At 45.7% G+C, this 72,089-nt stretch overlaps 1 protein-coding gene across 1 annotated transcript; it reads right to left on the reverse strand.

The window, feature by feature from the left end:
• Window positions 1-22,258: 22,258 nt before the first annotated feature.
• LOC139833034 (uncharacterized) lies at window positions 22,259-50,100 on the reverse strand. The gene is made up of 2 exons (XM_071823123.1): window positions 50,022-50,100; window positions 22,259-23,181 (listed from the first exon to the last, which is right to left on the reverse strand). Exons 1-2 carry the CDS (start codon window positions 50,098-50,100, stop codon window positions 22,259-22,261), a joined length of 1,002 nt encoding a protein of 333 aa, XP_071679224.1.
• Window positions 50,101-72,089: the final 21,989 nt, after the last annotated feature.

Genomic DNA, 72,089 nt, shown 5'->3' on the forward strand with positions numbered 1-72,089 from the left:
AAATATCGGCTCCCTGAATTCTCAAAATTCAATGGAGCGGAAGGAGCTAGCTCAATAGAGCACGTAAGCCGATATTTGGCACAGCTGGGCTTGATTTCAGTGTCAGACCCGTTACGTGTGAGGTTTTTCGCACAATCTCTTACGGGATCAGCCTTTGGATGGTACACCTCGTTGCCACCAAACTCAGTCCGCACATGGAAACAGCTAGAGGAACAGTTTCACATGCAATATCACTCAGAAGCTACCGAGGCTGGCATCGCCGATCTAACACAAGTGCGGCAGAAGCGAGGAGAAACAGTATCTGAATACATCCAACATTTCAGGACTGTCAGGAACCGATGTTATTCGGTTCGATTATCTGAGAAGGAAGCGATCGAGCTGGCAGTACTGGGTCTCGCGACGCCGATCAAGGACCTGACTTCCCAAGCAAAGTACAGTTCATTGTCGCACATGGTGCAGAAACTCACATCATATGAGCAGCGACACCCTGAATTGTACCAAGACAAGTCCAAGCGTCCGATAGGCCTGGTTGAGATGGAAGAAACTGAAGATCCTACACCAGACCTAGAAGTAGCTGTAGCTGAATGGGCTCAGGGGGCAAACCCCGTGTCTTGCAAATGGGTGAAACAACCAGGGCCTCCAAAAGGGTTTGACTTTGATTTAAGCAAAACTGAGCAGATTTTTGATTTGCTGCTGAAAGAGAAACAGCTGAAGTTACCCGAAGGCCACAAGATCCCTACGTCACAAGAGATGAATGGCAGGCCATACTGCAAATGGCATCACACATTCACCCACGCCACCAACGACTGCAAAGTATTGTGCGCACAAATTCAGATGGCAATAGAATCAGGCCGATTAATCTTCGGACAATTTGCCATGAAAGTAGACACACATCCGTTTCCTGGCGTCAACATGGTGGATCTCAGTCACTCCATAAGATGCGAGCCAGGTTTCTCTTTTGATGTCAACATGGCCGGGCTGGTGAACCGCCATGGAAAGGATAAAGCAGAAAGCAGTCACGCCCGTGGCAAGGATAAAGAGGAGGCCGATCCACGCGACCGGCCCCGATATGATGACAGACGATACTTGACCGAGGAAGAAGTGAGAAGCGTGCGATATCAACGACCACTCTCCGCGCATCTCCTTAACAAATATGAGCAGCAGTATGACCGACGTCGGCGCTACGGCGTAGATGATGAGAGATATCGTCGGTCTGATACGGATGACAGGAAGTATTGTCGATATGATAGAGACAACGACGGGTATGAGCGTCACGCTAGAGGGAGGTCAAGAGAGCGAGAAGACATGGATAGGCATTGGAACTGTCCTTTCTTTAAACACTGCTGGGACTCAGGAATGAGCCGATTACCTACAATTGAGAACTGCCCAGAGTGTAGACAGCAGAGGAAGGGAACAAATGAAGTTTCAGTGTTCAAGCGTCTAGGGCCTCTCCCACCTCAGAACAAACGAGCTGAGTCATCTCAAGATGAAGACTTTGAGGAGTCAGATGAAGAAGAAGATAGGTACCATCGGCCAAGGTGGTGCCCTGATGGACTCAGCCATTCTCAGAAGCGTAGGGTGCAGCGGCTACGAAATCTGGAGGAAGCCGAGGTGCAGTACCTGTACACGTTGAGGAAGGCACGGCCCGATCTGGCCGTGAAAATTCAGCAAACGTTGGAGACGGAGACGCGCCCGCCAAAGAAAGTGTGGCGCCCCAAACAGACAAAAGCCGATGTAGAGGCATCGGCTGATACAAACATGGTGTTCATACTCCCGTCAGAGTTTTGTGCCCCAAACGACGAGGAAGTATCGGTGGCTCAATTCGACTGCGGTCCACGGCCAGTGATCTTTGAGAAGCCACGAGAGAGGAGCTACAGGCATTTGAAAGCTCTATACCTAAAAGGTTATATCGATGGGCAGCCTGTCAGCAAGATGTTGGTTGACACGGGAGCGGCAGTCAACATAATGCCGTATTCCATGCTACGACATTTGGGACGTTCCAACGACGATCTGATCAAGACCAACGTCACATTAAGCGATTTCAACGGCCAAGCATCAGAAGCAAAAGGTGTTCTGAATGTAGATCTGACCGTAGGTCGAAAACCCATCCCTACCTCGTTCTTCATCGTCGACAGCAAAAGCACCTACGTTGTCCTGTTAGGAAGGGATTGGATTCACGCTAACTGTTGCATTCCATCCACAATGCACCAATGCATCATACAGTGGGATGGAGATGAAGTGGAGGTTGTTCAGGCAGATGACTCAATCACGATCTCACTAGCTGCCATGAATATTTGGGATGCAGACGACCAAGAGCCGCTCTCTGGAATCAGTTTGGACGGCTGTGAACGCATCGAAGCTTCAAAAAACGGAGTGAGGCTGGTCTTATCCACCGGCCTGACAGAGTAGCAAGATCTAAGGCACTAGACGTACGTGGCAAGGCCGATCCCCGCGATCGGCCCCAAAATATGAAAAGTAGTAATCTTACCTCAAGCGCGTCACGTAGCCATAGTGAAGCACCAAGAAGTTGTAAACCCTCATTGAGCATTGCAATGAAAAAGGAGGCCGATTCTAGCGATCGGCCAAAATTATCCTCAACATGCATTTTACCTGTGTTCAGCATTGATCTAGCAGGCGATGGAAAGCTGGGGTATGGGTTTACATCAGCTGATGAGCTGGAAGAGATTGACATTGGTCCTGGGGATAAGCCACGACCAACATTTATCAGCAAAAAGTTGGATCCGCATCTGAGGGGCCTGATGATAGCCTTGTTGAAAGAGTACCCAGATTGTTTTGCATGGGATTATACGGAGATGCCTGGGTTAGACAGGAGCATCATTGAGCATCGGATCCCTCTGAAGAAAGGATTTCGGCCGTTCCAGCAGCGAGCACGACAGATGAAGGCCGAAATCTTGGTGAAAGTCAAGAAAGAGATCCAGAAGATGTTGGACACCGGGTTCATCAGGCCATGCAGGTACGCTGAATGGATTTCCAATGTCGTACCTGTGGAGAAGAAGGACGGCCGATGGCGCGTCGCCATAGATTTTCGGAACCTCAACAGTGCCACTCCAAAGGATGAATATCCAATGCCAGTAGCAGAGACATTGATCAATGCAGCTACTGGTCATAAAATTTTAAGTTTCATGGATGGCAATGCCGGCTACAACCAAATTTTTATGGCTCCAGAAGATATACACAAGACTGCATTCAGAGTGCCAGGCTCGGTGGGCTTGTTTGAATATGTAGTCATGACGTTTGGACTGAAGAATGCCGGCGCAACATACCAAAGAGCCATGAATTACATCTTTCATGATTTAATCGGCAAATTGGTGGAAATTTACATCGATGACGTGGTGGTCAAGTCTGTTTCGATGGACGAACACTTGGAGGATTTGCGACACGTCCTGGACCGAACTAGGAAGTTCGGACTAAGAATGAATCCAAAGAAGTGTGCCTTTGGTGTGACGGCCGGTCAGTTCCTGGGTTTCTTGGTTCATGAACGCGGAATTGAGATCGGCCTGAAAAGTCAAGAGGCAGTGCGATCGATGAAGCCACCCACCACGAAGAAGGAGCTCCAATGTCTCATCGGCAAAATTAATTTCGTCAGAAGGTTTATCTCCAACTTGTCAGGACGAATCGAGTCGTTCATGGGATTGGTCAAAATCAAGTCTGATGAGGAGTTTCGCTGGGGGGCAGAGCAACAACGAGCATTTGATGAGATTAAGGAGTACCTAACGAAGCCACCTGTGTTAGTTCCGCCACAGCAAGACAGACCATTCTACATTTACTTGTCAGTAGCTGATACCTCCATCGCATCAGTGGTGGTGCAGGTTTATGATGGTCTGGAAAAAGTGGTTTTCTACCTCAGCAGAAGGATGTTGGATGCAGAAACAAGGTACCCCGAAATTGAGAAGTTATGCCTCTGTCTATTTTTCACCTGCACCAAGATTCAGCACATCTTGCTGTCGGCAGAAATCATCGTCATATGCAAATCGGATGTCATCAAGCACATGCTTTCGGCCCCTGTGTTGAAAGGCCGACTCGGCAAATGGATGTTTGCGTTATCGGAATTTGATATCCGGTATCAACCTGCGAAAGCAGTTAAGGGACAAGCGTTGGCCGATCTTATTGCTGAACGAATAAACACGGACGTGGCAGCACTATCTGTGCGTGCATGGGCCATGTTCTTCGATGGATCGGTCTGTGAGGATGGTTGCGGCATCGGCGTGCTACTCGTGTTGCCTCGGGGGGCAACATTTTCCTTCTCCATCAGGATATCTACCCCTTGCACCAACAATGTTGCTGAGTATGAAGCGATATGCAAGGGAATGGAGTTGCTATTGGACGCTGGGGCAGAAGCGGTTGAGATCTTTGGAGACTCCAAATTGGTGATTTCTAAACTCACGGAAGAGTACAAGTGTGAGAGCGAGTCGCTCTTCCCATTGTGGATGCAATGCCGTGAGCTGATGGCACAGTTCAGGTATATAAACTTCAGTTGGATCCCAAGGTCGCAAAATACCGAGGCAAACGATCTCGCACAGACAGCGTCAGGTTACAAGGACGTAGCAGACGGAGCCGATTTTCAGGTGCAGTTCATGGAACCAGATGATTGGAGAGCAGATATCTTCAATTACTTGAAAGATCCGGCTCGGGGGGCACCTAAACGGATAAGATACAGGGCCATGAAGTACGTCCTGATTGGCGATGACATGTTCTACAGGACTTTGGAAGGGGTACTTCTCAAATGTCTGGGACCAGCCGAGTCCAATCGGCTCTTACATGAGGTGCATGAGGGTGCCTGTGGAACTCACCAATCGGCTCATAAGATGAAGTGGCTGATCAGGCGATCGGGATTTTATTGGCCCACCATGCTTGAAGATTATTTCAAGTATTATAAAGGGTGTCAAGCATGCCAGAGGTTTGGGAGCATTCAGATGGTACCCGCGTCAGCAATGAATCCTATCATCAAACCTTGGCCATTCCGAGGTTGGGGCATGGATATGATCGGCAAAATTCATCCTCTATCGGGCAAAAACCATGAATGGGTTCTGGCCATCACAGATTACTTCACTAAATGGGTGGAGGCCGTCCCTATGAAGTCAGTAGCATCGAAGGATGTCATCAGTTTCGTGTTGGAACATGTCATTCATAGATTCGGGATTCCCCAGACTATCACGACCGATGGAGGTTCGGTCTTCGTTTCTAAGGAGTTTAGAAAATTCTGCGAGGATATGGGAATCAAGCTGATCCGATCGTCTCCATACTATGCTCAAGCAAATGGGCAGGCTGAAGCATCCAACAAGAGCCTGATCAAGCTGATTAAGAGGAAAATCGACGAGCACCCTAGACGATGGCATGAGGTATTGTCAGAAGCTTTGTGGGATTATCGCATGTCGTGTCATGGAGCAATAAAAACCTCGCCATACCAGCTGGTCTATGGACAAGAAGCTGTGTTACCCTGGGAAATCAAGGCTGGGTCGAGACGGATAACATTTCAGAATGATTTAACTGCTGAAGAATATGCAGCCCTAATAAGCGACAGCATTGTGGATGCAACAGAACTCAGACTATGGTCACTTGAGAAAATCAAGGAGAATAAAGCCAAGGTGGCTCGCGCATATAATAAGAAGGTGAAGCCAAAGGAGTTCCATGTTGGTGATCTGGTATGGGAAGCTGTATTGCCCTTGGGGACTAAGGACAAGGCATATGGTAAATGGTCTCCAAATTGGCATGGCCCGTACAAAGTTGACCAAGTTTTGAAGGGTATTGCATACATGCTCGAGCAGTTGGATGGCGTGAAGTTCCCAGTAGCTGTCAATGGTCAACATCTCAAGAAATATTTCCCAAGCATGTGGGATGACGAACAGTGAAATGTGGGGGCCGATTCATGAAATCGGCCAGTAAAAAAAAATTATACAAGGCACAGCCGATGCACGGACATCGACTTCAGAATAATAAAAAAGCCGATGCATTGCCATCGACTCTAGAGGAACAAGCTCAATTGAGCAGGTTAACAGATCGGTTTCAGGCCAGAGATCATGACATCTGAGACGAATCTCCAAGTGGATTTGCTGAGGAGTTGAATCTGCGTGTTTGAGGTTGGAGGATGGTTTGGACATGGACTGGATCTGTTTGACCGTGTGAATAGGCAACTGTTTGGCCTCAAATCGTGTTTATAGTGCAGGCCGATGCCCTGCCATCGGCTCTTTGTGCAGCGACTTCGTTTGACAATCGGCAAAATTGACGAGAAAGCAAAATTAATAGGGGAATATTTTCTTCATTAATAATAGGATTTCTTACAAAGAAAGAGCCGATTGCTCAAGGGAGGAAGAACAAAAGAAATGTCTATTAACCAATCTGCTACTACTACTACTAGGCATGTACTAGTAGATCCTAGTCTACGGGCCATCGCTGCCCTCGTCGTCGTCATCGGAGCTCTCGTCGGCACTGCTGCCGGCGGGCTCCTCGTCGCTGCTCCAGTGGCCCTCGTTGGGGGCCTCCTCATCTTCATCATCGTCGTCGTCGTCGTCGTCGGACCCGGCGCGGAAGCGCTTCGCCGGTGGGTAATCCTCGAGGGAGTCGTCGTCGTCTTCCTCCTCCTCTTCCTCGGAGGAGGTGTAATCGTCCCAGGAGAACGAGTCGTCCTCGCTCTCTGATTCCAGTTCCCCATCAGCGAGGAACTGGAGGTCTTCATCTCCGCTGGTCAAGGACTTGTCGTCCTCGGACCAGACGGAGGAGGCGTGGTCCTCCTGGTCCCACTCCTCTGGGGCGCGCTCGTCGTGCGCCGCCATCAGAGCCGCCATCAGATCCCACTCTGGCTTGGGTTCGCGGGAGGAGGAGGAGGAGGAGGAGGAGGAGAAGGACTGGGAGGAGAGATCCGACGAGGCGGAGGAGGAAGAGGAGGAAGACATTGCTCTGAGATTGGGGTTTCTTGGTGCCGATGGCCAGAACAGAGCAAGGGGATGAAGTGGCGAACTGTTCGACGCGGTTAAATAATGGGATATGGGGGAGTTAATGTTGCAGCAGTTTCCAAGGAAGTGGTGCCAAAGAACTGTCAAATCATGCAGAGAAGTTGAGAAGGCAAGGCGTCATGATGAAGGATACTGCGACGGTTCTGCTCTGCCACGACATGACCCGACGAAGAAAAAGCAGAGTGATTTTGGAATTATCATTTCCAAAACCAGGGGGGCATGTGTTATCACCAGAATTTGACCGGATCAGAGGTGGGCCGCGATTAAGATGGGCTTGAATAATATACACAGAAGATATACATGAATCGGCCTTGTATACAAAGTTTGGGCTAGTTTGCCCGTGTATCTGTAAATAGAGTAGGATATGTGTCGGTTAGATAGAATTTGGCTCGTGCACGGTTGGGATTATTCCCACGTTAGAAAGTCTACGGACTATAAATATGTATCTAGGGTTATTGAGAAAAACAACAATCACGTTCACAACAAATCAATCTAGGCGCATCGCCACCCCTTATTTCGAGGGTTTCTCCCGGGTAAGCAACATGCTACCTAGATCGCATCTTGCGATCTAGGCAGTATCAGTTTATTCGTTATTGGTGTTGCTCGTGCTGAAGCCTTTTTGATGGTGAGCAACACCTTTATCTTAGGTGTTTTGGGGTTGATCACAATGCTTTCACGATGCAATTGTTTAGTTACGCTACCCCTTGATATCTAGCTGCCCTTACACCTATCTCAGGTGTAGGGGCAGCATCTTGCTTAATCGATATTTAGTAGATCTGATCCGTTATAGTTGCTCCTTGTTCCTCAAGGATTGGTTTGATATCTGTATGGTTAGGCCTTATAAACGGGTTGAACGATCCGGTAGTGCGTGAGGTGTGGTTTATTAAGCTCTAGAGGGATTGTTCCGGGGATCAACTTTACGTTGGTTTTTAGGCCTCTTTAGGGCTGGTTTCCGCTATCTTACGTATCTGCTAGGCTCAACTACGCATAGGATGTTCCGATTATACGGTGAAAACCCTAGACTATCATAGATTAGTTTAGCTTGATATTGATAAAGCATGATCCCCATGTCCTTATAAATCTAACATGAACCATGGGGCAATCGGCTCTTTGAGCCGATCCACAGAACAAATTAAGAGCCGATTGGGGCTCGTTTTTAATGTTTACGTGTTTGCCATGCAGGAAATTAGTCGAAGCAATCCATCACCTTCCTGACCAGGTATAGGTCAGGTGGCACGCCCTCGTAAGCACCAGGACGCGTGTACCAGAAGGCTTTGCGGGCCGTCGCCTGAGGGACCAGGGTCAGCCGCAATCCTGGGAGCCTCCCGGCTCTACGGTGTTGCCCGTCACTGCTCGCCGGTGGGTTTCTGACCGCAACCTAAACGGATAAGATACATGGCCATGAAGTACGTCCTGATTGGCGATGACATGTTCTGCAGGGCTTTGGAAGGGGTACTTCTCAAATGTCTGGGACCAGCCGAGTGATACGTCTCTGACGTATCGATAATTTCTTATGTTCCATGCCACATTATTGATGTTATCTACATGTTTTATGCACACTTTATGTCATATTCGTGCATTTTCTGGAACTAACCTATTAACAAGATGCCGAAGTGCCAGTTCCTGTTTTCTGCTGTTTTTGGTTTCAGAAATCCTAGTAACGAAATATTCTCGGAATCGGACGAAATCAACGCCCAAGTTCCTATTTTACCCGGAAGCATCCAGAACACACGAGAACCGCCAGAGAAGGGGGACAGGGCAACCAAACCACACCCCGGCGCAGCCAGGGGGGGCCGCGCCCCCCTATAGTGTGGGCCCCCCAGAAGCCCTCCTGCGCCGCCTCTTCGCCTATATAATGCCCCTAGATCGAAAACCCTGATACGTTCGACGAAAACCACAGAAACCTTCCAGAGCCGCCGCCATCGCGGAGCCAAGATCTGGGGGACAGGAGTCTCTGTTCCGGCACCCTGCCGGAGCGGGGAAGTGCCCCCGGAAGGCTTCTCCATCGACACCGCTGCCATCTCCACCGCCATCTTCATCACCGCTGCTGCTCCCATGAGGAGGGAGTAGTTCTCCATCGAGGCTCGGGGCTGTACCGGTAGCTATGTGGTTCATCTCTCCCATGTACCTCAATACAATAATCTCATGAGCTGCTTTACATGATTGAGATTCATATGAGTTTTGTATCACTATTCATCTATGTGCTACTCTAGCAAAGTTATTAAAGTAGTTCTATTCCTCCTGCACGTGTGTAAAGGTGACAGTGTGTGCACCGTGTTAGTACTTGGTTTATGCTATGATCATGATCTCTTGTAGATTGCGAAGTTAACTATTGCTATGATAATATTGATGTGATCTATTCCTCCTACATATGCATGAAGGTGACAGTGTGCATGCTATGTTAGTACTTGGTTTAGTCTTTTGATCTATCTTACACTATAAGGTTACTAAAATATGAACATAATTGTGGAGCTTGTTAACTCCGGCATTGAGGGTTCATGTAATCCTACGCAATGTGTTCATCATCCAACAAGAGTGTAGAGTATGCATTTATCTATTCTGTTATGTGATCAATGTTGAGAGTGTCCACTAGTGAAAGTGTAATCCCTAGGCCTTGTTCCTAAATACTGCTGAGTTACTACTGCTTGTTTACTGTTTCACTGCGTTACTACTGCTGCAATACTACCACCATCAACTACACGCCAGCAAGCTATTTTCTGGCACCGTTGCTACTGCTCATACTTATTTATACCACCTGTATTTCACTATCTCTTCGCCGAACTAGTGCACCTATTAGGTGTGTTGGGGACACAAGAGACTTCTTGCTTTGTGGTTGCAGGGTTGCATGAGAGGGATATCTTTGACCTCTTCCTCCCTGAGTTCGATAAACCTTGGGTGATCCACTTAAGGGAAAACTTGCTGCTGTTCTACAAACCTCTGCTCTTGGAGGCCCAACACTGTCTACAGGAAAGGAGGGGGAACGTAGACATCACCGAGTCCAATCGGCTCTTACATGAGGTGCATGAGGGTGCCTGTGGAACTCACCAATTGGCTCATAAGATGAAGTGGCTGATCAGGCGATCGGGATTTTATTGGCCCACCATGCTTGAAGATTGTTTCAAGTATTATAAAGGGTGTCAAGCATGCCAGAGGTTTGGGAGCATTCAGATGGTACCCACGTCAGCAATGAATCCTATCATCAAACCTTGGCCATTCCGAGGTTGGGGCATGGATATGATCGGCAAAATTCATCCTCCATCGAGCAAAAACCATGAATGGGTTCTGGCCATCACAGATTACTTCACTAAATGGGTGGAGGCCGTCCCTATGAAGTCAGTAGCATTGAAGGATGTCATCAGTTTCGTGTTGGAACATGTCATTCATAGATTCGGGATTCCCCAGACTATCAAGACCGATGGAGGTTCGGTCTTCGTTTCTAAGGAGTTTAGAAAATTCTGCGAGGATATGGGAATCAAGCTGATCCGATCGTCTCCATACTATGCTCAAGCAAATGGGCAGGCTGAAGCGTCCAACAAGAGCCTGATCAAGCTGATTAAGAGGAAAATCGACGAGCACCCTAGACGATGGCATGAGGTATTGTCAGAAGCTTTGTGGGCTTATCGCATGTCGTGTCATGGAGCAATAAAAACCTCGCCATACCAGCTGGTATATGGACAAGAAGCTGTGTTACCCTGGGAAATCAAGGCTGGGTCGAGACGGATAACATTTCAGAATGATTTAACTGCTGAAGAATATGCAGCCCTAATGAGCGACAGCATTGAGGATGCAACGGAACTCAGACTATGGTCACTTGAGAAAATCAAGGAGAATAAAGCCAAGGTGGCTCGCGCATATAATAAGAAGGTGAAGCCAAAGGAGTTCCATGTTGGTGATCTGGTATGGGAAGCTGTATTGCCCTTGGGGACTAAGGATAAGGCATATGGTAAATAGTCTCCAAATTGGCATGGCCCGTACAAAGTTGACCAAGTTTTGAAGGGTAATGCATACATGCTCGAGCAGTTGGATGGCGTGAAGTTCCCAGTGGCTGTCAATGGCCAGCATCTCAAGAAGTATTTCCCAAGTATGTGGGATGATGGGCAGTGAGATACGGGGGCCGATTTTTAAATCGGCCAGTAAAAAACATTTTTAGCCGATGCACGGTCATCGACTTAAGAATAAAACAGCCGATGCACGGACATCGACTTGAGAACAAAACAGCCGATGTACAGCCATCGATTTTAGAGTTGCAAAATGTTGTGGTCAGATATCAAGTTACAGTCTGAATTCGAGGAGTGTTTGCTTGGATATCTGTCTGATTTAGGATTTGAGCTCGGCCTTATGGGCGTTTGAGGGTGAAAGGCCGATATGTTGCTATCGGTCCTTGGTGCGTTGACCTACTTTGGCAATCGGAATGATTAAAATTGGAGGACCAAATCGGTGGAGTATTTTTCATTGATTAACAGAAAGATTTTACAAGAAAGAGCCGATGGCTCTCAAAAGGATCATCCGATGTCTAATGCACTACTACTACTGGTCCTGCACTACTTCCTAAATCTACGGGCCGTTGCTGCCCTCGTCGTCGTCATCGCTGCCGCTGGCGCAGCTACTGGCGGGTTCTTCGTCGCTGCTCCCGTAGCCCTCTACGGGAGCCTCGTCTTCCTCCTCGTCGTCGTCGTCGTCGTCGTCCCACCAGGCGCGGAAGCGCTTTGCCGGTGGATATTCGTCGGAGGAGGTGTCGTCCTCCTCTTCCTCCTCCTCGTCGGAGGAGGTGAAGTCGTCCCAGGAGAAGCGGTCGTCCTCGCTCTCCGCCTCCTCCTCCCCATCGACGAGGAATTGGAGGTCGTCCTCTCCGTCGGTCAAGGACTTGTCATCCTCGGACCAGACGGAGGAATCGTGGTCCTCTTTGTCCCACGTCGTTGGGGCGAGGATGTCGTGCGCCGCCAACGAGCCCCACTCTGGCGTCGGCTCACGGGAGGGAGAAGATACGTAGGAGAGACCTGATGTGGCCGAGGAGGAGGAGGAGGAAGAAGACATGGCTACAGAGGAAGGGGGTTTTTTGCCGATGGCTAGTACTGAGCAAGAGGATGAAGAGGCGAACTGTTCGACGCGGTTAAATAATGGGATATGGGGGAGTTAATGTTGCAGCAGTTTCCGAGGAAGTGGTGCCAAAGAACTGTCAAATCGTGCAGAGAAGTTGAGAAGGCAAGGCGTCATGATGAAGGATACTGCGACGGTTCTGCTCTGCCACGACATGACCCAACGAAGAAAAAGCAGAGTGATTTTGGAATTATCATTTCCAAAACCAGGGGGGCATGTGTTATCACCAGAATTTGACCGGATCAGAGGTGGGCCGCGATTAAGATGAGCTTGAAGAATATACACGGAAGATATAGGTTCCGGTAAGGCTTTGCCGGCAATCAAAAAGTTTCGCACTAAGAACTGCGTGCTCAACCCGAAACTCGGGGACTGGCTATGCCGGTTTTTTGTTTCAGAAAAAGTTTCGCGCTAAGAACTGCGTGCTCAACCCGAAACTCGGGGACTGGCTATGCCGGTTTTTTGTTTCAGAAAAAGTTTCGCGCTAAGAACTGCGTGCTTAACCCGAAACTCGGGGACTAGCTATGCCGTTTTTTTGTTTCAAGTGAAGTTTCGCGCTAAGAACTACGTACTTAACCCGAAACTCGGGGACTATGAGGATATATCTATAAGTTGAAGAGATTGAAAACCGGCATTGTTGAAAGAGGAAAAAGTTGGATGTGGAACTTACCACCACGTTGCCGCTAACGTCATGCCACGCAAGGTCGAATTCCTTGACGGCATGTTTTAGCCGGCTCAGGTGCTGGGCTGAGCTCCGCGGGCCGGAAGGATCAGCAACCGGTTGCTTCTCCTTGCTCAAGCCGCGAGTGGCCGGCGATAGATCCGCCAGGTTCCACTTTTCCGCGTACGCCTGCAGGGGGCCCAGGTTGACCTCGCCACGGGTGAGCTCGGTGATCCGGCCCAGTTGGGCTGAAGCCTTCTCACCGGCTGTGACTGCGGCGCGGCCGGCATGGAGAACCAGCGACTGCGACCCGGAAGCTGGTGCAGTCGCCGCAGTCACCACCGCAGCAAGTTGCTGGGCGGTAAGAGGAGCGCTTCCCGGATGAGCTCGCTCCGGAGCCGCAGATTTTGCCGGCAGAAGCTGCCGGAGAAGGTGCCGGCGCGGTCTTGGTTGGCGCATGAGCTTTGGGTGCTTCCTTTGCTGGTGGAGAGCTTGCCGGTGCGGAGGCATCCGGCACGGTTTTGGCGGGGGAGGCAGCAGCCTTCTTCTTCTTCTTCTTGGGAGAAGGAAGAACCGGAGGTTTCGCCCGCTCCGCTTCTTCATTTACGGCGCCGATGTTGCTGGCGCCGGTGTCTTCTGTATCAGGAGGGGAAAAGAAATCCGCCTCCGCCCGGTGATGTGAAGTTCCAGGGGCCGCGCGCCCCGCACTTGTGGTGCCTCCCAGAGGGGAGGCTGGAGATTTGCCGGCACCAGAGGGTGCCGGGCTTGCCTGAGGAGGAGCTTCTGGCGGCATGCCTGGAGCACTCCTGGTGAGGCTCAGGGCAGGCCTGAGAAAGAAAAAAGAGAAAAGCTTAGAAGAAGCAATAAGCAAGGAAAAACCCAAGCAAGAGACAAAAAAGAGAAACCGGAAGCTTACCCACTGGCTACCGGCATCTGGCTGCGGTAGCGCTTAGTGGTGTAGGGCTTGCCACCGCAATCCTTCTTGGAGCGTTTGGCCGGTGGAGCTTTGCTGGTACCGGTCTCGGGCGCCGGAGCTTTATTCTTGCACCCACGCGAAGTCAGGTTGTCCAGGAACTCCTGGCCATCCTCCGCTTGTAGCGGAACCGCGCGTTCCACGACCTGTGGGTTCGCACCGGCTGAGGCGGGGTCTGCGTAGAAGTCACCTAAAGGGAAGCGAGTGAGTAAAATACCTCAAGGACGGTGACCTCATCATCGGAACTAGAATTGTTTGCCAGAAGAGGAGTTGCGAAGTTACCAGGAAGCTTGGTGTGCGTTGGGCCCATCTTGTGCTTCTTCGCGTAAGGGTCGGGGTCGTGGTCATCCCGAAAAATCCGGTCGGGCGTGAAAGATAGTGGCTCCTCCTGGCGGATCCGGCTGAAGTTCTGAAACAAAAAGAACATGTTAAAACAAGACTCATGGTTATGCCGGTAAAAGCTTTCCGGAAATCCTGAGGTCTTACTCCGGGCGGGGGAGAGTTGCTGCGGCTATAAGGAGCCAGTCCGTACTTCCCGCTGGGACTCGGCGGGTTTTGGCAAATCTGCTTGGCCTTAACGACCAAGTCAGAAGAGCTCAACCGGTGCGTAGTAATCCTTGTCGGGTCCATCAGGCCCGACATCTGACTGATCTTGTGGGCGCGCCGCTGAAGGGGCAGCACCCGGCGCGCGAGAAAGGCTCGGACCAGGTCCTCCGCGCAGAGGTTGGTCTCCTCCTTGTTAGTGTCGATGAAGCCGGCTATCCGGATGGACTCCTTGTCGTCCTTCGGGTAATGGATCCAGTTTTTCATGGAGGGCGGCCCGGGAACATATGCCGGGAGATTGATGAAATCTTCCGGGCCGCCGTTCCAGAAGTAAAAGAAGGTCTTCTGCCAGGTCCGGACAGATTCCAAACCATGGAGCTTATAAAAATTGCTCCCGGTACGGGGAGACAGGATGCAACCCCCGCACCGGACGAAGGGTTTGGGGTGCGGAAGTTTCTTGTCCTGGAGAGAATTTTTCCGGAGATAATAGAAGAAGGAAAAGTTGTCAACAGAAGGAGTGATACCGGTGTATCCCTCCATGAAGGTGGTGAAAGAAGAAAGATAAAAGATCGAGTTGCCCGGTAGATGGTGGGGCTGAAGCTCGTAAAAATTGAGGAAGCGCCGGAAGAAGTCCGACGCCTGAAGGCCAAAGCCGCGCTCAAAATTAGCGGCGAAGACCACGTATACTCCCGGCCGAGGCACAGGCTTGAGCTCCTCGCCAGGGATGCGACACCAGACCTCTTCCGGTATCCTTCGGGAGCGGTAGAGCCAATCAATTTCAGCATGGGTCACATCGGAGCCCATCCAAGCCCCGCGGGTGTAGGAATCCAGATCTACGCCGGCACCCTGGCTAGAGCTACCGGCTTCTCCTTGGTTACCGGTAGCTCGAGCTGAGCTACCGGTACCTGCTTCGCTCTGGGCAAGTTCTGCCTCAAGCCCATCAGAAATCTGTTCAACGGAGGTTTCTCCTCCGGAAGATGATGTAGGGATCACGGTGTGGTGACTACTAGCAGTGGAGTCTGAAAGGTATCCCTCGGAAGACATACCGGTAAAAAGAGTTCGGATCTACCTACAAACAGTTTTCCCCGGACCTAGCTTCTCGCGAAGATCTACGAATAAGAGAAAAAGCAAAAGAAAAGGGGAAATAAATACACCACCGGCCCAAAAGTAATGCGAAGAAAAGGAAAGAAGTGTTTGTGACCAAAAGACTCACCAGAGGTGGCGGAGGACGACGGAGCCGACGACCGCCGGAGGTAGACGAGCTTGCCGACGGCGGCGATGAACAGAGCAGAGGAAGAGGAGGTCCCGTGAGTCGCTCGGTGCAGGAAAGGCGGAAATCTATGGAGAATCTCTGCGGAGCAAAGCTCTGCGGAGCTTCTTCGGAAGTTCGCCGGTGAGCAAGGTCCTGGCGACGAGCGGCGGCGAAGGAAGCACAAAGGGCAGAGGCTCTAAGTGCGCAGGAAGGTGTGAAGTGCGAAGAAGAAGAGGAGGAGGAACCGCTGCGCCCTTAAATAGAGAAGAGGATCGTGGGCTGGCAACCGCTGGGCCACGACGCTTCGCCTCGTGGGCCGCCACGTGGCGCAAAGGTACACGCGTGAAAAATAAGATGCCACAGGGAGGCCGCACGGATCCGGAATGGCAGTGAGGATCCGGTGCGGCACATTTAATGCGAGCGCAGAAGCCGAAGGGAGGTGACCCCTAGCACTGGCGCGTCAGAAACTGTGCGCATGTCTCTGACAGGTACTGTACCCGAGAAATTCTCGACTTCGCCGAGGAGACTTAATAACAAAGCTACCGGAAAAATGCCGGTAGGGAGAGAAAAGTTCGACGGAGGCGCCGGGAGGTTAGAGTTGGTTTCCGGAAGAGATAAACCGGTACGGTAAAAGATGGGAACCTGGCATGGTCTATCGGATACGATCCACCGGACTATACCAGCTTCGGGGACTAATGTCGGGGGGAGGACCCCCGGTATGCCAAAGGCTTGGCAAACGAGCCTTGTCTAGGCTGTAAACGTACCGGTTTAAAGTTATTTCCGGATGACAAAGACAGTCATATGGCTAAGAGAAACTATACCAGTATCCCAAGAGGGGTATACCGGAATAGGCTAAGAAGATACCGGAAGTACCGGTAAGGGCAACACTGTATCACGTCGGCAAGCTAGTCAAAGATTCTCTCAAGAGCTAGAGGACAAAGATGAGCGAAGCACTTCAGCTTTAATCGAAGCTCTAAGGGCAAAGCAGAAGATGACGTAAAAGGTACCGGAGGACGTCAGCGCCCCTGATTAAAGACATACCGGCGTCACCGGTAGCCAAAGAGGCTTTATAAAGTAGTTTGTCTAGTCAAAGATGCCATTAGGGTTTCCTAGGGTATCTTCCCCTGTAAGCCACCCTCTCCCCTATATAAGGAGAGGGGGCACACCCCATCGCGGGCACTGATACGTCTCAAACGTATCTATAATTTGTTATGTTCCATGCTTGTTTTATGATAATACCTACATGTTTTGTTCACACTTTATATCGTTTTTATGCATTTTCCGGAACTAACCTATTAACGAGATGCCGAAGTGCTAGTTCCTGTTTTCTGCTGTTTTTGGTTTCAGAAATCCTACAAAGGAAATATTCTCGGAATCGGACAAAATCAATGCCCAACATCTTATTTTTCCGGGACCTTCCAGAAAGCAAAAGGGGGACCAGAGGGGAGCCAGGGGGGCCCCACCCCACAGGGCGGCGCGGCCCAAGGGGGGGCGCGCCCCCCTATTGTGGGGAGGCCCCGTGGCCCCTCCGACTCCGCCTCTTCGCCTATAAGATGCCCCCTGACCTAAATCCTCGACACCGATTGACGAAACACCCGAAAACCTTCCAGAGCCGCCGCCATCGCGAAACTCCAATTCGGGGGACATAAGTCTCTGTTCCGGCACCCTGCCGGGACGGGGAATTGCCCCCGGAAGCCATCTCCACCGCCATCTTCACCGCCACCACTGTCTCCATGATGAGGAGGGAGTAATTCTCCCCTGGGGCTGAGGGCTCTACCGTAGCTATGTGGTTCATCTCTCTCTTTTTGATCTAGTTGTATTACTCTGGTGATGTTATTAATGTAGTCTATTCCTCCTCCATGATGTAATGTTGATAGTGTGTGCATCATGAAGTACTTGGTGTAGGTTATGATTGTGATCTCTTGTAGATTATGAAGTTAACTATTACTATGATGGTATTGACACTAGTAGAAAATCTCTCATCAGTACCGGTTCCAGAGGGGCATTAGTACCGGTTGAGCGACCGGTATTAATTATCCGGCACTAAAGCCCTCCCCCCCTTTCGTACCGGTTGCTTACGAACCGGTATAAATGGCCCTCCACGTGGGCCACCAGGAGAGCTCAGGGCCAAGGAGCTTTGGTACCGGTTGGTAATACGAACCGGTACCAAAGGTTCCCACCCGCGGCAGGGAATTTGCCCAAATCTCTGCCGCGGCAGAGAATTGGTTTTTTAGGGTTTTTGGAGGGGTTCAGGGATATCGGTTTGTTTCATATCGCGTCGATGCACCAGAAACGCGTTTGGGTTTAGGTAGTACATGAAGATCAAGATGATGCATAGCAAGTTGGTGCATATAATATAACACACATGTTATTGCATAAGATCGCAAATTAAGTAGCACTATGCATGAAGATCGATCTTCATGCATAGTGGTACTCTCCGAGGCGTACTCTATATATGTCTATTACATGTAGCATAGTGGTACTCTTCGAGTCAACTATATATGTAACATGTACATCTTCATTCATAGTGGTACTCTGCGAGTGGTGGTATGACGTCCCGAAGGAAAAATCCCGCCAATTCCTCGCCTATTGCTATGAAGCGGTCATCGATTGAGAGCTTGTTCCGCTTTCTTGCCAACTATAAAAGAATAAGATACAAATGAATACATGAAACAACTATTACTGAAACTCAGCACAACTTATGATAACAAAACAAATTTGTGAAGATTGTTTTTGTACCTCTTTATTTGTTTCATTATTCGTTCTCTCGCTGACAATTCTGCGGATGTACTCGCAAACAAAGAATCCACAGAGATCGGTCCCCGGAGGTTGTTGCGGGCATTTCTTTACAAGAATATAATTCAATCAAACAATAGTCAAGTATGATAATTAAAAGGTGTGTGGACCTAGGTAGTACTACTTACTTTCGCACGCCATCGCAGCTTCGGTGTCCATTCACGGGACGTATCTTCCTTGATGAAAGTTTGCCATACGCTGCTCGACAAAAGAAAATGCATAAAAGAGTCATCAATTAGTTCAAAGTAGGAAATTAACGAAACAAACCGATAAGAATTAAAATTACCTTCTGAGCATTAAAAAACAAGACACGTATAGTTCCGATTTTCTGCTTAGTGAGTCAAAGACTTCAACTTCTCCAATTTCCAAATTGATGACGAGAAGAATAAAGTGAAACCTACGCACGTTTCAATATGTAGTGTCATATATATAAGTCATTAGTTAAAATTTTGACATACGGTGAGCAAAATATAATGTGTTATAAGACAGTAAGACTCACTCGAAGTTGTAAGGCCAAATTATTAGCTTTTTGTCACGTTGTCGCTTCAAAAACCTTAGCAAAGTCTGCGGTGTATCCTTGTTATAGAGGGGATTCTCTATGGTTTTAACATGCATTGTGTGCGGGTCAATGAACCCAATGTCTGTGATATCGTCCCTTTTGCATTCGAGCATCTTCGATCTGCATAATATAGCGCACAAAAGATTATAATCTGCAGACAATGAACGAGCTGAGCTAAAGACTTCTCAAATTAAATAAATAAATCACTTACAGACAATAGCAACTGATGATTGATTTGTCGAGGGCCCGGAGATTGTATAACTGAAAGAGTTTGGTGAAGTCAACGTTCACACAGTACTCCTGGAAGTAGTGCTCTTCCCTAACTCGCACCATGATAGTCTCGATCCCTTCCTTTGAGGCCTTAAGGTACCACGAATGCAAGTTACGCATACATGTTGGTACCTTCCTGAGATTCTCGACCAAATCTTTCCCTTGAACAAACTGATATGCTCGTTCAGCGAAGGCGTAATCAGTTGCGTCTTGTCGAGAACTTTGAACGGTCTTCCCGTCAAACACCTTGAGAGGGGCGATCGATTGAACGGGTTGTTGTCTGAGCTGGTAGACACTGTGTATCCCTTTTATCTCCCTGATACCCGATTGAACGGGTTTTGTCGCCTCGATCATCTTGTCATACGACCTTTCAATAGAACGCGCATAGTCAGATGGTGGCGATGGTACAGGGTCATATAGATTGTCAACGGTACGCACAACTTTCACCGGATCTAGTGTCTTCTCGAAAGGTATCTCTGGCACTTTCGGTGCAAACCATTTCTTCAACTCGGCCTGAACGGCCTCCGCGTTTTCCTCTGGAGTTTTTTCCCAAGGTAACTTCTCAGTAGGCGGCAGTTGTTTCTCCTTTCTAGCTTTCTTCCTAGGCGGCGTACCGTTCCGCTTAACGGACGCTGTCTTACGTCGCGGAGGATCTCGAGATGGTGGACTCACGCTGGGGTCCCTCTCAGGTAGGTGTGGACTTGGCTGCTCACCAGGACTGCCACCAGGAGGAGTCGATGGCATTTGCTGCTCATGTGTAGGACTCGGTGGCCTTTGCAAAAGGACGACGTACTTCTTCGGCCATAGGGCGAAACCGTGCTTGACATCGGCCAGTGTCCTCTCATCTTCACCTCTAGGAATATCAAGCTCCACTGTTTCAAAACCCGGAACAACTTCATCCACCCCGACACGAACACAGCCAGGTGGAATGGGCATATGATGGTGCATTGCTCCATCTTCACTTGGGTACACATAGCCGACCGCCACCTTAACGGACGCGGTCCTGAATAACATATGTAGCTCGCAATCTGTCTTCTCCGTGACATAATCCACGGGGTAGCTTCCTCCACATCCGTCAAGATGCGAGGAACCGACACTGCTTCTTCGCTGAGATGGGGCAGCATCGGCTTGTGGATCCTGTAGAAACAGCGGCTGATCAGGTGCCCTCTGATTTCTCTCAAGAGCCTCCACCCTAGTTAACAATTCCGTTACAATGTCGGCGTCCTTCTTCTTCTTTCGCGAACGGCTTCTATAAGTGTCAGCGCTGTCCGGCCACGCTTCCTTCATGGTGAGACCTGGGCGAGCTCGTACCCGTCCAACATGTTCAGTGTTCCCCAGAGCGAGTGTCAGCTTGTCATTCTCTCGATCGGGAATGTACTCTCCCTTTCTGACCTTTTCAATTGCATCTACAAGCTTCGGTACAATTGCCTCAATTTTTTCCTTCCATTTTCCCTTCGCAACGATCAGCCCTGTCTTTGGGTCCAACCCTGCCCCATGAGCGAACAACCATAACTTGGACCGTTCGGGCCAGTCCCATGTCTGTGGAGTGATTCCATGATCCATCAGTTTATTCTCAAACGTTGTCCACTTCGGAATGGCACTCTTGTAGCCACCTGACCCCAAATGATGCGGAAGTTTCTTCTTTGCAGCATTTTCGGTATTTTTCTTCGATCGGGACACAAAAGTAGACGATTTCTTATAGTCCTTAAATGCGGCCCAGTGATCTTTTATCTTCACTAGATTATCATCGAATACTGGATCTTCATTCTTATATTTGTCCCATAAATTTTTCTTGAAGCTCTGGAATTGTATGGCCATCTTCTTCAATGTCCATTCCTTGACTTTATTCTTCTGGCCTTCCGTCATGTCTTCCGGTAGGCTGAACTTTGTCAGTAGCGTGTCCCAAAGAAAAATTTTCATCGTGTCGTTGACATAACTAGCACCACTCTCCGGGTTCTTCGGCTTATGCCACTCTTGAATGCTGATCGGTACATGGTCCCTAACAATAACTCCGGATTGACTTGTAAATTTGTGGCAAAACTCCTTGGGATGCACTGGTTCACCATTATCCTTGAATGCCGTGAGGGCTAACCTGCCCTCGCCCTTTAGCACCCGCGTCGGGCCTCGTTTTGTTCTAACAGACTTGCTCGATGATCCAGAAGGCTAAAAGAAAAAATTATTCGTTAATAAGTGCAATACAAATAAATGAATGCATCTAGGGATGAACACAGACTAATTGATACATAGATATACACCTCGCCGGAGTTTGTGATGGACACTTCATTGTCTTTTCTAACTTGTTCAGACTCAAGTCCCTCACCAAAATCATTCAGAAAGTCTTGGTACTCGTTGTCATCTCCATCGTCGGGTTCCGGACCATGGGCACTCTCATAGATCAATTTCTGCACCGCTTCTTCCCCCTCCTCATCTCGGACGAAGGTGCCATCCTCCATACCTCAATGTCACTGCAAAATGAACAAAGCAATTGTATTTCATTCATCATGTCATGATCATATAACAGATTGCTAGATGGATAACAATTGAAATGAAGAAAGCAAAAAAACCCTAACGGACCGCCACGGCCACGGACACGGTGTTCCCCCTCCTCCTCTCGCTCTTCTCTCTATGTCGCGGCGGCACCGCCACGGACTCAGCACCGCTACAGACCCTAACCCTAACACTCGGCGCTCCTCCTCTCGCTCTTCTCTCTATGTCGCGGCGGCACCGCCACGGACTCGGCACCACTACAGACCCTAACCCTAACACTCGGCGCTCCTCCTCTCGCTCTTCTCTCTATGTCGCGGCGGCACCGCCACGGACTCGGCACCGCTACGGACCCTAACCCTAACACTCGGCGCTCCTCCTCTCGCTCTTCTCTCTATGTATACCGATTAATAGCGAAACCATAGAGTGTCGGAACACCGCCTAATTAATGTAGCAAATCTTGAACATAGAGTGCCGAAACCATAGAAATCTTGAACAATGACTTGAAATTAATTAAGGGGCTTAAGATAACGTCAGATTCCTGCTAAAAATGTAGCAAACTAAGAACGAGAACACCGCCTACCGCGACGCCATCACGCGCCGCGATGCCATCATCACCGCCTACCGCGACACTCGTACACTCGTAGCGCCTGCATCATAATGAACACGCCGGCAACAAACACGCGAGCGTGCGCATGTGCGCTTCGTTCTCGTCAGTCATGCAGCGCCTCCGCAACCAACTCTGCCGCCCCGCCAACACCGTCGTCATCGTCCCAGCCAGCCCACGTCGCAGGTGCCCAGGTACAGGGACTGGAAGCTGGCCACCTGTCCACTTGGCAAGGATGTCTACGGCGCCCTCCTCAACGGACTTGGCAACGGTGAACACCGTAACCGTCGGCGGCACGGGCACGAGCTTCACCTTCCACGATAGCACGATGCCGAAGCTCCCTCCACCGCCGCCGCCACGGATGGCCCAGAAGACGTCGCGCCCCATGGAGGTCCTGTCCAGGAGCCGCCCCTTGGCATCTACCAGCACGGCATCCACGACGTGGTTGGCGGCGAGGCCGTGCTTGCGAAGGAGCATGCCGAAGCCGCCTCCGCTGAGGTGCCCGCCAGCGCCCACCGTCGGGCACAGGCCCGCCGGGAACGCGAGATGGCCGCTGGCCCTCCCGGCGGCGTGGTAGAGAGCTCCCCGAGCGTCGCGCCGGAGTCCACCCACGCAGTGGCGGGCGGTCCCCGGGTGACCCGCACGGAGCGAAGGCGGGCGAGGTCGACCACGGCGAACGCCGCGCCGGGCCGCACCGACCTGTAAGAGAGGCGGCGGCGCGGCCTTTCGTCGAGCACGCTGCGGGCGTGCGTGAGGGGAGGCCGGTGGCGACCGCGGCGCGGCAGCCGACGCGCGCGGGCTCCTCCCAGCGAGGCGCGGCGGCCAGGGAGGCGACGCGAGGGAGGCGAGGCGAGGGAGGGAGAGGAGGGGGTGCTCACCTCGGTTGCCGGCGCGGGGAGAGGTGGAGAGCGGCGGGCGACGCGGCGACGATGGCGACCCGGCCTGTTGCTGCGCGCGACGGTGGCCTGCTGCTGCGGGCAACGACGACGGCGGAGGCGCGTGGAGCTTCGGCGATGGCGACGGCGACGGCTACGGCAGTAGCTGCGGGCGACGACGCGGGCGACGGCGAGCTCGGGCCTGTCTGCGCGCGGAGGAGCTGTTGAATTTGGCAAAGTTTTGCCACGAGCCTAAGTGATAACACAGGGGAGAGGGCCTTTTGTACCGGTTAGTGCCACCAACCGTGCAAAGCTTTCAGACGGTTGGTGGCACCAACCGGTACCAAATCTTTTTTTTAGTTTTTCTTTTTCTTTTTATCTTTTCTGTTTCTTTTTTACTTTTCTGTTTCATTTTTACTTTTCTGTTTCTTTTTCTTTTATTTTCTATTTCTTTTCTTTTTATTATTTTCTATTGCTTTTCTATTTCTTTTCTATTTCTTTTCTTTCCTTTTCTTTTCTATTTTTTTTCTTTTCTGTTTCTTTTTACTTTTCTGTTTCTTTTTCTTTTATTTTCTATTTTTTTTCTTTTTATTGTTTTCTATTGCTTTTCTTTTTTCTTTTTCTTTTCTATTTCATTTCATTTCTTTCCTTTTTTTTCTATTTCTTTTTTTCTTTTCTGTTTCTTTTTTACTTTTCTGTTTCTTTTTTACTTTTCTGTTTCTTTTTCTTTTATTTTCTATTTCTTTTCTTTTTATTATTTTCTATTGCTTTTCTTTTTATTTTCTATTTCTTTTCTTTCCTTTTCTTTTATATTTCTTTTCTATTTGTTTTCTTTACTCCCGCCACGACGCCGTCCGCGCGGGAAAGTTTCCCGCCACGTAAGACGTCGCGCGGGAAAGTTTCCCGCCACGTACGACGTCGCGCGGGAAACTTTCCCGCCACGACGCCACGCGTGGGAGAAAAAAGGCGGGAAAGAAAGGGCGGGAATAAAATTTTATTACGAGTGAACTCGAATTAAAAGTACATAGCTTAACTGAAAATTAAAGATACATGGCCAAATTCTACTGTTGGAGTCATTCAGTCATACTCGTGCCTAGCCCTGTAGTAGTCGCCACCGTAGTCGTCGTAGTCGCCATCATCATCGTCGCTGGCATCGGGGTCGCGGTACTCGAACGTCGGCGGGTGAGCACGCGTGGGCTGGGACTGAGGGTAGCGCAGGCGGGGGCCACGGTAGGCCATGACGCCCTGGAGAGTACGGCCGCGCCACCACAGCCGACGGCCGGCCTCGTTGAAGTTCGGAAGAGGCGGGCCACCCTCCTCGTGACTGGCAAGCGCCCTCTCACGCCGATTGATGAAGAAGCTTTCCCAAGTCGGGCTGTAGTCGGGATGCCACTAGGGATTCCTCCGCTGCTCTGGCGTGAGCTCGAAGTAGTAGTGGTTCGTGATGGCCATCTCGCGCGCCACACCTAGAGGGACAGGAGGGACCGGTACGCCTCCGACGCTCAGCAACCAGCCGGTAGGGACGCGGTAGCCCGGCGGGCAGGGGTAGTTCGACGCGCAAAGCGCCTCCGCCTCCCGGAGGGTTAGAGATACGATGGAAGCCATGTGACCTGGTGATGAGGTTTGCAGATATGAGTCTAGATGTGATATGTAAATGGTGGCCAAGCCAACATATATATAGTAAAAAAATGGCGGGAGGACGGAGGCGGGAACCGGTGGAAAGCGCGGGAAGAAAATAGGTGGGAAGACAGAGGCGGGAACCGGTGGAAAGCGCGGGAAGAAAATAGGCGGGAAGACAGAGGCAAACCTTTAGTACCGGTTGGTGTCTGCGACCGGTACTAAAGCTGTCGGCAGGATAAGGACGCCCTGCTCGATGAGATAAAGTATGTAGCGCACGACGCCCTGTCGGTGGGATAAGGACGCGTGGGTAACCTTTAGTACCGGTTGGTGGGTGCAGCCGGTACTAAAGCTGTCGGCAGGATAAGGACGCCCTGCTCGATGAGATAAAGTATGTAGCGCACGACGCCCTGTCGGTGGGATAAGGACGCGTGGGTAACCTTTAGTACCGGTTGGTGGGTGCAACCGGTACTAAAGCTGTCGGCGGGATAAGGACGCTCTGCCTATAAAAGGAGCATCGATACACCATGGGAAGCAGCTCAACAAGCCAACATGGATGGAGAGTTTCATCACCATGGATGGAGGAAAGGGTTGGGAAATCTCCCATGGCGGAACTTCTCGAATATGCCCTTGGTGCACATGCCCTATATATGGCATATTCGGAAGTTCCGCCTCGGAAAAATTTCCCTGCAAGCCCGTGAAAGCTAATTAACTAGTAAAACAAGCCAACCATCTCCATTGTTAATATCTTACATACAGTAACATCATTACACAAAAGTGATTTCCATATTGAGATACACAAGTTATGATCCCTATATGTAGCTAGCTAGTCTTCTGAGTTTTCTTCGCCCGTTTCCCTTTCTTCTTACTGCAACGCAACCATGGACAATCTTCATTGTTTAAGATGATGCTTGGGTCAATTTTTACCTTGAAGGGTGGAATATCGTCAAACTTATTATAATCTTCTGACATGTCTGTCTTGTCCTCTACTCCCACGATGTTTCTTTTTCCTGAAAGAACTATGTGCCGCTTTGGCTCATCGTATGATGTGTCCTCTTGCCTTTCTTTTCTTTTTTCGGTTTGCTAGACATATCCTTCACATAAAAAACCTGAGCCACTTCACTGGCTAGGACGAATGGTTCGGTGTCGTACCCTAGATTCTTGAAATCCACTGTAGTCATTCCGTACTGCGGGTCTACCTGTACCCCGTCTTTCAGGTTGAACCATTTGCACCAGAACAAAGGGACCTTGAAATTAGGTCCATAGTCAAGTTCCCATATCTCCTCTATGTACCCATAATATGTGACCTTGTTCCCATTGCCATCTTCTGCATCAAAGCGGACACCACTGTTTTGGTTGGTGCTCTTTTTGTCTTGGGCGAAAGTGTAAAATGTGTTCCCATTAATCTCGTACCCTTGAAAAGTCGATATAGTAGAAGATGGTTGCTTGGCCAACAAGTACAGCTGCTTGTCATCGGTGACATTCATGAGACGTGTTTGCAACCAACCGCCGAAAGTCTTCATGTGTTCTCCATCAATCCAATCTTCACGTTGCTCCGGGTATTTAGAGCGTAAGATCTCCTTGTGTTCCTCTTTGTACGGAGCCACCAAGATGGAATTATGTAGAACTGTGTAGTGTGCTTGAGTGAAAGAATGTCCGTCCATACACGTTGCTGATTTCTTTCCTAGCGTGCCTTTTCCACGCAGTCTCCCCTCATAGCGCGATTCAGGAACACCGATCGGCTTAAGGTCAGGAATAAAGTCAACACAAAACTCAATGACCTCCTCTGTTCCATAGCCCTTGGAGATGCTTCCTTCTGGCCTAGCACGGTTATGAACGTACTTCTTTAAGACTCCCATGAATCTCTCAAAGGGGAACATGTTGTGTAGAAATACAGGACCGAGAACGCCAATCTCTTCGACCAGGTGAACTAGGAGATGTGTCATAATATTGAAGAAGGATGGTGGGAACACCAACTCGAAGCTGACTAGACAATGGACCACATCCTTCTGTCAATTTTGTAGAGTAAGTGGATTGATCACCTTCTGAGAAATTGCATTGAGGAACGCACATAGCTTCACAATGGGTACTCGAACATTTTCCGGCAGAAGCCCCCTCAATGCAACCGGAAGTAATTGCGTCATAATCACATGGCAGTCATGAGACTTTAGGTTTTGAAACTTTTTCTCCGACATGTTTATTATTCCCTTTATATTCGACGAGAAGCCAGACGGGACCTTGATGCTACTCAGGACTTCAAAAAAGATCTCCTTCTCCTCTTTGGTAAGAGTGTAGCTGGCAGGACCTTGATACTTCTCTGGATTCAGGTTGTTTCCTTCGTGGATACTTTGCTGGTCCTGCCGTGCATCCGGTGTATCTTTTGTCTTCCCATACACGCCCAAGAAGTTTAGCAGGTTCACGCAAAGATTTTTCGTCACGTGCATCACGTCGATTGCAGAGTGAACCTCTAAGAATTTCCAGTAGGGTAGCTCCCAAAATATCGACTTCTTCTTCCACATGGGTACGTGTCCGTCAACATCATGCGGAACAGATTGTCCGCCGGGACCCTTTCCAAAGATCACTTTTAAATCCTTGACCATATCATATATAACTTCCCCAGTAGGGCGGGTAGGCTTCTTTCGGTTATCTGCCTCACCTCCGAAATGCTTTCCTCTCTTTCTTACGTGATGTTGTTTTGGAAGAAATCGACGATGCCCCAGGTACACATTCTTGTTTCCCAAATAATTACTGTCAGTCTCACCTAAACAGTGTGTGCATGCATTGTATCCCTTGTTTGACTGCCCTGAAATGTTACCAAGAGCAGGCCAATCATTGATGGTTACAAATAACAACGCTCGTAGGTTAAATTCCTTTTGTTCGTGCTCATCCCACACAGGTACACCTTCGTCACGCCACAACTCTAAAAGTTCTTCAACCAATGGCCTCAGGTACACATCAATGTTGTTGCCGGGTTGCTTCGGGCCCTGGATGAGCACTGGCATCATAATGAACTTCTGCTTCATGCACAACCAAGGAGGAAGGTTATAGATACATAGAGTCACTGGCCAGGTGCTATGACTGGAGCTCTGCTCCCCGAAAGGATTAAAGCCATCTGTACTTAGACCAAATCTTAAGTTCCTTGCGTCATCTAAAAATGACTTGAACTGTCTGTCGATTTTTCCCCACTGCGACCCATCAGCGGGGTGTCTCAGCATCACATCTTTCTTACGGTCCTCTTTGTGCCATCGCAACAACTTGGCATGCTCTTTGTTCTGGAACAAACGTTTCAACCGTGGTATTATAGGAGCATACTACATCACCTTCGCAGGAACCCTCTTCCTGGGGGTGGACTCACCCTCAACATCGCCAGGGTCATCTCGCCTGATCTTATACCTCAATGCACTACATACCGGGCATGCATTCAAATTCTCGTACTCCCCGCGGTAGAGGATGCAGTCATTGATGCATGCATGTATCTTCTGCACCTCTAATCCTAGAGGGCAGACAACCTTCTTTGCTTCGTACGTGCTAGAGGGCAACACGTTCTCCCCTGGAAGCATCTTCTTTATTATTTTCAGCAACTTTTCAAATCCCTTGTCAGAAGTACCATTCTCTGCCTTCCACTGCAGCAATTCTAGCGTGGTACCCAGCTTTTTCTGACCATTTTCGCAATTTGGGTACAACAGTTTGTTGTGATCCTCTAACATTTTCTCCAACTTCAACCTCTCCTTTTCATTTCCGCAGTTCATCTTCGCATCAAGAATGGCCCGACCCAAATCGTCATCCGGGTCATCAAAAATCGGCTCATCGAAAATGGGCTCTTCTTCAGCTTCGTCTTCCCCCATTCTACTACCACCGTCTTCAGTGAATAAGGGATAGTTGTCACTATCCTATTCTTCTTCGTTGTCTTCCAATATAACCCCTCTTTCTCCGTGCTTGGTCCAACAATTATAGCTGGGCATGAAACCGTTCTCCAGCAGGTGGACGTGAAGGGTCTTCGAGGTAGAGTAATCCTTCATATTCTTACAGGAACTACATGGACAATACATGAAACCATTCGACCGCCTGTTTGCCTCAGCCACGTTGAGAAAATAATGCATGCCAGTAATGAACTCGGGATGGCACCGGTCACCGTACATCCATTGTCGACTCATCTGCATTTTATATGTATATCAAAAATCATTAAATACACAACATCATGGATATATGAGTGACCAACTTAATTAATATTCAAGTTCATCACATAAAACTAATTGTTTTTTATAAAAAAGAAGAGGGGCTCACCGAGGTGGTACCGTGCCGGCTAGGGGACGACGCTGGCGATCGACAGCGGTAAGGACGGGGATGATACTAATTAAAACCTACAAAACATACCATAATTTCAGCTCAAATTGCATATAAAAAATAAAATCACTAACTTAGGCATTTCATCGAACACCTTGCTTGCACTACAAAAATAGTACGAGTTAAAACTACCAAAGAACTGAGCTAAATTAGGAACGCCGGAAGGAAGGATGATATTGCTAACCCTTGGATAGATGTATGCCGTTAATCTTGTTAAAATGGTGGAGAAAAATAAAGATTATTGGAGTGTGAGAGGTGCAAAATATTTGGAAATGTGAGAGGAGAAGTGAGAATGAGATATGCAGGGAGCTCGGGCGCTGCCGCGCGCTCATATAGGGCACATACCCTTTAGTACCGGTTCCTTACACGAACCGGTACTAAAGGTGCAACCCTGGCCCCACCACCACCTGGAAATCGGGCCCAAACCCTTTAATACCGGTTCGTGTTACGAACCGGTATTAAAGGTCCATAACGAACCGGTATTGATGTCCCACGCACGGAACCGGTATTAATGCCCCCTTTAGTACCGGTTCGTAAGGGAACCGGTACTAAAGGCTTAGATGGATGAGAGGTTTTCTACTAGTGTGATGTGATCTATTCCCCCTTTCATAGCTGATGTTGACAGTGTGCATGCTATGTTAGTACTCGGTGTAATTGCGTTGGTCTATCATGCACTCTAAGGTTATTTAAATATGAACATCGAACATTGTGGATCTTGTTAACTCCGGCATTGAGGTTCTCTTGTAGCCCTACACAACTAATGGTGTTTGTCATCCAACAAGAGAGTGTAGAGTGGTTTTATTATGTGATCAATGTTGAGAGTGTCCACTAGTGAAAGTATGATCCCTAGGCCTTGTTTCCAAACATCGAATCTCCGTTTATTTACTGTTATGTTGCATGTTTACTCGCTGCCATATTTTATTCAGATTGCTATTACCACTCATATACATCCATACTACTTGTATTTCACTATCTCTTCGCCGAACTAGTGCACCTATACATCTGACAAGTGTATTAGGTGTGTTGGGGACACAAGAGAATTCTTGTATCGTGATTGCAGGGTTGCATGAGAGGAATATCTTTGACCTCTTCCTCCCTGAGTTCGATAAACCTTGGGTGATCCACTTAAGGGAAACTTGCTGCTGTTCTACAAACCTCTGCTCTTGGAGGCCCAACACTGTCTACAAGAATAGAAGCACCCGTAGACATCAAGCACTTTTCTGGCGCCGTTGCCGGGGAGGTAAGGTAAAAGGTATTCACATCCTCCGACTACTAAGCTATTTCCTAGTATTGTTGCCGGTGTGTGAGTGCTCGAAGCTATTTCCTTTAGATCCTGCAATTGCATCTTTTTGTTTCTTGTTTTTATTTTCACTAGTTAGGCATAATGGAAAACAACAAAAAATTTGGTGAGCTTTTTAATCTTTTTCCTGATTTAGAATTGTTTGATGCGAAAATTAAAAAACCTATGGAACCTTATTTGCATGCTAGTAGCGATGTTATTAGTATGAATGCAATTACTTCTAATGCTATGGAGAAGCCTCTCATCAAGCCTCTCCCTCCTAAAGAAGGGAACGAGGAAAAGGAGAAGGAGAAGGAGAAGAAGAAGAAGGGAACGAAGAAGAAGAAGAAGAAGAAGGGGAATAAAAAGAAAGAGGTAACAGCATATCCCCGCGTGTATGAGATAACGATAGGTAACCGTAAGTATGTTGCTCCTGATGATTATTATGATAATGAATCTGAGTACAATGATCTTCCTATGCCCTTTACCTACATTAGTGATCATGATTTGAAAGAGCACACTACTTTTGATATTGCAAATCTCTGGGAAACTAATTCTGAAAATGATGATGTTAATAATTGTCATAGTATCAGTACTATCCATGCTTCCTCCCATAATGATATAGAAAGCTCTAAGCTTGGGGATGAGGTGTTTGAAAATCCTTTTGCTACTGATCATTATATGTTTGATACATCTCCTTCTAGTAACGATGATGGTATGGTCACAGATGAACATATTGTGAAAGATAACTATTCTATTTCTTATGATGACACTGTGCCCCCAATCTTTGATGATTATTATAAAGAATGCTATGATATAGGTTATAACTATCCTTATGAAACTTGTCATAGTTATGATTGGGTTGCCAAAAACAATTCCCTTAGTATGCAACTTGTTTACCATGTTCAAATTCTTGATAATGATCTTGCTCCAATTACTATTAATGAGAAGAATTCTTCTTATGCCAAAATTAATGATACTTTTATGCATATGAACCATGATAAGAATGTTTTAAGTGATGGTTATATTGTGGATTTCATCAATGATGCTACTGAAAGTTATTATGAGAGAGGGAAACATGGTTATATGCATCTTAATAATATTAAGTTTCCCCTTTTTATGTTGAGAATCTTGAAGTTACTTGTGTTTTATCTTCCTATGCTTGTCACTTTGTTCTTCATGAATTCATTTGTGTACAAGATTCCTTTTCATAGGAAGTGGGTTAGGCTTAAATGTGCTTTGAATTTGCTTCTTGATGCTCTCTTTTGCTTCAACTCTTATTTCTTGCGAGTGCATCATTAAAATTGCTGAGCCCATCTTAATGGCTATAAAGAAAGCACTTCTTGGGAGATAACCCATGTCTTTATTATACTACAGCACTTTTGTTTTATATTTGAGTCTTGGAAGTTGTTACTACTGTAGCAACCTCTCCTTATCTTTATTTTATTGCATTGTTGTGCCAAGTAAAGTCTTTGATAGCAAGGTTGATACTAGATTTGGATTACTGCGCAGAAACAGATTTCTGTCTGTCACGAATTTGGGCAGGGTTCTCTGTAGGTAACTCGGAAAAATCTGCCAATTTATGTGCGTGATCCTCAGATATGTACGCAACTTTCATTCAATTTGAGCTTTTTCATCTGAGCAAGTTAAGTGCCTCTGGAAAATTTGTCTTTACGGACTGTTCTGTTTTGACAGATTCTGCCTTTTATTTCGCATTGCCTCTTTTGCTATGTTGGATGGATTTCTTTGTTCCATTAACTTCCGGTAGCTTTGGGCAATGTCCAGAAGTGTTAAGAATGATTGTGTTATCTCTGAACATGTGAATTTTTGATTATGCACTAACCCTCTAATGAGTTTGTTTCGAGTTTGGTGTGGAGGAAGTTTTCAAGGGTCAAGAGAGGAGGATGATATACTATGATCAAGAAGAGTGAAAAGTCTAAGCTTGGGGATGCCCCTGTGGTTCATCCCTGCATATTTCAAGAAGACCCAAGCATCTAAGCTTGGGGATGCCCAAGGCATCCCCTTCTTCATCGACAACTTATCAGGTTTCTTCTCTTGAAACTATATTTTTATTCGGTCACATCTTATGTATTTTACTTGGAGCGTCTGTTTGTTTTTGTTTATGTTTGAATAAGTTCATCCTTGTGTGGGAGAGAGACACGCTCCGCTGGTTCACATGAACACATGTGTTCTTAGCTTTTAATGTTCATGGCGAAGGTTGAAACTGCTTCGTTCATTGCTATTTGGTTGGAAACAGAAAATGCCGCATGTGGTAATTGGTATAATGTCTTGAATAATTTGATACTTGGCAATTGTTGTGCTCATATAGATCATGTTTAATCTCTTGCATCATGTACTTTGCACCTATTAATGAAGAACTACATAGAGCTTGTTAAAATTTGGTTTGCATGATTGGTCTCTCTAAGTCTAGATATTTTCTGGTTAAGGTGTTTGAACAACAAGGAGACGATGTAAAGTCTTATAATGCTTACAATATGTTCATATGTGAGTCTTGCTGCACAGTTTATACTTGAGTTTGCTTCAAACAACCTTGCTAGCCTAGCCTTGTATTGAGAGGAATTCTTCTCGTGCATCCAAATCCTTGAGCCAAAAACTATGCCATTTGTGTCCACCATACCTACCTACTACATGGTATTTCCTGCCATTCCAAGCAAATACTTCATGTGCTACCTTTAAACAATTCAAAAGCTATTATCTCTTATTTGTGTCAATGTTTTATAGCTCATGAGGAAGTATGTGGTGTTTATCTTTCGATCTTGTCATTTACTTCGGACAGACTTTCACAATGGACTAGTGGCTCACCCGCTTGTCCAATAACTTTGCAAAAAGAACTGGCAATGGGGTTCCCAGCCCCAATTAATTAACTTTCATTAATAATTCTCTTCACATGTTTTGCTCTGATTCATCAGTAAGCAACTTAATTTTGCAAATAGACACTCCTCTATGTATGTGATTGTTGGAAGGCACCCGAGGACTCGGTTAGCCATGGCTTGAGAAAGCAAAGGTTGGGAGGAGTGTCATCCATAAATAAATAAAAAAAACTAAACTAAAGTACATGTGTAAACAAAAGAGAAGAGGGATGATCTACCTTTCTAGTAGAGATAACGTCCTTCATGGGAGCCGCTCTTGAAAGTCTGGTTGATGAGGTAGTTAGAGTACCCGCTACCATTCGTTGACAACAACAAACACCTCTCAAAAATTTACTTTTATGCTCTCTATATGATTTCAAAACTTGAAAAGCTCTAGCACATGATTTAATCCCTGCTTCCCTCTGCGAAGGGCCTATCTTTTACTTTATTGTTGAGTCAGTTTACCTATTCTTTCTATCTTAGGAGCAAACACTTGTGTAAACTGTGTGCATTAATTCTTACATGTTTACTTATTGCACTTGTTATATTACTTTGTGTTGACAACTATCCATGAGATATACATGTTACAAGTTGAAAGCAATTGCTGAAACTTAATCATCCTTTGTGTTGCTTCAATGCCTTTTACTAAGAATTTATTGCTTATGAGTTAACTGTTATGCAAGTCTTATTGATGCTTGTCTTGAAAGTACTATTCATGAAAAGTCTTTGCTATATGATTCAGTTGTTTACTCATTGTCTTCATCATTGCTTTGAATCGCTCCATTCATCTCATATGCTTTACAATAATGTTGATCAAGATTATGTTGGTAGCATGTCACTTAAGAAATTATCATTGTTATCGTTTACCTAATCGAGGGTGAGTAGGAACTAAGCTTGGGGATGCTTGATACGTCTCAAACGTATCTATAATTTCTTATGTTCCATGCTTGTTTTATGACAATACCTACATGTTTTGTTTACACTTTATGTCGTTTTTATGCATTTTCCGGAACTAACCTATTAACGAGATGCCGAAGTGCCAGTTCCTGCTTTCTGCTGTTTTTGGTTTCAGAAATCCTACAAAGGAAATATTCTTGGAATCGGACGAAATCAATGCCCAACATCTTATTTTTCCCGGGACCTTCCAGAAAGCAAAAGGGGGACCAGAGGGGAGCCAGGGGGCCCCACCCCACAGGGCGGCGCGGCCCAAGGGGGGGCGCGCCCCCCTATTGTGGGGAGGCCCCGTGGCCCTCCGACTCCGCCTCTTCGCCTATAAGATGCCCCCTGACCTAAATCCTCGACACCGATTGACGAAACACCCGAAAACCTTCCAGAGCCGCCACCATCGCGAAACTCCAATTCGGGGGACAGAAGTCTCTGTTCCGGCACCCTGCCGGGACGGGGAATTGCCCCCGGAAGCCATCTCCACCGCCATCTTCACCGCCATCGCTGTCTCCATGATGAGGAGGGAGTAATTCTCCCCTGGGGCTGAGGGCTCTACCGTAGCTATGTGGTTCATCTCTCTCTTTGTGATCTAGTTTTATTACTCTGGTGATGTTATTAATGTAGTCTATTCCTCCTCCATGATGTAATGTTGACAGTGTGTGCATCATGAAGTACTTGGTGTAGGTTATGATTGTGATCTCTTGTAGATTATGAAGTTAACTATTACTATGATGGTATTGATGTGATCTATTCCCCCTTTCATAGCTGATGTTGACAGTGTGCATGCTATGTTAGTACTCGGTGTAATTGCGTTGGTCTATCATGCACTCTAAGGTTATTTAAATATGAACATCGAACGTTGTGGAGCTTGTTAACTCCGGCATTGAGGTGCTCTTGTAGCCCTACACAACTAATGGTGTTTGTCATCCAACAAGATAGTGTAGAGTGGTTTTATTATGTGATCAATGTTGAGAGTGTCCACTAGTGAAAGTATGATCCCTAGGCCTTGTTTCCAAACATCGAATCTCCGTTTATTTACTGTTCTGTTGCATGTTTACTCGCTGCCATATTTTATTCAGATTGCTATTACCACTCATATACATCCATACTACTTGTATTTCACTATCTCTTCGCCGAACTAGTGCACCTATACATCTGACAAGTGTATTAGGTGTGTTGGGGACACAAGAGACTTCTTGTATCGTGATTGCAGGGTTGCTTGAGAGGAATATCTTTGACCTCTTCCTCCCTGAGTTCGATAAACCTTGGGTGATCCACTTAAGGGAAACTTGCTGCTGTTCTACAAACCTCTGCTCTTGGAGGCCCAACACTGTCTACAAGAATAGAAGCACCCGTAGACATCAGGCACGTCCAACCTCATGTACGAAAACCTGTAACCTTGTTCGATCATGGAATAGAGAGATCCAGAGTTGAGTTAGATCTTGTGTTCTTTTTCTTCTACCTCTGGCCAAGGCCAAGTTCATCAACAGAGCATCCGGTATTCCATCCGGAATCCATCCCCATATAACCAAAACCCTCCCCCGAATCCTCTAGCGCACATTCGGCCCCAACTTAAGCCATCCTATGGCATCTGTCTGTTCACCACGACGACATGCTTGGTATAGAATTAGTGATGCTCATCATAGGTTCACTAAGAAACACTCCACTATTATCCTCCTTAGGAACTTTTATGTTGGTATCTCTAGCTGGAATAGGTATGTTCTTGATACTCTTACAGGGGGTAATTTCCTAGGTACTCCTGCTTTAGAAGCTAGTTGCATCATTGAGAGTCTAGTTGGAATACCACCTGTTAATGAAGTGATACATCTCAAACGTATCTATAATTTCTTATATTCCATGCTACTTTTATGATGATACTCACATGTTTTATACACATTATATGTCATTATTATGCATTTCCTGGCACTAACCTATTGACGAGATGCCGAAGAGCCAGTTGCTGTTTTCTGCTGTTTTTGGTTTCAGAAATCCTACAAAGGAAATATTCTCGGAATTGGACGAAATCAACGCACAGGGTCTTATTTTTCCACGAAGCTTCCAGAAGACTGAAAGGATTACGAAGTGGGGCAACGAGGCGCCGCCACGCCAGGGCCGCGCGGCCAAGGGTGGGGCCGCGCCGCCCTATTGTTTGGGGCCCTCGTGTTGCCCCTAAACCTACCCTTCCGCCTACTTAAAGCCTTCGTCGCGAAACCCCCAGTACCGAGAGCCACGATACGGAAAACCTTCCAGAGATGCAGCCGCCGCCAATCCCATCTCGGGGGATTCAGGAGATCGCCTCCGGCACCCTGCCGGAGAGGGGAATCATCTCCCGGAGGGCCCTTCATCGCCATGATCGCCTCCGAATCGATGTGTGAGTAGTTCACCCCTGGACTATGGGTCCATAGCAGTAGCTAGATGGTTGTCTTCTCCTCATTGTGCTATCATGTTAGATCTTGTGAGCTGCCTATCATGATCAAGATCATCTATTTGTAATGCTACATGTTGTGTTTGTTGGGATCCGATGAATATTGAATACTATGTCAAGTTGATTATCAATCTATCATATATGTTGTTTATGTTCTTGCATGCTCTCCGTTGCTAGTAGAGGCTCTGGCCAAGTTGATACTTGTAACTCCAAGAGGGAGTATTTATGCTCGATAGTGGGTTCATGCCTCCATTGAATCTGGGACAGTGACAGAAAGTTCTAAGGTTGTGGATGTGTTGTTGCCACTAGGGATAAAACATCAATGCTTTGTCTAAGGATATTTGTGTTGATTACATTACGCAACATACTTAATGCAATTGTCTGTTGTTTGCAACTTAATACTGGAAGGGGTTCGGATGATAACCTGAAGGTGGACTTTTTAGGCATAGATGCATGCTGGATAGCGGTCTATGTACTTTGTTGTAATGCCCTGATTAAATCTCATAGTACTCATCATGATATATGTATGTGCATTGTTATGCCTTCTTTATTTGTCAATTGCCCAACTGTAATTCGTTCACCCAACATGCTATTTATCTTATGGGAGAGACACCACTAGTGAACTGTGGACCCCGGTCCATTCTTTACATCTGAAATACAATCTACTGCAATTGTTCTTTACTGTTCTTCGCAAACAAACATCATCATCCACACTATACATCTAATCCTTTGTTTACAGCAAGCCGGTGAGATTGACAACCTCACTGTTACGTTGGGGCAAAGTACTTTGATTGTGTTGTTCAGGTTCCACGTTGGCGCCGGAATCCCTGGTGTTGCGCCGCACTACACTCCGTCACCAACGACCTTCACGTGATCCTTGACTCCTACTGGTTCGATAAACCTTGGTTTCTTACTGAGGGAAAACTTGCTACTGTATGCATCACACCTTCCTCTTGGGGTTCCCAACGGACGTGTGTTAACTGCACGCATCAAGCTCTTTTTCTGGCGCCGTTGCCGGGGAGATCAAGACACGCTGCAAGGGGAGTCTCCCACATCCAATCTCTTTATTTTGTTTTTGTCTTGCTTTACTTTACTTTATTTACTGCTTTGTTTGCTCTTATATCAAAAACACAAAAAAATTAGTTGCTAGTTTTACTTTATTTACTGTCTTGATCTCTATATTAAAAACACAAAAAAATTAGTTACTTGCATTTACTTTATTTACCTTTTGTTTATTTCATCATGTTTCCTCCTAAGTACACTCTGAAAGATATACCGGTAGGACGAGGGTCTATCATTGGAAGGGATAATATAGAAGCATTTTTCACTCATGTTAGTATGGTTGAAGATTTTGAAGATAGATCCTTGGTAAAAGCTGTTCCTACTTATGAAAGTGCTACTGCGTGTTTAATACACATGTTGGAAACTAGATTTGTTAATCTCAATCCTATAATTCAACATATGTTTCTTACACTCTCTAATATGGAAAGGGGAGAGAACAGAGATTTTGTTTTAGATGTCCTTCTTAGAGAATTTGGTGATATAGCTAAAGAAGCTAGAAAAGTTTTTATTAAGCATAAGAGGCTTGGCTTTTATACCGATTTTGCTAGTACCCTTGAAAAGATGGACATTTATAGAATAAAGTACACTAATAATGTTAATGATGGAGGGGAGATTAAGGTACCGATACCTAGTAAGCTCCTAGGAATGCATGAAGCTCTAGAAAATAACTATGCTTGGCTTGTTCCTGAAAATTTGTTTGATGAGGATAGTAAGCCTAGGAGCAACGAAAGAGGAGTTACTTATATATACAAGATACAATGCATTGTTGAGAAAACTCCCAACCCCCCTGGTAATGATGTTGATGCTTCATCTCTTGACAATACTTGATTCACACTTTCTGCGCCTAGCTGAAAGGCGTTAAAGAAAAGCGCTTATGGGAGACAACCCATTATTTTACTTCTGCACTTTTATTTTATATTTGAGTCTTGGAAGTTGTTACTACTGTAGCAACCTCTCCTTATCTTTATTTTATTGCATTGTTGTGCCAAGTAAAGTCTTTGATAGTAATGTTGATACTAGATTTGGATTACTGCGCAGAAACAGATTTCTTACTGTCACGAATTTGAGTAGAATTCTCTGTAGGTAACTCAGAAAAATCTGCCAATTTACGTGCGTGATCCTCAGATATGTACGCAACTTTCATTCAATTTGAGCTTTTTCATCTGAGCAAGTTAAGTGCCCTAGAAAAATTCGTCTTTACGGATTGTTCTGTTTTGACAGATTCTGCCTTTTATTTCGCATTGCCTGTTTTGCTATGCTTGATGGATTTCTTTGCTCAATTAACTTTCAGTAGCTTTGTCCAATGTCCAGAAGTGTTAAGAATGATTATGTCACCTCTGAATATATGAATTTTCAATTATGCACTAACCCTCTAATAAGTTTGTTTCGAGTTTGGTGTGGAGGAAGTTTTCAAGGGTCAAGAGAGGAGGATGATACAATATGATCAAGAAGAGTGAAAAGTCTAAGCTTGGGGATGCCCCCGTGGTTCATCCCTGCATATTTCAAGAAGACTCAAGCATCTAAGCTTGGGGATGCCCAAGGCATCCCCTTCTTCATCGACAACTTATCAGGTCACCTCTAGTGAAACTATATTTTTATTCAGTCACATCTTATGTGCTTTACTTGGAGCATCTATTTGTTTTTATTTTTGTTTTTGTTTGAATAAAATCGGATCCTAGCATTCTTTGTTTGGGAGAGAGACATGCTCCGCTGTTTCGTATGAACACATATGTTCTTAGCTTTACTCTTAATGTTCATTGCGAAGGTTGAACTACTTCGTTCATTGATATATGGTTGGAAACAGAAAATGCTTCATGTGGTAATTGGTATAATGTCTTGAATAATTTGATACTTGGCAATTGTTGTGCTCATATAGATCATGTTTAAGCTCTTGCATCATGTACTTTGCACCTATTAATGAAGAACTACATAGAGCTTGTTAAAATTTGGTTTGCATGATTGGTCTCTAGAGTCTAGATATTTTCTGGTTAAGGTGTTTGAACAACAAGGAGACGATGTAAAGTCTTATAATGCTTACAATATGTTCATATGTGAGCCTTTCTGCACCGTTTTATACTTGAGTTTGCTTCAAACAACCTTGCTAGCCTAGCCTTGTATTGAGAGGAATTCTTCTCGTGCATCCAAATCCTTGAGCCAAAAACTATGCCATTCGTGTCCACCATACCTACCTACCACATGGTATTTCTCTGCCATTCCAAAGTAAATTACTTGAGTGCTACCTTTAAAATTCTATCCTTTGTCTTTGCAATACATAGCTCATGGGAAAATAGCCTTAAAAACTATTGTGGTATTGAATATGTACTTATGTATCTTATTTCTTAACTAGCAAATTACCCGTGCGTTGCTACGGAAATAACAAATCACAATCGTATATAAACTATCTGGTTTTAAGTTATACAAGATCAAACAAGATTTTGGTAAATGAACGCTTTTTGCACGCCGTTGGGGTTTATATATAAAGCCGGGCCTGGCCTTATGTTTTAAAAACATGCGATTAGCATGTTTGATATAGTGAATTCACTTTAATTATCCATATGTTGCCATTAGCAAAGAGTGCACACATGCTTCAAATTTGGCTTAATTATAGGAAATATGATTTACTGAAATTTTGGGTGAAACCGAATAATTGTTTTTGGTGCAATCTGAACTCTAGGAAAATAATATTTCAACTAAAAAATCTATCATCTGAAAAGCTAAACTAACATTTTTTCAGGTGCAATTATGAATCTAGAAAATAAATATTCTAACTTCAAATTCTCAATCAAAGATAATTTGTTAGCATATTTCTGTGATCTGATGAAACACAAATCCTCCTTAACGTGTATTGAATTCTATAAAACACCATATATATATAGTACAGTAGCAGTTTTATTCAGTAAACGCAATCAGCGGCAAAATTGATTGTTGATCCTATAAAAATTTACTTTCCCACCGAAGCAATCAGCAGGAACGAATCAGCAATTTAATTTATATACAACGCAAACCAAGACCAAACTTCAGTTAACAACATCAGTTAAATTCAGTATATCACGTTCTCAAAAAAATAAATCTATCGACACGGGCCACTTCATTTTCTTCCTATGATCGCGACTCCAGGCGCTCGCCCGACAGTCCGGCACCTCTCGGGCCACCTCCCAGACGCTCGCTAGCACCACCTTGCCCGCTTCTTCCTCACCTGGGCTACCTCCCCCTGTTTCCTCCTCGTCTCCGTTGATAGCTAGCGCCACATCCCCGCTTCTTCCTCGCATCCCTTGATCGCCAGCGCCACCTCGCCCGCTTTTCTTTGCCGCCCCAACCAGCAGGCAATCAGCAGCAGCGACACGCCGCCCCCACCCTCCAGGAGCACAGTGCCAGCCAGGGGAGAAGGCCAGCGCGTCACGCCGTCACATCCCCCTTGATTCTGCTCATCCAGTGCGTCGCCGCCCAAGGGGCACCTCCAGGTTCCTATCAGCAGCAGATCCGTAAGGCATGGTTTTCCCGACATGAATTTCAGTCCACCTGAAGATCATAATTCAGCAATCAGAAAATTCAGATAAAGTAGCAATAGAAAATTCAGAAACAAAGGATGTTTCTTTGTCTTTTTGACATTATGGAGTAGCTTCAGTGGAATATAAAATATCAAATTTTAGTAATTTCAGTGGAATATAGCAAGGAGGCCTCGAGGATGAGAAGCTCGATACTCCTCACGACGTCCAGCTCCGAGGTCTAGCCCTTTCTCTTCCTGGAGCGTACCTAGTCCATCACAAAGATTGGAGCACCACCCGAGAACATCCGGCCGCGTCGCCCTAGATCAGGCCGCCGGAGAGGGAAAAATCCCATCTTGAACAGGAGGAGGAAGAGGGCTAAGCGAGCTACACCGCAGCCCACAATAGGGAAGCCAGTCTCCCGCGGAGGATGGACGGGCGGCGTTACAACCCGGTCGGCGCGCACGGCGACCCCCACACCACGAATCGAGCGGGGAAGGCAGCCCCTCCGTCTCCATCTCCTCGATCGGTGCCGGGCGGAGAATCAGCGAGGTTCGATCTCGGAAGGAGATTGGATAAGCAGGCAAAAACTGCAGGATAATAGGTAACTTTTGTAGGGGCCAAACTGCAAAACAACCGCGAAATTGCAAAACGACCCGGACGTACCACGGTTGCATTGCAATTTAATAGTAAAGATAAGTTGCTTGTTGAGCGGTAACCATGTTTCTGGGGACGCCATCAACTTTTACCTTTGTTGAATATCATGTGAGTTGCTATGCATGTTCGTCTTGTCTGAAGTAAGGGCGATTTTCATGATCAAATGGTTTGAGTATGCATATTGTTAGAGAAGAACATTGGGCCGCTAACTAAAGCCATGAATCATGGTGGAAGTTTCAGTTTGGACACAAATCCTCAATCTCTTATGAGAATATTATCTGCTGTTGAATGCTTAAGCATTAAAAGAGGAGTTCATTATATGTTGTCTATGTTGTCCCGGTATGGATGTCTAAGTTGAGAATAATCAAAAGCAAGAAATCCAATTTGAACTTTCTCCTTAGACCTTTGTACAGGCGGCATAGAGGTACCCCTTTGTGACACTTGGTTGAAACATATGTTATGCAATGATAATCCATGTTAATCCAAGCTAATTAGGACAAGGTGCGAGCACTATTGGTATACTATGCATGAGGCTTGCAACTTATAGGATATCTTATACATAACACATATGATTTATTACTACCGTTGACAAAATTGTTTCTATGTTTTCAAAATGAAAAGCTCTAGCACAAAAATAGTAATCCATGCTTCCCTCTGCGAAGGGCCATTCTTCTACTTTATTGTTGAGTCAGTTTACCTATTCTTTCTATCTCAGAAGCAAACACTTGTGTAAACTGTGTGCATTGATTCTTACATGTTTACCTATTGCACTTGTTATATTACTTTGTGTTGACAATTATCCATGAGATATATATGTTGAAGTTGAAAGCAACTGCTGAAACTTATATCTTCCTTTGTGTTGTTTCAAAGCTTTCTACTAAGAATTTATTGCTTTATGAGTAACTATTATGCAAGTCTTATTGATGCTTGTCTTGAAAGTATTATTCATGAAAAGTCTTTGCTATATGATTCATTTGTTTACTCATTGTCTTCACCATTGGTTCGAATCGCTGCATTCATCTCATGTGCTTTACAATAGTATTGATCAAGATTATGATGGCATGTCACTTCAGAAATTATCTTTGTTATCGTTTACCTACTCGAGGGTGAGTAGGAACTAAGCTTGGGGATGCTTGATACGTCTCAAACGTATCTATAATTTCTTATGTTCCATGCTACTTTTATGATGATACTCACATGTTTTATACACATTATATGTCATTATTATGCATTTTCCGGCACTAACCTATTGACGAGATGCCGAAGAGCCAGTTGCTGTTTTCTGCTGTTTTTGGTTTCAGAAATCCTACAAAGGAAATATTCTCGGAATTGGACGAAATCAACGCCCAGGGTCTTATTTTTCCACGAAGCTTCCAGAAGACCGAAAGGATTACGAAGTGGGGCGACGAGGCGCCGCCACGCCAGGGCCGCGCGGCCAAGGGTGGGGCCGCGCCGCCCTGTTGTGTGGGGCCCTCGTGTCGCCCCTAAACCAACCCTTCCGCCTACTTAAAGCCTTCGTCGCGAAACCCCCAGTACCGAGAGCCACGATACGGAAAACCTTCCAGAGACGCAGCCGCCGCCAATCCCATCTCGGGGGATTCAGGAGATCGCCTCCGGCACCCTGCCGGAGAGGGGAATCATCTCCCGGAGGGCCCTTCATCACCATGATCGCCTCCGGATCGATGTGTGAGTAGTTCACCCCTGGACTATGGGTCCATAGAAGTAGCTAGATGGTTGTCTTCTCCTCATTGTGCTATCATGTTAGATCTTGTGAGCTGCCTATCATGATCAAGATCATCTATTTGTAATGCTACATGTTGTGTTTGTTGGGATCCGATGAATATTGAATACTATGTCAAGTTGATTATCAATCTATCATATATGTTGTTTATGTTCTTGCATGCTCTCCGTTGCTAGTAGAGGCTCTGGCCAAGTTGATACTTGTAACTCCAGGAGGGAGTATTTATGCTCGATAGTGGGTTCATGCCTCCATTGAATCTGGGACAGTGACAGAAAGTTCTAAGGTTGTGGATGTGCTGTTGCCACTAGGGATAAAACATCAATGCTTTGTCTAAGGATATTTGTGTTGATTACATTACGCACCATACTTAATGCAATTGTCTGTTGTTTGCAACTTAATACTGGAAGGGGTTCGGATGATAACCTGAAGGTGGACTTTTTAGGCATAGATGCATGCTGGATAGCGGTCTATGTACTTTGTCGTAATGCCCTGATTAAATCTCATAGTACTCATCATGATATATGTATGTGCATTGTTATGCCTTCTTTATTTGTCAATTGCCCAACTGTAATTCGTTCATCCAACATGCTATTTATCTTATGGGAGAGACACCACTAGTGAACTGTGGACCCCGGTCCATTCTTTACATCTGAAATACAATCTACTGCAATTGTTCTTTACTGTTCTTCGCAAACAAACATCATCATCCACACTATACATCTAATCCTTTGTTTACAGCAAGCCGGTGAGATTGACAACCTCACTGTTATGTTGGGGCAAAGTACTTTGATTGTGTTGCGCAGGTTTCACGTTGGCGCCGGAATCCCTGGTGTTGCGCCGCACTACACTCTGTCACCAACGACCTTCACGTGATCCTTGACTCCTACTGGTTCGATAAACCTTGGTTTCTTACTGAGGGAAAACTTGCTACTGTATGCATCACACCTTCCTCTTGGGGTTCCCAACGGACGTGTGTTAACTGCACGCATCATGAAGCTAAAATTGAAATCTCTCTTGAGGATGTCATGAAAAAGTTGGAGGCCATAGAGAAAAATCTTCCAAGTGTTGAGACTAAATTGGGAATATTACTTGATAATACTGATAAACTTGATAAATCCCTAGGAGGAATTAATGAAAGAATTGCTGTCTTAGAAACTTGTGCTATCCATGATAATCAAACCCATAGTATTGGTGAACTTGAAGAAGCTATGGGAACCTTGGGTTCAACTTTTTCTTCTCTTAAGTTTAAGGAGAAAGCTTATGTGGGTAAGGAGCAAAAGTTCATGTATGTCCCTAAGATGCCAAAACCAAAGAATCATTATGAGCTTAAAATTGATAAAACCCTTAGTACCACTATGGGAAATTTAGATAATGGAGCATCTAAGATACCTTTTGCGACAAGTTGTGTTTTTAAGGAAAATTATGAGGTTGATGCTTCTTCTCTTGATGTTACTTGATTTACACTTTCTGCGCCTAGCTGAAAGGCGTTAAAGAAAAGCGCTTATGGGAGATAACCCATTATTTTATTTCTGCAATTTTTGTTTTATATTTGAGTCAAGGTGCTTGTTAATACTGTAGCAATACCTTTGTATCTTTATTTTATTGCATTGTTGTGCCAAGTAAAGTCTTTGATAGAAAGTTGATACTAGATTTGGATTTCTGCGCAGAAACAGATTTTTAGCTGTCACGAATTTGAGATTTTCTCTCTGTAGAAAACTCGTAAAATCCTGAAAAAATTCATGAGTAATCCTCAGATATGTACGCAACTTTCGTTCAATAGAGCCTTTTCATCTGAGCATGTTAAGTGCCTCGAAAAAATTCGTCTTTACGGACTGTTCTGTTTTGACAGATTCTGCCTTTTATTTCGCATTGCCTCTTTTACTGTGTTTGAGTGGATTTCTTTTCTCCATTAAATTTCAGTAGCCTTGGGTAATGTCCAGAAGTATTGGGAATGATTGTGTCCTTGCTGAACATGTGAATTTTTGATTATGCACTAACCCTCTAATGAGATTGCTTTGAGTTTGGTGTGAAGAAAGTTTTCAAGGATCAAGAGAGGAGGATGATATAATATGATCAAGAAGAGTGAAAAGTCTAAGTTTGGGGATGCCCCCGTGGTTCATCCATGCATATTTCAAGAAGACTCAAGCGTCTAAGCTTGGGGATGCCCAAGGCATCCCCTTCTTCATCAACAACTTATCAGGTCACCTCTAGTGAAACTATATTTTAATTCTGTCACATCTTATGTGCTTTACTTGGAGCGTCCGTGTGCTTTTATTCTTGTTTGTTATTTTAAGTTTTCTTAATAAATCGGATCCTAACATGCTTGTGTGGGAGAGAGACACGCTCCGCTTTTTCATTTGAACACTTGTGTTCTTCGTTTTATTTTTCATGTTCGTGGCAGAAGCTGAAAGCCGCAGCACTTATTGTCATTTTGTTGGAAACAGAAAATGCTTCATGTGGTAATTGGTATATTGTCTTGAATAATTTGATACTTGGCAATTGTTTTGAGCTCTCAAGTATATCATGTTTAAGCTCTTGCATCATGTAGTTTAAACCTATTAGTGGAGAACTACCGTAGAGCTTGTTGAAATTTCGTTTGCATGATTGGTCTCTCTAAGGTCTAGATATTTTCTGGTGAAAGTGTTTGAGCAACAAGGAAGACAGTGTAGAGTCTTATAATGCTTGCAATATGTTCTTATGTAAGTTTGGCTGTACCGGTTTATACTTGTGTTTGCTTCAAACAACCTTGCTAGCCAAAGCCTTGTACTGAGAGGGAATGCTTCTCGTGCATCCAAAACCTTGAGCCAAAACCTATGCCATTTGTGTCCACCATAACTACCTACTATGTGGTATTTTTCTGCCATTCCAAGTAAATACTTCATGTGCTACCTTTAAACAATTCAAAACTTTATTACTCCTTATTTGTGTCAATGTTTTATAGCTCATGAGGAAGTATGTGGTGTTTTATCTTTCAATCTTGTTGGGCAGACTTTCACCAATGGACTAGTGGCATATACATCCGCTTATCTAATAATTTTGCAAAAAGAGCTGGCAACGGGATGCCCAGCCCCAATTAATTAACTTTCATTAATAATTCTCTTCACATGTTTTGCCCTGATTCATCAGTAAGCAACTTAATTTTGCAATAGACACTCCTCCATGGTATGTGAAATGTTGGAAGGAACCCGAGGATTCGGTTAGCCATGGTTTGTGAAAGCAAAAGGTTGGGAGGAGTGTCATCTATAAATAAAACTAAAATACATGTGTAAACAAAAGAGAAGAGGGATGATCTACATTGCTGGTAGAGATAACGTCCTTCATGGGAGCCGCTCTTTGAAAGTCTGTTTGACAAGGGGGTTAGAGTGCCCACTACCATTCGTTGACTGACATGGGTATACCCTTCGGGTACCCATTATTAGTATACCTGGCTCGGCTCGGTCCAATATGGAGAAGGCCCAACAAGGCAACCCGAAGAAGTAGTCGACTAGGACTCTTGTAAAACCCTAGGCTGGTTGCATATATAAAGCTAGCCAGGGTACCCGATAGAAAGAGGCCAACAGATAGAGAGGACAACAGATAGACAACAAAACTCGGCATACGGTGGCACCCTGTAAACATACTTGTGATCATATAGTAGATTGCTAGCAGCACGTAGGGATCCTCCACCGAGGGGACCCGAAGCTGGGTACGTCGTGTGCATAATCTCGCTCCCGGAATCTCCATCGTCGCTCTCTCCCGAAACCCAAGTCTACAATATGTAGGCATTGGCGAGGTGATCCCTCGTCAATTGGCGCCATCCGTGGGGAACGCGACGACTGGATTTTGTTATCCGGACGGGATCCGTCGAAATCATCATCAACATCATCAGGGGAGAAGACGAGAAAAAACAAGTAGATCAGATTGTTATCACGAAGTGGTCCGTGCTGTGAAGAGCGACGATCGAAATCGGCAAGAGTTTCGTTGACACAAATTGTGCCCGGATCAGCTTCGTCGACAAGCCGTTTCCATCATCAATGCGCGGCCACGGAATTTCGTCAGCATGGTTCGTGAGAAAAAAAAAGGGGAGGAGACAGCAGCAACAGCAGCCTGTCACGTCCAACCGTACGCATGCCTGCCGGTGGATTCACGCAAGATTAAAAGGCTGGCCGGTGAACTGAGCCAGGGAAAACCATACGCACATGTGGTTGCAAACTTGCCAATACCGACAGATTCAAGAACCGATCGCTGTATTCGGAAAGCAAAAGCTAAGTACTCCTATTAATGTTTTTTACGCTCGTACTTCCGATTTGTAGTATTTGATTTTTGATTGGGTAACTATTCATCTGAAAAAGGCAAACAACACACGATCTTATCTTCAGCAAGAAAATTCACTGTATAGAAAATATAGATAAATATTTGCTCTGAATTTTTTTGCGAGAAATTTTAGATTTATTTGCAAACAACGGCTCTCCCGAACTTGTCCGTCGTAGATTTGCCAGCATGAACCTGCTAGTGCGTACTTCGCCACCCAACATATAGATTATCAGGTGATATATTTTCAATTACGCAAAATTTATTTTGCCAAATATTTTCCTCGGCTTGTACTATTATTTGCGCACAGTTGTTGTGCCGTAATATAACTACAGATTGGAAATAAGCTTCAACTACTTTGCTATATCGATCCCGTTCGTCATCATGCATCTTGTCTTCTGGCCGCGCAATTACTTCGACTGTGTTATCTTCATCGACCACGCCGGTTAAGCGCCGCACGACTACATCAACCATGTCGGCCAGGCGCTGCATGATATCGACTACTTCCAGCCAGACGTTGCGCGCCTACATCGACTGTCGCTACACGACCTACTTCAGCGATGACTCTGTCGCACCCAACAAAAAGCTAAGTGTTCCACTTCCGAGAGTGAATTATTATTTATTTTCGCCACACCCGAATACCCGAGGGCTATGCCATTATATTACTACAGCGAATTCACCCAACACTGGGGGCTACGCCATTACTTCGTTACAAAAAATATATTCGTTTACTTGGTGAATTTCTTTTCTTCGGCTCTGGATATATCTTCTTCGGCTCAGTGGAATTATTTTCTCCGGCTCAAGTGGAATTATTTTCTTCGACTTAGTGGATTTATCTTCCTCGGCTCAGTGGATTTATTTTCTTCGGCTTACTAGATTGGTTTTCTTCGGGTTATTATTGGTTCACTCTAATACAATATTACCCGATGCGTTTCCGGGTCAATGAATTCATCTTCTGTGGTTATTACTGGAACTATTTTCTTCGAGTCAATGGATTCATGCTCTATGATATTAGCGGATTCATCTTTAATATATGCTTCATATTTAATGGCGTAATCTTCAATATGGATTCATCTCAAATATTTCATCTTGAATTCATCTTCAATGACTTCATCTCTTATGGCGTTACATATCCATGGAGCCAACACTCGGGGGCTCGACAACGACTTCGCCCCTGAGCATAGCTACAACATAATATTCCAGGCGATCATTACTTCGGTACAAAGTTTTCAGCAACGCTCGGGGGCTCAACAATGACTTCGCCCCAGGTCACAACTGCTATACGGCGCCCAAGCAACAATAATAATATCACCCTAGCAGCGCTCGGGGGCTCGGATATTTCTTCATCAACAATATGGCGGCATTTATTTTCGCTATTTGGTGGTTTCTACTTTGGCTCGACTTCTTCTCCGCACTCGAAGACTTCATCGCGCCGACTCCGTTGTGCCCAATAAGCTAAGTGTTCCTTCGATTTGCATAAAGTTGATTATCATTTATTTTCGCCGCACCCGACACTCGGGGGCTGTGCCATACTTCTTCACTATACATCTCAGGTTGACCAAAGAAGAACCGTGTCTACAAAAAAAAATCTTAAAGGAGGTGACGTGGGCATAACCCTTCGGATAACCAATGTTGCTCTACCCTACACGGCCTAACTGGAGGCCCATGAAGGTACCCGATGGCAAGATGGGCCACTAGGACGGTGCAGCGGAAGGCTTCTTGAAGAACAAGGCACGAAAGGAGCCGAACAAGGAAAGTTTAGAAACAGATCTACTGTAAACCTAGTCGTACTCGATTAGGCCTTTCGAGACCTGGCCACCTATATAAAGGCCAGGAGAGGGGCTATCGAGGGGACACAATCAACTTTAGCAATACTAGCCAGCAGAAGCTTAGAACTAGGTTACCCTAGCAACTAGCATCTCGCCGAGATCACAGCCGAACTATTCGGCACCCCATTGTAACCTGTTTTCATCATAATCAAAGAACAGACAGGCAGGACGTAAGGGTTTTACCTAATCGAGGGCCCCGAACCTGGGTAAATCGCTCTCCCCGCTTGTCTGTGTACCGATGTCTCGTGTCAGCTTGCAGGATTCCATCAACCCTAAGCCCCTATCGGAGGGCATTGCCGAGGAGCACCCTCGACAATTGGCGCCGTCTGTGGGAAGCCTGTTGGCACAAGGCAAGGCATCGGCAGATCCGATCATGGCATCGGCAGCTTCACCGGCAAATTCGCCGGCAACGTCGCCAGCAACTTCATCAGCAACTTCACCAGCAACTTCGTCGGCACCATCGTCGCCCATCCTGGGAAGCCCGATTCGATTCGGCTCCTACGAGTTTACTCCACACAGCGATTCCTCCCGCTCAAACTTTTCAGATCTACAAGGGAACATGGAGATGACCTTCGGCAGCGTCCACTACAACGTCAATGCAGAAGGAATCCTACGATTGCTGGAATCCCCCGCCTCTGGATCGACGAGTTCTAGCGCACTATCATCACCCGATCTGTCGGCTGGACTGACAGGATCGACGTGCTCACCCGCGCCTTCGACTCCCCGCTCGGTGTCCTCCATGTCGGTAGGGTCTGACGATCCCACATCTTCGGAATTAACCTCATACTACTGCCTGAACTGCGACACCAGGCACGGGCTGGGATCGAGCGACACGCCGTTCATCTGCAACGCCCAGTATTCATCGGGAGAGGACAGTATCGACAGCACCATCCAGGGAATCACCCGAAGACCGGCACACCATCAGGTTTATGTCGCCAATAACACGGGAAACACAAGGCGTAGAGGTGATGAGGATCATACCCCTCGTTCCAGTAGAAGGGCGAGTTTTGAGAACAGCGCCAGCAACCGTGATAGCGATTACACCATCGCGGATGAGGAGTGGGCAGCAGCAAGGGCTGCAGTACTCAACAACACGCCGCTCCCTGCGGGGACTTCGGTTGGAACCCTCAATGCTTACCGCTCCATACTAGAGAAGAACCGGGAGCACCTGTCAAAAGAGCAAGCCTCCCTCGAGAGACGCTTATCGGCAGCGGATCGATCCAGCGAACGACGAAGGGGCTCACAAGGGAGTGCCTCCTGAAACACTCAGGGAGCAGGCAAGCACCGGTCAAGGATATCCAGGCTTTCGGAAGATGACGCCAGAGAGATAACATCGAATCTAACTAAATCCTTTATGACTACGGATACTGCGGGCATGCCACGACCGAAAACCGTTGCAGGAGCAACGGCCAACCTCGCCGCTTACCTCATCAACCAGCGCCCCGAAGGATCTATGACTCAGGCTCACCGAGGTGCCCTCGAAAGTCTCGCGATATTGGGGAACAACCTAGTCCCGCAAAAGGAAAGGACTATGGTCCAAGATAGTGGGTCAAAACATCATGCGAGAGACGCTCGGGACGAGATCACCCAGAGCAGGATCGACAAAGCAAGACGACGACGCCCACTAGGAAAGACGACGACAGCGATTCTTCGGATGAAGACCAGGAGTACGACGGCAAACTCAGGGGAGCCGATTGTCTAAGTTACAAGATACGCGAGGCAATGCCGCTGATACGTCTCCGACGTATCGATAATTTCTTATGTTCCATGCCACATTATTGATGTTATCTACATGTTTTATGCACACTTTATGTCATATTCGTGCATTTTCTGGAACTAACCTATTAACAAGATGCCGAAGTGCCAGTTGCTGTTTTCTGCTGTTTTTGGTTTCAGAAATCCTAGTAAGGAAATATTCTCGGAATTGGACGAAATCAAAGCCCAGGGGCCTATTTTTCCACGAAGCTTCCAGAAGTCCGAAGACGAAACGAAGAGGGGCCACGGGGTGGCCAAACCCTAGGGCGGCGCGGCCCCACCCCTGGCCGCGCCGGCCTATGGTCTGGGCCCCCCGTGCCGCCTCCTGACTTGCCCTTCCGCCTACTTAAAGCCTCCGTGACGAAACCCCCAGTACCGAGAGCCACGATACGGAAAACCTTCCAGAGACGCCGCCAACGCCGATCCCATCTCGGGGGATCCAGGAGATCGCCTCCGGCACCCTGCCGGAGAGGGGAATCATCTCCCGGAGGACTCTACGCCGCCATGGTCGCCTCCGGTGTGATGTGTGAGTAGTCTACCCCTGGAATATGGGTCCATAGCAGTAGCTAGATGGTTGTCTTCTCCCCATTGTGCTATCATTGTCGGATCTTGTGAGCTGCCTAACATGATCAAGATCATCTATCTGTAATTCTATATGTTGCGTTTGTTGGGATCCGATGAATAGAGAATACTTGTTATGTTGATTATCAAAGTTATATCTACGTGTTGTTTATGATCTTGCATGCTTTCCGTTACTAGTAGATGCTCTGGCCAAGTAGATGCTTGTAACTCCAAGAGGGAGTACTTATGCTCGATAGTGGGTTCATGCCTGCATTGACACCTGGGACAGTGACAGAAAGTTCTAAGGTTGTGTTGTGCTGTTGCCACTAGGGATAAAACATTGATGCTATGTCTAAGGATGTAGTTGTTGATTACATTACGCACCATACTTAATGCAATTGTCTGTTGCTTTGCAACTTAATACTGGAGGGGGTTCGGATGATAACCTGAAGGTGGACTTTTTAGGCATAGATGCAGTTGGATGGCGGTCTATGTACTTTGTCGTAATGCCCAATTAAATCTCACTATACTCATCATGATATGTATGTGCATGGTTATGCCCTCTTTATTTGTCAATTGCCCAACTGTAATTTGTTCACCCAACATGCTGTTTATCTTATGGGAGAGACACCTCTAGTGAACTGTGGACCCGGTCCAATTCTCTTTACTGAAATACAATCTACTGCAATACTTGTTCTACTGTTTTCTGCAAACAATCATCTTCCACACAATACGGTTAATCTTTTGTTACAGCAAGCCGGTGAGATTGACAACCTCACTGTTTCGTTGGGGCAAAGTACTTTGGTTGTGTTGTGCAGGTTCCACGTTGGCGCCGGAATCCCTGGTGTTGCGCCGCACTACATCTCGCCGCCATCAACCTTCAACGTGCTTCTTGACTCCTACTGGTCCGATTAAACCTTGGTTTCTTACTGAGGGAAACTTGCCACTGTGCGCATCACACCTTCCTCTTAGGGTTCCCAACGGACGCGTGTCGAACGAAAAGACAATACGTCAACCATGCGCATCAAGCAAATTTCTGGCGCCGTTGCCGGGGACCTGAAGAAAAGCTACACCACAGAGATCTCTAACTCCCACGTCAACTTTGCGCCAGCAGTAAATTTCTGGCGCCGTTGCCGGGGAGATCAAGACACGCTGCAAGGGGAGTCTCCACTTCTCAATCTCTTTACTTTGTTTTTGTCTTGCTTAGTTTTATTTACTACTTTGTTTGCTGCACTAAATCAAAATACAAAAAAATTAGTTGCTAGTTTTACTTTATTTGCTATCTTGTTTGCTATATCAAAAACACAAAAAATTAGTTACTTGCATTTACTTTACTTATTTCATAATGTTTCCTCCTAAGTTTGTTCTTAAAGATGTACCGGTAGGTCGAGGGTCTATCCTTGGGAAAGACAATATAGAAGATTTTTTCACTCATATTAGTACGGTCGAAGATTTTGAAGATAGACACTTGGCAGAACTTGCCCCCACTTATGAAATTGCTGTTGCTTCTTTAGTACACGCATTAGAAGCTAGATTTGTTAATCTTAATCCTGTGATTCAACATATGTTTCTTACACTCAGTGATATGGAAGAAGGAGAAAAGAAAGATTTTGTATTAGAAACCCTTCTTAAAGAATTTGGGGGAATAGCGAGAGAAGCTAGGAAAGTTTTCACTAAATATAATATGCTAGGTTCTTATACCAACTTTGCCAGTACCCTTGAGAAGATGGAAAAGGATAGACAAAAGTACACTAATAAAGTTAATTATGAGGGGGATATTAAAACATCAATACCTTGCAAGCTCTTGGGAATGTGTGAGGCACTAGAAAAGAATTTCGATTGGATTGTTCCTAAAGATTTGTTTGATGAGAGTAGCAAGCCCAAGACTAATGAAAAGGGAGCCTCTGAAACTCACATAGAAAATATAATATGCATAGTTGAGAAAACTCCGCACCCCGCTGAGAATGCACCACCATTTGATAATACTTGATACACACTTTCTGCGCCTAGCTGAAAGGCGTTAAAGAAAAGCGCTTATGGGAGACAACCCATGTTTTTACCTACAATACTTTGTTTTTATTTTGTGTCTTGGAAGTTGTTTACTACTGTAGCAACCTCTCCTTATCTTAGTTTTGTGTTTTGTTGTGCCAAGTTAAGCCGTTGATAGAAAAGTAAGTACTAGATTTGGATTACTGCGCAGTTCCAGATTTCTTTGCTGTCACGAATCTGGGTCCACCTCCCTGTAGGTAGCTCAGAAAATTAAGCCAATTTAAGTGCATGATCCTCAGATATGTACGCAACTTTCATTGAATTTGAGCATTTTCATTTGAGCAAGTCTGGTGCCATTTTAAAATTCGTCAATACGAACTGTTCTGTTTTGACAGATTCTGCCTTTTATTTCGCATTGCCTCTTTTGCTCTGTTGGATGAATTTCTTTGATCCACTAATGTCCAGTAGCATTATGCAATGTCCAGAAGTGTTAAGAATGATTGTGTCACCTCTGAATATGTTAATTTTTATTGTGCACTAACCCTCTAATGAGTTGTTTCGAGTTTGGTGTGGAGGAAGTTTTCAAGGATCAAGAGAGGAGTATGATGCAACATGATCAAGGAGAGTGAAAGCTCTAAGCTTGGGGATGCCCCGGTGGTTCACCCCTGCATATATTAAGAAGACTCAAGCGTCTAAGCTTGGGGATGACCAAGGCATCCCCTTCTTCATCGACAACATTATCAGGTTCCTCCCCTGAAACTATATTTTTATTCCATCACATCTTATGTGCTTTTTCTTGGAGCGTCGGTTTGTTTTTGTTTTTGTTTTGTTTGAATAAAATGGATCCTAGCATTCACTTTATGGGAGAGAGACACGCTCCGCTGTAGCATATGGACAAGTATGTCCTTGGTTTCTACTCATAGTATTCATGGCGAAGTTTCTTCTTCGTTAAATTGTTATATGGTTGGAATTGGAAAATGATACATGCAGTAATTGCTATAAATGTCTTGGGTAATGTGATACTTGGCAATTGTTGTGCTCATGATTAAGCTCTTGCATCATATGCTTTGCACCCATTAATGAAGAAATACATAGAGCATGCTAAAATTTGGTTTGCATATTTGGTTTCTCTAAGGTCTAGATAATTTCTAGTATTGAGTTTGAACAACAAGGAAGACGGTGTAGAGTCTTATAATGTTTTCAATATGTCTTTTATGTGAGTTTTGCTTCACCGGTTCATCCTTGTGTTTGTTTCAAATAAGCCTTGCTAGCCTAAACCTTGTATCGAGAGGGAATACTTCTCATGCATCCAAAATACTTGAGCCAACCACTATGCCATTTGTGTCCACCATACCTACCTACTACATGGTATTTTCCGCCATTCCAAAGTAAATTGCTTGAGTGCTACCTTTAAAATTCCATCATTCACCTTTGCAATATATAGCTCATGGGACAAATAGCTTAAAAACTATTGTGGTATTGAATATGTAATTATGCACTTTATCTCTTATTAAGTTGCTTGTTGTGCGATAACCATGTTCACTGGGGACGCCATCAACTATTCATTGTTGAATTTCATGTGAGTTGCTATGCATGTCCGTCTTGTCTGAAGTAAGAGAGATCTACCACCCTATGGTTAAGCATGCATAATGTTAGAGAAGAACATTGGGCCGCTAACTAAAGCCATGATCCATGGTGGAAGTTTCAGTTTTGGACATATATCCTCAATCTCAAATGAGAAAATTATTAATTGTTGTTACATGCTTATGCATAAAAGAGGAGTCCATTATCTGTTGTCTATGTTGTCCCGGTATGGATGTCTAAGTTGAAGAATAATCAATAGCGAGAAATCCAATGCGAGCTTTCTCCTTAGACCTTTGTACAGGCGGCATAGAGGTACCCCTTTGTGACACTTGGTTAAAACATATGTATTGCGGTGATAATCCAGGTAGTCCAAGCTAATTAGGACAAGGTGCGGGCACTATTAGTACACTATGCATGAGGCTTGCAACTTATAAGATATAATTTACATGATGCATATGCTTTATTACTACCGTTGACAAAATTGTTTCATGTTTTCAAAATCAAAGCTCTAGCACAAATATAGCAATCGATGCTTTTCCTCTATGAAGGACCATTCTTTTACTTTCAATGTTGAGTCAGTTCACCTATTTCTCTCCACCTCAAGAAGCAAACACTTGTGTGAACTATGCATTGATTCCTACATACTTGCTTATTGCACTTATTATATTACTCTATGTTGACAATATCCATGAGATATACATGTTACAAGTTGAAAGCAACCGCTGAAACTTAATCTTCTTTTGTGTTGCTTCAATGCTTTTACTTTGAATTATTGCTTTATGAGTTAACTTTTATGCAAGACTTATTGATGCTTGTCTTGAAGTGCTATTTATGAAAAGTCTTTGCTTTATGATTCACTTGTTTACTCATGTCATATACATTGTTTTGATCGCTGCATTCACTACATATGCTTTACAAATAGTATGATCAAGGTTATGATGGCATGTCACTCCAGAAATTATACGTATTTATCGTTTTACCTGCTCGGGACGAGCAGAACTAAGCTTGGGGATGCTGATACGTCTCCGACGTATCGATAATTTCTTATGTTCCATGCCACATTATTGATGTTATCTACATGTTTTATGCACACTTTATGTCATATTCGTGCATTTTCTGGAACTAACCTATTAACAAGATGCCGAAGTGCCAGTTGCTGTTTTCTGCTGTTTTTGGTTTCAGAAATCCTAGTAAGGAAATATTCTCGGAATTGGACGAAATCAAAGCCCAGGGGCCTATTTTTCCACGAAGCTTCCAGAAGTCCGAAGACGAAACGAAGAGGGGCCACGGGGTGGCCAAACCCTAGGGCGGCGCGGCCCCACCCCTGGCCGCGCCGGCCTATGGTCTGGGCCCCCCGTGCCGCCTCCTGACTTGCCCTTCCGCCTACTTAAAGCCTCCGTGACGAAACCCCCAGTACCGAGAGCCACGATACAGAAAACCTTCCAGAGACGCCGCCAACGCCGATCCCATCTCGGGGGATCCAGGAGATCGCCTCCGGCACCCTGCCGGAGAGGGGAATCATCTCCCGGAGGACTCTACGCCGCCATGGTCGCCTCCGGTGTGATGTGTGAGTAGTCTACCCCTGGACTATGGGTCCATAGCAGTAGCTAGATGGTTGTCTTCTCCCCATTGTGCTATCATTGTCGGATCTTGTGAGCTGCCTAACATGATCAAGATCATCTATCTGTAATTCTATATGTTGCGTTTGTTGGGATCCGATGAATAGAGAATACTTGTTATGTTGATTATCAAAGTTATATCTACGTGTTGTTTATGATCTTGCATGCTTTCCGTTACTAGTAGATGCTCTGGCCAAGTAGATGCTTGTAACTCCAAGAGGGAGTACTTATGCTCGATAGTGGGTTCATGCCTGCATTGACACAGGACGATGTGAGAAAGTTCTAAGGTTGTGTTGTGCTGTTGCCACTAGGGATAAAAAATAGATGCTATTTCTAAGGATGTAGTTGTTGATTACATTACGCACCAAAATTAATGCAATTGACTGTTGCTTTGCAACTTAATCCGGAGGGTTCGGATGATAACTTTGAAGGTGGACTTTTTAGGCATAGATGCAGTTGGATGGCGGTCTATGTACTTTGTCGTAATGCCCAATTAAATCTCACTATACTCATCATGATATGTATGTGCATGGTCATGCCCTCTTTATTTGTCAATTGCCCAACTGTAATTTGTTCACCCAACATGTTGTTTATCTTATGGGAGAGACACCTCTAGTGAACTGTGGACCCCGGTCCAATTCTCTTTACTGAAATACAATCTACTGCAATACTCGTTCTACTGTTTTCTGCAAACAATCATCTTCCACACAATACGGTTAATCCTTTGTTACAGCAAGCCGGTGAGATTGACAACCTCACTGTTTCGTTGGGGCAAAGTACTTTGGTTGTGTTGTGCAGGTTCCACGTTGGCGCCGGAATCCCTGGTGTTGCGCCGCACTACATCTCGCCGCCATCAACCTTCAACGTGCTTCTTGACTCCTACTGGTCCGATTAAACCTTGGTTTCTTACTGAGGGAAACTTGCCGCTGTGCGCATCACACCTTCCTCTTGGGGTTCCCAACGGACGCGTGTCGAACGAAAAGACAATACGTCAACCACGCGCATCAGCCGCCCAAAAAATTTAAGCCTACCCCTACCGACGCTGCCAAGTACGATGGACAGCAAGAGCCAAGATCCTGGATAGATGACTACCTGCAGACAGTGATCCTGCACAAAGGAAACCAGATAGCGGCAATGCAATGCTTACAGCTTTACTTGAAGGATTCAGCACGGGCCTGGCTACGGGGCTGCCGAAAGGTTCTGTCAAATCATGGGATGACCTAGTAGACGCCTTCGTTGCCAACTTCCAAGCAACATATAAGAGGCCCGTCGGGATCGAAGAGCTACGAAATTGTCGGCAGAAGCAGAAGGAATCAATGCGTTCATACATCGGGAGATTCACAAAGCTCCTGAACGCTGCCGAAGACGTATCTGTCGACAGAGCAATTGACGCTTTCAGCGACGGCGTTCAGCGGGAGAGTTACATAGAAGAACTCGGGCGCAAAAAGCCAAAAACCATAACCAAGCTAATGGAAATCGCCAACAGCTGGGCTGATGGTGAGGATAACGTACGAAGGCCACGACAGCGTAGTGATGACGAAGACGATGACCAGCCGAAGCACGATTCGGGTGGCCGAAGGGATCGTCACAAGAGAAGAAAAAACTGCAACTATGATGACAACAATCTGGTAGCCGCAGGGTATTCCGATCGGTAGGACGAGCGAGACGACAGGCACGATGGTAACCGGAATAACTCTGGAAACCGTGGTAATTATAAACCACGACAGCAGAGGACTCCCGAACTACCCTACGCTGAACAGGTCAACGCCCCCTGTTACCTACATTCGTATATCGATTCCAAGGACGGCAAAACAAAGTCAAGTCACCTGCTCAGGGACTGTCGGCAGTTCCTTGACATGCACAAACTCATCCAGCAGTCAGGCCAGCAACAGCTACCACCACCACCCCCACCTCCACCGCAGCATCAAGTCCAGCAAGCTCAACCCCATCAACCCAACGAGGCGTTCCCACCACCACGTGGGCAGATGAGCATGATCCACAGGACAGGTGTTTCGAAAAGGGAGATGAAGAAGCTCACCCGAGAGATCAACTTGGCAGAAAGCATCATGGCAAATATCCCTGAATACGTCGACTGGTCTTCTCAGAACATTACGTTTAGTCGAGCAGATCACCCGATGACCATACCAAAACCAGGACACGCCGCCTTGGTAGTCGAAGCACAGATTGGGGGGTTCAAGATGAGCAAAGTCTTCATGGATGGCGGAAGCGGGCTAAACCTGATATTTGTCGACACAATCAGGAGTATGGGGATCACCATGAGCATGCTGGAAGAAACAGACACTTGCTTCCACGGGATCCTTCCAACTGCACTGGGCCACTCTCTTGGCAAAGTCTACCTGAATGTTATCTTCGGTAGAGCCGATAATTTCAGGAAGGAAAAAATCGAGTTTGAAGTGGTGAACTGGGAATCACAGTATCACGCTATACTCGGGAGACCAGCGTATGCCAAGTTCTTGGCTGTGCCACATTACGCATACCTCAAGCTGAAAATGCCTGGGAACAATGGGACAAACATCACAGTCTATGGAAGTTTTTCATGCTCGGATAATTGTGATCGCGACTTTCAGAGGATTGCTGCAGAGTTCGGGCCACAGCGAGAAATCGTCGGCCCTCCGTCCAAGCTGTCCTTACGAGAGATCATGGAAGAAAAAGATGGCAGGGAAACCAAGAAGAAGCCAGCAGCTCTCGCCCTTAAAGCTTCGGCAGCAGATGCTTCGGCAGCAGAAGCCTCGGCAGCAAAAGGTTCGGCAGTTGATGGCACAGAAGGCTTAGGAGAAAGCAAGACAATGGCGACCACCGCTCAAACACTTGATGAAACCAGCAACGCTGCAGCAATCACTAACGCGGAGAAGAAGCCAGAAGAAGAGAAGAACCCCTTCCTTGACTAAGCAGTTTACCAGCCTTTATTTTCTTTTTTCCTTCGTTATAAACAGGGCCTTCCAATTTTCGCCCTCTAGCATCGTGCTTACCTTTATTAATAAAAACTCAAGCTTTGATTCTTTGCTAAGCATTGCAGTAATTACAAAACTTCCAAAGCCTCATCACTATGTGAAAATAGTACGTGGCAGAAGATCGTGCTCCAAAAATCCTCTACGAGTGCTAAAACGACGTTGACCTTCCCCTCTGCTATAGATGCCTCTACGAGTGCCGAAAATAGCAAGAGTGTGGAAATACACATAAATAACAACCCACGTTCGATATTTTACTTATGGAAATATCAAAGAACAACGGGCTCATCGGCAGAATCACTACACCCGAAATATTCGGGAGTGCCTGTCGAAATTTAAAACGGTTGAAAGCAAAGTTGCGCATACAACAGGTTTAGCAAGACCTGCAACACGAGCTGATCACTCACATGATTTGCCAGCCAACCAATATACATACATCTAAAATGAGCAACTAAGATTCGCTCAAAACTTGCCAACGGCAATAACATGGTAAAAGTACATATGCATGTATCTACCAAACGAGAAGGCATCATCACATAATCCAGACACTTGGATAAAATAGCCAAATTCTCTATTTACAAAATGGACATTAAATCCCTGAAATCACCCTTGTGGAGTCCCTCTTTCTTCAGGTACCCTTGAGTCTTCCTTGAGTCTGTCGACAACTATGTTGGCAGGCAACAATACCTTCGGGTACAGCGCCTCCAGGTCCCCAGTAGCGTTGGAAATTGACAGCAAACCTGCCGAAGGATAACGGGCAAGTACAAGGGCAAGCGTAAACCTGGCTCCTGCAAAAACTTGCGCGCGTACCAACTCTCGGACCTTCTTGGCGTTACCAAATTCAGACATCAAAGCAAGGAGAGTTGGAGGAACTGCGTTCAAGGGAAACATTGTCTTCCAAACCACCCTCATAGCCTTATAGCACTTGTCAAAAAAGGTATGAACCTGCTGAACCCGATCCTGAAAACGCATGACAGCCGAAGCCTTCGAGCGCTCCGCCAGAAAATTCCTTCGGATGAGGATAGCTGGGTCAATGCATTCACACGTTCGTGAATCCGTTTGTTCTCCTCTGCACGGTTCAGAGCTATGACTGGCACAGAAGTAAGCGAAGGATCAGTTAAGATTCTATCAATCAAAGGGCGCAGAGATCAAAGGACTCACAGTTCAAGCTTTCGGTAGCCTTATGCAGCTCAGTAAGAGCATACCGCTCTACGTCGGCTGCAATCTCGCCCTTCTTGTTGACAATTGCCGCCAAGGCGTAAGTGCTGCGCAGGTCCTTCTCCATCTGTGTGATCCGATCCTTCATTCGTTGGACCCGATCACCTTCGGGAAGAACGCCCGAAGAGTCATCAACAAACGAGGACACCGGGAAAACCTGCAGGCAACAGCGTCAAAAGGATGACGGTCATGGACAAATTAAGCATCCAACATAACTCCCATCGGGAGAGGTACAAGAAATTTCTATCAGAAGAAGTACAAATGAAGATATTATGACAAAAGTATGTTGGCAACATTGCCAGCACAAGTGTTCATTACAAACTTGAGTTCTCGCAACAGAATAATGTTTCATACTAGCCCAAGGATAAAATTGTTACAATGATCAAGGGGCCTGAGTCTGAGTCGACAGGCTGGGGCCAGCCGATGCCTTTCCTGACGAAACTAAATCAAGGATCTGGCGAGCACAAGTACGGGCGGACGCTGTAAAAGCGCTTAAGTTAACAAGACGCCCATCTTTCTCTTTCGGCAGCTCCTTAGTCGTTTCTTCGATGTCAGCCTTAAAGCCGTAACCCATCATAAGTTGGAAGGCAAGAAGGGCACCATAGGTACGTGAGGTGCGCTTGAATACCTCGATGACCTCCTTGGTGTCGACTGCGAAGGCATCAATCAGCTGTCCCAAAGTCTTCTCCTGCTTGGCCTTGGGGAATATCATTGAATGCATCCGCGCCAGAGCACCCTTTCCCTTGTCAAGCAGCTCCCGGGAAAGCTGGTGGGTGGCAAGAACCATTGACACACCATTTGCTGGGGAGTTGCCTGGAACTTTGTCCAAGGCAGTAGCAGGGATGCTGGCGGCCTCTGCAAAGAGATTAAAGGAAATCGTTGACAAAGAAACAAGATCCATAGAAAATGGTAATCTAGAAGAGATGTAGGAACTTACCAAGCAGGGCTAAGGCAGACTGACGAAGGAGTTCATCCTTTTCTGCCGCTCGAGCTTCCTCCTCCTTCAGCCTTTCCTTCAGCTTGTTCAGCTCTTCTTTCAGGGAATCGACCTCCTGGCGGGCTATGGCGGCCTTTTTGATGGCGCCATCCAGCTTTGAAGAGGAAGACTTAGCCTCCTCTTGCAGCCGAATTTTGTCTGCCTCCAGGGAGGTGAATTGAGAGGCAAAAGCCTCTAAAGAGAATATTACACCTCATAGATCCTTGAAGAAAGGGAATGTTTTATGAAAATAATTAAGCAAAGACACATTCCAAAAAGGTTCTTGCTAGACTCAACGAAGACTTACAGAAGGAGGAGCTACGGCAGCAGCAGGAGCATCTTTTCCTTTGGAAAGGGAGGAGGCAGTCGATGCTTGCGCCGTAGGAGCCGTCTTGGGAGCCGAAGCTTCGGAAGATGCGGCGGTTGGTGAGACAGCATCAGGTCTGACCCTCTTGGGTGGAGGCTCAATAAAATCATCATCACTGCAAGAAAAGTTTGATCGACTAAGTTATGAGAAAAATGCGAAAAGTCCAAGGAGCTGAAAATAGTAAAAAGAAGAAAAACACTTACATGTCAAGGAGATCATCCTCATCGGCAAAACCGCCGATTGACCTCTTCGTAGGTGGAGCCCTGGTCTCTTCCGCAGCTGCATTAATAAAGGTATCATGATCAGCGCCATCATCACGCACTGATCCCTCTGTGTCACAAGTGTCATCGGCTGACGGGGGGAGATTGGTGTGAGCAGTTTCGGAATTTATCGGATCATCATGATCGCTTGATGGGTTTGTATGCTCAACAGTACGAAGGTCAACGGGTTCTGAAGAGCCTCTTCCTTCGGAAGTGTCATTTGGTAAATCGTGTAAGTCCTCGAAGGCTACAAGGGTCTGTCGAAGAAAAGACAAATGAGGATAATAGTGATAAATGTCGATAGCAGTATAACAGGAATTCAAGGAGGGAAATTACCTTTGGTGGTGGATGATCGGCATCGAAAGGAGCATACGGGGATATCAGTGGGATCGAGTCTTCTTGACTAAAGAAAGTGAGGCGACGGACTTCATCGAGCAGCTCTTTTTCTGACAGTTCGGCAGCATTGATTCTGGTCTCATCTTTTAGACCTGAGTACAACCACATTGGGCGAACCCTAGCCATGACTGGTTGGACCCGACGTTTCAGAAACACTGCCGCTACCTCGGTGCCAACCATGGTTTGCCCGTCAGCCTCCTTGATCCGAAGCAATCTGGCGAATAATTCGTCGGCTGCTACTTTTTCGTCGGGAGAGAGAACATTCTTCCAGGGATTCTTAGGCTTGGCCTCAAGGACATCGACAAAGCGGGGAAGCTGAGATTCGGGTGACGAGGAATCCTTTATATAGAACCACTTCAATCTCCACCCTTGCACGGACTCTCTCATTGGGAAATTGAAGTAATTGACATCCGAAGGAGCTACAAATCCTACTCCTCCGGTGACAAAAGATCCATTGCTACTGCTGTATCTCTTCACATAGAAGATCTTTTTCCATAACCCAAAATGAGGTTCAACGCCCAGATATGCTTCGCAGAGGGTGATGAACACAACAACGTGAAGGATTGAGTTGGGAGTGAGTTGCCATAGTTGGATTTCATAGGTTCGCAGGAGATGGAGGAGGAATTCGTGAACAGGAAGTGAAAGGCCTCGGTACAAGAACGACAAGAACATCACGGTAAAACCGGCAGGAGGGTTAGGTCGAGAAATCGCACCTGGAAAGATCACATTCCCCTCATCGGGGGAGATCAATCCCAGACTTCGGGATCTCTTTTCGTCACGCTTGGTGACGGTCGAGGCTATCCAATCACCGGGCCTCGCTGCTGAGCTCGGTGGCGCCGGCGGCGCTGGAGCTGGGGGAGGAGCGCTCGGGGCGCCTTCCTTCGAAAGGATCGAAGAAGGTTTGGCGGCGACGCCTCCGCTCGTCGAGCTGGCGGCGGCGCTGGGGATCTTCTTCTTCAGCATCGCGAAATCTGGGAGAAATCGGAAGACAGTGGTGGCGGCACGAGCGGTTGTGAACAAGAGGAGAGCAAGAACGGCAAAGAGATGAATGAAGGAGAATGATAGGGATTTTTATCTCTTGGGGAACTTAAGGAAGGCTTCGTATTGTTAATGGGCCTGTTCTCCAGTTAATGTTTGCGGAAATCGAGGAGGTGCCTCGTTAACCGTGTAAAGAGGAGCAGGAATCGCTCGAAAAAAGGGCTGGCAGATCGTGTATTATCAGTCAGAATCAAGGGGACAGAAAAACGTCATCAATGACGTCATGATCACGAAGAGATAAGAAAGTATCGGGTGATCAACTTGAGCCTACGCATGGGTTGCGAGCATCCGCGCCTAGGCTCGGGGGCTACTCCCATCGGGAGCGCTGACGCGCACCTGATAGAATGAAGGTTCGAAGGAAAAAACATGACTCGAGTCTGTACCCGGACGTAAGCACCCGTGCCCAGACTCGGGGGCTACTCCCATCGGGAGCGCTGAACGCGCACCCGATAAAATTTTTTTCGCACTCCAGGATCATGCCCGGGGACTTGATTCTGTGTAGGGTAACGTTGTTTTTCCATCGGCAGTTAACCAACAGAAGTTGGGCACGTTATTCGTTATCCCTTGCTTAAAGAAAATGTATCGGATGGACTACAAAAACTTGCATGAAAAAGCTTCAGCAGAAGAAAATGTTCGAGTGGTACAACTTGAGTCTACGCACGGATTACAAGCATCCGTACCTAGACTCGGGGGCTACTCCCATCGGGAGCGCTGACGCGCACCCGATAAAAAATAGAAGACAGAAGAAATACAAGAATGATCAAGGAGAAGGACCTCGGAAGGAGACATGCTTTAGTCTCTACCCGAACTATGTTCGGCTAGACACTCGGGGGCTACTGACGTGGGCATAACCCTTCGGATAACCAATGTTGCTCTACCCTACACGGCCCAACTGGAGACCCATGAAGGTACCCGATGGCAAGATGGGCCACTAGGACGGTGCAGCGGAAGGCTTCTTGAAGAACAAGGCACGAAAGGAGCCGAACAAGGAAAGTTTAGAAACAGATCTACTGTAAACCTAGTCGTACTTGATTAGGCCTTTCGAGACCTGGCCACCTATATAAAGGCCAGGAGAGGGGCTATCGAGGGGACACAATCAACTTTAGCAATACTAGCCAGTAGAAGCTTAGAACTAGGTTACCCTAGCAACTAGCATCTCGCCGAGATCACAGCCGAACTATTCAGCACCCCATTGTAACCTGTTTTCATCATAATCAAAGAACAGACAGGCAGGACGTAAGGGTTTTACCTCATCGAGGGCCCCGAACCTGGGTAAATCGCTCTCCCCGCTTGTCTGTGTACCGATGTCTCGTGTCAGCTTGCAGGATTCCATCAACCCTAAGCCCCTATCGGAGGGCATTGCCGAGGAGCACCCTCGACAGGAGGAACCCGACAAAACTATCTTCAAAAGAGAACTCGACGAAATCTTCTTCAGGAAGGAACCCGACAAAATCTTTTTCAGCGAGGAACCCGAAGAAATTATCCTCAATGAGGACCCGAAGAATTTTTCTCAAGGAGGAACCCGACGAAGAATTTTCCTCAGGGAGGACCTGAAGAAATTTTACTCAAGGAGGAACTCGAAGAAAATATCTTCAAGGAGGAACCTGACAAACAAACAAAAAATAGAAGGGAAAAATCTTCGAGTCCATATACTCGTCATTTATTCCAGTTGCATATTCGATGAAAAGCATACTTCAAGAAAGTCGATAAAAAAAGTTGAGCCTACACCCAAGTGCAAACACTCGGCTGTAGCCTCGGGGGCTACTCCCATCGGGAGCGCTGGTCGCGCACCCGAAGAAATGAAATCAATATAGCAAGTCAATACTGAAGGAGCTTCAAGATCCTATTCGACAAAAGATAGCAACCCGGAAAAACGGTTCAACCCGAAGAAATAGAGCATTCCATTAGCCGAACAAAAGGCACTCGACAATATATTCTCAGAGCGCCTCAGTCGCGAATTAATCTCTGAATGCCGCAATACTTTGCGAAGGTAAGTCCCCAGGATCCGTCCTGCGCGGCGTGGCACCGCCTCTGACGGTGCTTTGCTACTTTTTTCCGTATCAACAGATACGAAGAAAAATCCTAACGGACACGTTAGGTACCCGATAAAACATGACTAGAATTCGGCATCTGGTAAGACCTTAAGTGGCACATGTCGAATTACGCCAGTATCCCGAATTCGTGTCCGGGGACGCGAGTTTGAAGTAGGTTTATACGGATTGCCACAAACCTACATACTTGCTTATTGCACTTATTATATTACTCTATGTTGACAATATCCATGAGATATACATGTTACAAGTTGAAAGCAACCGCTGAAACTTAATCTTCTTTTGTGTTGCTTCAATACCTTTACTTTGAATTATTGCTTTATGAGTTAACTCTTATGCAAGACTTATTGATGCTTGTCTTGAAGTGCTATTCATGAAAAGTCTTTGCTTTATGATTCAGTTGTTTACTCATGTCATATACATTGTTTTGATCGCTGCATTCACTACATATGCTTTACAAATAGTATGATCAAGATTATGATGGCATGTCACTCCAGAAATTATCTGTGTTATCGTTTTACCTGCTCGGGACGAGCAGAACTAAGCTTGGGGATGCTGATACGTCTCCGACGTATCGATAATTTCTTATGTTCCATGCCACATTATTGATGTTATCTACATGTTTTATGCACACTTTATGTCATATTCGTGCATTTTCTGGAACTAACCTATTAACAAGATGCCGAAGTGCCAGTTCCTGTTTTCTGCTGTTTTTGGTTTCAGAAATCCTAGTAACGAAATATTCTCGGAATCGGACGAAATCAACGCCAAAGATCTTAGAATCCCCGGAAGCATCCAGAACACACCAGAGAGGTCAGAGGGGGGCCACAGGCCCACCAAACTATAGGCTGGCGCGGCCAGAGGGGGGGCCGCGCCGCCCTATAGTCTGGCCCCCCTGTCAGCCCTCCTGCGCCGCCTCTTCGCCTATATAAAGCCCCTGGATCAGAAACCCTGATGCGTTCGACGAAAACCACAGAAACCTTCCAGAGCCGCCGCCATCGCGACGCCAAGATCTGGGGGACAGGAATCTCTGTTCCGGCACGCTGCCGGAGCGGGGAAGTGCCCCCGGAAGGCTCCTCCATCGACACCGCTGCCATCTCCACCGCCATCTTCATCACCGCTGCTGCTCCCATGAGGAGGGAGTAGTTCTCCATCGAGGCTCGGGGCTGTACCGGTAGCTATGTGGTTAATCTCTCTCCATGTACTTCAATACAATGATCTCATGAGCTGCTTTACATGATTGAGATTCATATGAGTTTTGTATCACAATTCATCTATGTGCTACTCTAGTGATGTTATTAAAGTAGTTCTATTCCTCCTGCACGTGTGTAAAGGTGACTAGTGTGTGCACCGTGTGGTTCTTGTCGTAGGCTATGATCATGATCTCTTGTAGATTGTGGAGTTAATTATCATTATGATGGTATTGATGTGATCTATCTGGTTATGTTGATCTATCTTACACTATAAGGTTACTTAAATATGAACAAATTGTGGAGCTTGTTAACTCCGGCATTGAGGGTTCGTGTAATCCTACGCAATGCGTTCATCATCCAACAAGAGTGTAGAGTATGCATTTATCTATTCTGTTATGTGATCAATGTTGAGAGTGTCCACTAGTGAAAGTATAATCCCTAGGCCTTGTTCCTAAATACTGCTGAGTTACTACTGCTTGTTTACTGTTTTACTGCGTTACTACTGCTGCAATACTACCACCATCAACTACACACCATCAAGCTATTTCCTGGCACCGTTGCTACTGCTCATATATATTCATACCACCTGTATTTCACTATCTCTTCGCCGAACTAGTGCACCTATTAGGTGTGTTGGGGACACAAGAGACTTCTTGCTTTGTGGTTGCAGGGTTGCATGAGAGGGATATCTTTGACCTCTTCCTCCCTGAGTTCGATAAACCTTGGGTGATCCACTTAAGGGAAAACTTGCTGCTGTTCTACAAACCTCTGCTCTTGGAGGCCCAACACTGTCTACAGGAAAGGAGGGGGAACGTAGACATCAAGCACTTTTCTGGCGCCGTTGCCGGGGAGGAAAGGTAAAAGGCACTCATACTTCGGTTCCAGGTAAAGTACTTTTCTGGCGCCATTGTGTTTGTGCTCGAAGCTATTTCCTTTAGATCCTGCAATTGCATCTTTTTGTTTCTTGTTTACACTAGTTAGGCATAATGGAAAACATCTGTGAGCTCTTTGTACTATTTCCTGAGTCAAGACATGAATGGTTTAATGCGAAAATTAAAAAACCCATGGAACATGTTAGCATGAATACTTTGAACACCATTGTTGCTAATGATATGGAAAATTCTAAGCTTGGGGAAGCTGGTTTTGATGAGCATGATCTTTTTAGTCCACCAAGCATTGAGGAGAAAATTTTCTTTGATGATACTTTGCCTCCTATTTATGATGATTATAATGATAGTAGTCTTTTGGTACCACCTACTATGGAGAGTAAATTTTGTTGTGATTATACTATGCCTCCAACACTTGATGAGAATAATAATGATAGCTACTTTGTTGAATTTGCTCCCACTATTACTAATAAAATTGATTATGCTTATGTGGAGAGTAATAATTTTATGCATGAGACTCATGATAAGAATGCTTTATGTGATAGTTATATTGTTGAGTTTTCTCATGTTGCTACTGAAAGTTATTATGAGAGAGGAAAATATGGTTGTAGAAATTTTCATGTTACTAAAACACCTCTCTATGTGCTGAAATTTTTGAAGCTACACTTGTTTTATCTTCCTATGCTTGTTACTTTGCTCTTCATGAACTTGTTTATTTACAAGATTCCTTTGCATAGGAAGCATGTTAGACTTAAATGTGTTTTGAATTTGCCTCTTGATGCTCTCTTTTGCTTCAAATACTATTTCTTATGAGTGCATCATTAAAACTGCTGAGCCCATCTTAATGGCTATAAAGAAAGAACTTCTTGGGAGATAACCCATGTGTTATTTTGCTACAGTAATTTGTTTTATATTTGTGTCTTGGAAGTTGTTTACTACTGTAACAACCTCTCCTTATCTTAGTTTTGTGTTTTGTTGTGCCAAGTAAAGCCGTTGATAGAAAAGTAAGTACTAGATTTGGATTACTGCACAGTTCCAGATTTCTTTGCTGTCACGAATCTGGGTCCACCTCCCTGTAGGTAGCTCAGAAAATTAAGCCAATTTACGTGCATGATCCTCAGATATGTACGCAACTTTCATTCAATTTGAGCATTTTCATTTGAGCAAGTCTGGTGCCATTTTAAAATTCGTCAATACGAACTGTTCTGTTTTGACAGATTCTGCCTTTTATTTCGCATTGCCTCTTTCGCTATGTTGGATAAATTTCTTTGATCCATTAATGTCCAGTAGCATTATGCAATGTCCAGAAGTGTTAAGAATGATTGTGTCACCTCTGAATATGTCAATTTATATTGTGCACTAACCCTCTAATGAGTTGTTTCGAGTTTGGTGTGGAGGAAGTTTTCAAGGATCAAGAGAGGAGTATGATGCAACATGATCAAGGAGAGTGAAAGCTCTAAGCTTGGGGATGCACCCGGTGGTTCACCCCTGCATATATCAAGAAGACTCAAGCGTCTAAGCTTGGGGATGCCCAAGGCATCCCCTTCTTCATCGACAACATTATCAGGTTCCTCCCCTGAAACTATATTTTTATTCCGTCACATCTTATGCACTTTACTTGGAGCGTCTGTATGTTTCTTGCTTTTGTTTTTGTTTGAATAAATGCTTGTGTGGGAGAGAGACACGCTCCGCTGGTTCGTATGAACACATGTGTTCTTAGCTCATAATATTCATGGCGAAGTTCTTCGTTAAATTGTTATATGGTTGGAATTGGAAAATGATACATGTAGTAATTGCTATAAATGTCTTGGGTAATGTGATACTTGGCAATTGTTGTGCTCATGTTTAAGCTCTTGCATCATATGCTTTGCACCCATTAATGAAGAAATACATAGAGCATGCTAAAATTTGGTTTGCATATTTGGTTTCTCTAAGGTCTAGATAATTTCTAGTATTGAGTTTGAACAACAAGGAAGACGGTGTAGAGTCTTATAATGTTTTCAATATGTCTTTTATGTGAGTTTTGCTGCACCGGTTCATCCTTGTGTTTGTTTCAAAAAAAAGCCTTGCTAGCCTAAACCTTGTATCGAGAGGGAATACTTCTCATGCATCCAAAATACTTGAGCCAACCACTATGCCATTTGTGTCCACCACACCTACCTACTACATGGTATTTCTCCGCCATTCCAAAGTAAATTGCTTGAGTGCTACCTTTAAAATTCCATTATTTACCTTTGCAATATATAGCTCATGGGACAAATAGCTTAAAAACTATTGTGGTATTGAATATGTAATTATGCACTTTATCTCTTAATAAGTTGCTTGTTGTGCGATAACCATGTTTACTGGGGACGCCATCAACTACTCTTTGTTGAATTTCATGTGAGTTGCTATGCATGTTCGTCTTGTCTGAAGTAAGAGAGATCTACCACCTTATGGTTAAGCATGCATATTGTTAGAGAAGAACATTGGGCCGCTAACTAAAGCCATGATCCATGGTGGAAGTTTCAGCTTTGGACAAATATCCTCAATCTCATATGAGAAAATTATTAATTGTTGTTACATGCTTATGCATAAAAGAGGAGTCCATTATCTGTTGTCTATGTTGTCCCGGTATGGATGTCTAAGTTGAGAATAATCAATAGCGAGAAATCCAATGCGAGCTTTCTCCTTAGACCTTTGTACAGGCGGCATAGAGGTACCCCTTTGTGACACTTGGTTAAAACATGTGCATTGTGATGATCCGGTAGTCCAAGCTAATTAGGACAAGGTGCGGGCACTATTAGTATACTATGCATGAGGCTTGCAACTTGTAAGATATAATTTACATGATACATATGCTTTATTACTACCGTTGACAAAATTGTTTCATGTTTTCAAAATCAAAGCTCTAGCACAAATATAGCAATCGATGCTTTTCCTCTATGAGGACCATTCTTTTACTTTCAATGTTGAGTCAGTTCACCTATTTCTCTCCACCTCAAGAAGCAAACACTTGTGTGAACTATGCATTGATTCCTACATACTTGCTTATTGCACTTATTATATTACTCTATGTTGACAATATCCATGAGATATACATGTTACAAGTTGAAAGCAACCGCTGAAACTTAATCTTCTTTTGTGTTGCTTCAATACCTTTACTTTGAATTATTGCTTTATGAGTTAACTCTTATGCAAGACTTATTGATGCTTGTCTTGAAGTGCTATTCATGAAAAGTCTTTGCTTTATGATTCAGTTGTTTACTCATGTCATATACATTGTTTTGATCGCTGCATTCACTACATATGCTTTACAAATAGTATGATCAAGATTATGATGGCATGTCACTCCAGAAATTATCTGTGTTATCGTTTTACCTGCTCGGGACGAGCAGAACTAAGCTTGGGGATGCTGATACGTCTCCGACGTATCGATAATTTCTTATGTTCCATGCCACATTATTGATGTTATCTACATGTTTTATGCACACTTTATGTCATATTCGTGCATTTTCTGGAACTAACCTATTAACAAGATGCCGAAGTGCCAGTTCCTGTTTTCTGCTGTTTTTGGTTTCAGAAATCCTAGTAACGAAATATTCTCGGAATCGGACG

Source organism: Lolium perenne, chromosome 1 (assembly GCF_019359855.2).
Source record: "Lolium perenne isolate Kyuss_39 chromosome 1, Kyuss_2.0, whole genome shotgun sequence".
In the NCBI taxonomy this organism is placed as follows: Eukaryota; Viridiplantae; Streptophyta; class Magnoliopsida; order Poales; family Poaceae; genus Lolium; species Lolium perenne.

Excerpts from the sequence above, each read along its gene's own strand:
- LOC139833034 (XM_071823123.1), bottom strand. The coding sequence starts at position 50,100 with ATGGGCGACGATGGTGCCGACGAAGTTGCTGGTGAAGTTGCTGATGAA. Across the intron at positions 23,182-50,021 it reads CGTTGCCGGCGAATTTGCCG|CAGCAGGCCACCGTCGCGCG; the intron begins GTGAAGCTGCCG and ends CGTTGCCCGCAG.